Source organism: Pseudopodoces humilis, chromosome 1 (assembly GCF_049639895.1).
Source record: "Pseudopodoces humilis isolate 2021_Gansu_Grassland_sample_001 chromosome 1, ASM4963989v1, whole genome shotgun sequence".
NCBI classification, from domain to species: domain Eukaryota; kingdom Metazoa; phylum Chordata; class Aves; order Passeriformes; family Paridae; genus Pseudopodoces; species Pseudopodoces humilis.
In genome coordinates, this window is record NC_142200.1 from 23058903 (window position 1) to 23117801 (window position 58899).

General features: G+C 42.6%; 2 protein-coding genes and 1 long non-coding RNA gene across 5 annotated transcripts in view; 1 reads left to right on the top strand and 2 right to left on the bottom strand.

Moving 5' to 3' along the window:
• LOC106628301 (uncharacterized) overlaps nucleotides 1–1817 on the bottom strand; it is a 3364-nt gene extending 1547 nt beyond the window's left edge. The window contains exons 1-2 of the long non-coding RNA XR_001331627.2: nucleotides 1751–1817; nucleotides 374–442 (exon numbers count right to left, since the gene is read on the bottom strand). This is a non-coding gene — a long non-coding RNA (uncharacterized LOC106628301). The remainder of the gene's footprint in view (nucleotides 1–373; nucleotides 443–1750) is intronic.
• A 1773-nt stretch (nucleotides 1818–3590) lies between these two features.
• On the top strand, nucleotides 3591–4199 carry LOC102112277 (GSK-3-binding protein-like). The gene has a single exon (XM_088063974.1). It carries the CDS (start codon nucleotides 3591–3593, stop codon nucleotides 4197–4199), a length of 609 nt encoding a protein of 202 aa, XP_087920100.1.
• A 20104-nt stretch (nucleotides 4200–24303) lies between these two features.
• Nucleotides 24304–57102, bottom strand: ESRP1 (epithelial splicing regulatory protein 1). Of its 3 annotated transcripts, none has more exons than XM_088063214.1 (15): nucleotides 56758–57102; nucleotides 56423–56551; nucleotides 55553–55666; nucleotides 53041–53155; nucleotides 45237–45335; nucleotides 45084–45138; nucleotides 43121–43231; nucleotides 42902–43034; nucleotides 42771–42813; nucleotides 41026–41327; nucleotides 39255–39473; nucleotides 37115–37301; nucleotides 35119–35287; nucleotides 26245–26350; nucleotides 24304–24692 (listed from the first exon to the last, which is right to left on the bottom strand). In XM_088063214.1, the coding sequence occupies exons 1-14, from the start codon at nucleotides 56887–56889 to the stop codon at nucleotides 26260–26262; spliced, it is 1899 nt and encodes a 632-aa protein (XP_087919340.1). In that variant the 5' UTR covers nucleotides 56890–57102; the 3' UTR covers nucleotides 24304–24692; nucleotides 26245–26259. The 3 variants fall into 3 exon arrangements, with proteins under 3 accessions (XP_087919340.1, XP_014109674.1, XP_005517074.2); XM_014254199.2 differs by having other exon boundaries at nucleotides 37103–37301; XM_005517017.3 differs by lacking the exon at nucleotides 26245–26350 and having other exon boundaries at nucleotides 37103–37301.
• Between the last annotated feature and the right edge of the window lie 1797 nt (nucleotides 57103–58899).

A 58899-nucleotide genomic window follows, 5' to 3' on the forward strand; every position in this document is an offset into this window, starting at 1 on the left:
GTCTTTAATAGGTTTAAAGCTCAGAATTCACATCCAGTTGTCCATGTTGTCAGGATCAGTACAAAAGGTAAAATATATAAGTTAACCTTTATATTCTGAAATTAAGACATATCCACAGGAAACACAATAAAATTATGTCCTTTTTTTTAGATGGACACATAATTAATATAATTAGTACTTGTTTATGCAACTCTGATTTTGTCCTCTGCTAGGAATACCTGAAAGACAAGTATTACTAAAAGTATCTTAAAGACTTTTTTAAACATTTGAACAGATAAAGTGAGAGTGCAAGTGAACAATAATCATAAAAAGGGATCAGCCACTCAACTGTAGAACTGTGTTCTCAACTGTAATGTCTCATTAATAGAATTACCTAGACGACAGGTTGCCATGAGAATTTTGGCAGTCCCAGTAGAGAAGCAAACCATACACAGAAATACATCTGGAAAATAAAAAAGAAGAATAGTATCAATGGTCATTATTAAATTTTTGCTCAGAAAAATACTGTCAGAGGTCAGAAAAATTTTCTCAACAGTTTTTCAACTCCTCTTATGCTTTTACTTTAGGAAGAACCTCCCCCTATCCTCCGTGTTCTATGCTTTGGGGTTTTGAAGATTTTTTTAATTGCAATTACTGTGGTAAACTGCTAAAGTAAAAGCAGAGCTGCAGAGCTCATCTCCAGTGGTAGAAGACCAAATATGATAACCAGGCTGTGATCCTCCTAATTTAAAAGAGAATACAGTGAGTAAACTATAGCTTACTCAGGACTTGGTCAAATGACCAGATACAACTGATGAGGCCTTGGGTTCTTTGGGGCTGACCTGGCAGCCAACCCTGTCACTTACGCTCACAAACTGCATCAGGACACCTATGACAGTCTCTTATTTCAAAACACACTGTTGAAGTTATTCTCATTTCTAAGGAGGGGCACTAGCAAACAGCTACCTGTTCACGAACTGCTGTAGTATTCTACCAGGAACATCCAATAATGGCTGCGGACAGTTTAGATCTGCCCCTAGCATGGATTGGGGTTTAATCCCAGAAAGGTCTCTGGGTGCTGACAGACTGAGATCCATTCCACAGATATGATTATGACGTAAATTCATATTGAGCCCTCTTTGGTACAGTTTTCCCACATAAACAAATCTTTGAGGGAGAACCACAGATACAGGATATACTGTCTTCTCCAGCATTTTAGCTTTTCTCTCATCATCCAGTGAAAAGAGCAGATAGTAGCAAAGTAATGGCTGAGATTCCCAATTCCTCTAGGAGGTATTATAATAATCTGAAACACCCTTCTCCTGAAGGTCCACAAATCTCATTTTGCTCAGCTGGTAAATCTATTAATCCTGATCAGTAGTATTCAGAGTAAACACTTACAGTGTGTTTAGTCCTAGAACCCTCAGCAGATACTCAGTCCACTATCAACCAGTCATCATGAAAATTTTGCGTTTAAAAAGATCTGAGGACATCAGGATTCTGCTAATGACTGCGCTCTGAGCTCCCTATCTGTGGCACTGATCTGCACGATCCTGCAAGCTCTTCCCAGCACTGCCGTTGGTTAGGGATGCAACGAAGCACGATTTGCGATTATCATTCCCAGGCTCATGAAAGCCCCAGGTGTAGATGTAATCACAAGCAGCACTGAGCTTTTGCTGGTATAGCTTATTTTGCTTTTGTGGGAGAAGAAAAGGCTGGAATAAGCTGTACTGGTTTATTGCAGTCTTGCTTGTATAGAATACCAGATTACCTACTCAGAAGTGATCTGAATATAGATCTCCCTTGGAGTTGAAGTAGATCCATCCACTGCATTTATGCAGGCCTGCTTCTATTGATTTTGAATAGATACTGCATAAATAAGGAATAAAGGTGAAAGTGTTAAAAATATTGGGGGGTGGGTAGGGGTCAAGAAAATCTCACTTTTTCATCATCTGCAGAAAAATGTGATCTGATTTTTAATTGACAGTTACCACAAAGGTGCTGAAAATAAGAAGGTATCGGTACTTTAAGTATGCACATGAATAAATAATATGCAGTTAGGTAGCATGATTTACACCCAGCTCATATAAATCCAGGCAGGGGATGCAGCAATGGGCTTGGACACCTAGGCTGGAGTGACCAAGTGCAGATAGCAGTCATGTTCACAAACATGGGCATTTATGCACAGGGTCTCTTGCTCTGTACAACAAGTGGAAGTAGCTCAGGAGAACGTGAGGACAAACGGACCAAAGGACATGCCCTCTCCTTTGCCAGCCGCTTACTGATTAATCAAAGGTACAATGGTGAGAGCAGTTACGTGTATGTGCAACTTACACCTTACAAGCTGTTCCCAGCGGAGCCGACCACATGCCCCGTCACGTGAATATAAGCGTGTTCTGGCCTATGTCCCCAGAGTTCCAACACCCAGAAAACCTTATTTAAGGCTCATCATAGAGATTTCAGCGCCTACATGAATGATGCAGTGACAGGAAAAAGGGAAGGAATGGGACTGGGACACGAAGGGACAGGGCAGAGCCTTGATGCAGGTGGTGAAGTAAACCGCAGGCTGACAGAAATCCCGACAGAACACCTGCACGGAGTTACTTCACGTTTGCTAATTCTGGTGATGCAAAATAAGGTTCCTAATGCATTTCTATGTCAAGGAATTAAATCTCAAACCAGTGCGTTGCTGGTGTGGGCACAGAGCGGGCACAGCAGTCAGGGCAAAGACGGCCAGCGAGCGCGAACCGAGCGGTTAGAGCCGGGCGCTGCGGTACGAACGCGCGGCGATCCCAGCACGGAACCTTGCGGGAGACTGCGCTGGGTACCGGGGATCGCAGCGGTCGCTCCCGGAGCGGCCGGTGCGGGCCGGTCGCGCTCCGCTGGGAAGCGCCAGCTCCCGCTCCAGGCGCGCGGTGCTGCGGGAGAGCCGCCCGCGCGCACCCGCCGGGCGCTCACGGGGGCAACGGCGCGCGCCCGCACCAGCGCCCCGCGGGCCGTTAACGGCGGGGCGGGGGCGGCACCGGCCGAGCGGCCACGGGGCGGTCACCGGGCGCCGCTCGCCCTCCCCCCCGCCCCCCCTCCCCCCATCTAAGCGACCGTCCCGAGGCGACGGGGCGGTGCGGGACCCTCCGCCGCGCCGCCCGCCCCGCCCCCTCCTGCCAATCACCGATGCTCCACCCCCGCGACCCGAGGTGCGGGGTTTGAAAGCGGGCCGGTCCACGCGGCGCGTAGACGGGGGGGGAGAAGGGAACGGAACAGGGAGCGTCGCGCTCGGTGGTCGCGGGGCGGCCTCGCCCGGCCGGCGGTGCCCGCTGGCGGAAGCGGCCCCCGCGCTGTCGGCCGAGCCCTCCGCGGTCGGGGCCCCAGCCCCGGGAGCGGCCGGCGAGCGGTTGGTCCGGAGGGCCGCCCCCCTCCCCCCCCCGGCCGGCGCAGTGGGAGGCGCCCGGGCGCGCGCGTCACCCATTGTTTACAAACCAACGCCAGCGGGCCGAGCTCCAGCCGCGACCGCAGCGCCGGAGCCGCGTGTGCTCGCGCGCGCGCGGGGCGGCGGGCGGGCGGCGGCCCCGGTCCCGCTGCGGCGGCTGCGGCACGGCGGGGACCCGGCAGAGATGCCGTGCCGCCCGGGCGAGCGCTTCCTGCTGCTGGAGCGCCCGGTCGCCGTGGGACAGGCGGGCTCCAAGGAGGTGGACGCGCTGGTGGCCAAGCTGGGCGAGGTGCTGCAGCTAAGCGCCCAGCGGGCGCCGCCGCCGCCCCGCGCCCCCAAGCACCTGGGGCCGGGCAGCGCCCGCGACCGCGCCGCCCCCTACTCGCCGCGGTGCTGCAGCGGCGGGGGGGCCGGGGCCGGGCTGCTGGCGCCGCGGGGACCGGCCCCGCCGCAAGCTCACTCGCAACACGTTGAGGCTCCGCGGCCGGACCGGAGCGGCCAGCAGCGGGTGACCAAGCAGCTGTGCGGACGGGGCTGGCTGCGGAGCGCCGCCCGCCGGAGGAAGCAGCCTCCGCCGGGACCGGGCGACGGGCCGGCGGAGGAGGAGGACCCGCACCGGCTCCTGCAGCAGCTCATCCTTTCCGGCACCCCCACCAAAGAAGCCGTGCGGCGGCTGCAGCTGGCGGCAGCGGCGGCGGCGGCAGCGGCATCCGCGGCCTCCAGCGGCAGCGCCTCGGCGGGGAGCGGCGGCGCGGACGGCGAGGCGGCGGTGGCGGTGGAGCCCCTGCAGTAGTCGGCGGGGACGAGCGGCGGGGGCGGTGACGGGGGGGAAGGAGCGCGGCCGCTGGCGGCGGCGGCGGAGCCCCCGCCGGGCGGGCTGCGGGAGCGCGGTGCGGGCTCCGCCAGGATGTAAGTGTGTCCCGGCGGCTGGGCCCCCCGGGCCGGGGCCGGTTGGGGCGGGGAGGGTGCCCGAACCCCTCCGCCCCAAGGTCACCCGCGGCGCGGACCCCGCGGAGCCCCGGCCGGCGAGGCCGCGCACGCCGCCCGCCCCGAGCCGTTGTTGTGCCCTCCTTCTCCTCTGCCTTCCCCGGGAGCTCCTCCTTCTCCTCCCCCCGCCGGGGCAGCCCGGCCGAGGCCGCGGACCCCCCCGCCGCCGGTCCCCCGCTGCCGCGGAGCTCCTCCGTCTCCCAGGAGCCATTTGCAATAATCCTCGCTGACCCCGGCGGGAGGTGTTTCCTTTCCCCTCCCGGGCTGGTTTGGTTTTTTGTTGGGGGTTTATTTGTTGTTATTTTAACGTTTATTGTTATTATTTCTCGTTGTGACTGTATGAAGCAGTTTTTAAAAATGTGAATATCAAAGCTGGAAGGCAGCTGGACTTAAAACAAATGAGTGAATGGAGCCTGAGATGCATTGTTCACATAAGGTAGCCGACACAAGTTTTTTCTACCAAAAAAAAAAAACCCTGAATCCACCCTTTCCCGACAAACTCAATGGCTCAAGTACAAGATGCAGCTGTTGATTTTAAATATATGCACTTCGTACCGGAGCGTTTGAAATGTGTTCCTGATTTACAGGACTTACCGTCTTAATTAACCTGTCTGTATTGAATAAACGTGGTCTTGTTTTTATTTTTGGGTCTGTGTCTCATTGTTAAGGGGAAATGAATTCTGATTCATGAGAACAAAACTGTGTAGGCACGTTCCCCCTTGATCTTCTTTCAGTTGTAAGATCTCCATTTTGCAAGCAAAAAAAAAAAAAAAAATCCCCACAACAATCCGCATAGTCTGATGCAGTGGGACACCGGTTATTAATGCACGGAGATGCAACTGAGCCCCTTTGTTTGCCAGCAGCGTTCATTTGTAAGCCGTGAGACGCCCCTTCGAGCAGCCGAGAATGTGGCTGTTGGAATTTTTAAGTTAAATCATACTGAAACAAAAACTAGGTATTTTGTGCTGGGGAAGGAACATGGCTTGTGTTGGTCACTTGTTTGGGTTGTTTTGATTTTTTTTTTTTTTTTTTTTTTTTGGTTCTCTGAGGGTAGAAAAAAGACTCTAGGAAAGAGAAGACGTCTAGGCAGCAATCAAAATTTAAAATCTATAAACCAGAATTTGATAATTCAATGCTGGTCATTAAGTTCCAATACCTATTTTGAATAGCTTCCTTTGTAAAAATCCTATGTTGGGTTTTTAGGAGCCATTGAGCTTCAAGATCAGAACTGAACACATCAGACAGACTGGAGCTTAACAATCTCCCAACCCCCACTCAATTTGAGGTAAAAGCTTCTCCTTTGAAGAAGGTAGCAATCCCACATGAAAGAAAATGGAAGATATTTGCCTTTGTCCAAGAGAGCAATTTGAGCAACTACGTTTACTTGTGTGATTAGTTCTTTCATGAATACATTAAATCCACAAAATATTTTAGATTTCTCTCTCTGCCACAGCTGCTACTAGAACCTGATGCTGAAGGTTTTTGTGATGTCTCACTGGATTCCTCCTGTATTAGGACCAGTATGTGATGTTATTAGCTTTATCTTGACTAATTTATAAGTTGAATGTAGTTTTTCCATATCAAAGCGTGTAAAATGCAAGAAAAAAAGAAGTTCTGTGCATTTTTTAATCTTCTTAATTACTAACATCTGAAGTCCTTTCTCATAACCTGGGCTGCTTTTGTGGCATTTTGCACTTGGAAAAGATTTGGATCTGCCATTAATTCTTACTGTCTAATACAATGATACATACTGTGTCAGTTATCCTTCAAATGAATTTTCATTTGCAATTTTCTTGTTTCTTTCTTTCTCCAGGAAAAAGTTCAATAGCAGGTACAAAGAATATAACCACTAGCCACAACTGAAGGACTAGTTATTCTTGTATTTGTCCTTTAGATGCTCAGGGAGGTAGGTATTTGCTGTGCAGATGTTGAATTTGAACCCAGGGATGAGTCGTTTAATTACTAAAAAAGCTGGAGGAAACAAGCTAAAAGCTGGGCATAGTTGGTGGAGCCTGAATAGTTAACTATGGTTAAAAACATATGGGTGGGGGTCAGCTGGAATTCTGAAAGCTGGCGAGTTTGACTTGAACTTTTTGCCACTGATAATTATGCATCGATTTTGCATCTCCTTTCCCTCCCCCCCTTCCTCCTCCCCAAACCCTAGCCCCTGTATACTAATGAGAACAGCTAACTTTACAAGTGTCCTTTGTAGTCATTGAAAGCCTCGAGACATTCCTTTTAAGGATTTTACTAGAATAACACTTTTCAATAAAGTGGCAGTTGAAGTGAGGCGTAGAAAAGATGCTAATAAATTTCACTGTGACTGGCTGGTTTTTAAGCTTCCTAAATTACTTCAAAAATAGCTTTTACTTTCTCCTTTGTGCAAGGCTGGGAGATGTATATATGAACAAGGTTATAGTAAGTTAAGTGTTACGCAGAGTGTGTGATGATTCAGTAAAAGGAATTTTGGCCCTTGTTTCAGATAACTTGCATAATTCACTGACACATCTTTGTCACTTACATCTTGCCATATAAGTCTTTGTCTTCTTCAAAATATAGAACATGTCACTCCTTCATAAGGGAATGGATCAAACATGGCTCGTTTTGGTTTTGGAAGACACATTTTAAAAGATGTTGGACCAGCTGAATTATTGCCAGGAGGTTTCTGTTGACTTGTTGCAAATTCTTCTATCCTTTGCCTTGTGCTACACTATGCAAGCATATAAACTGTGATATAAAAGTCATCATCTGCTTTGTTTCCCAAACAAGATAGAAAGTGTTGACCTGGGAAATAATAATTTTTCTAAGTTTTATATATCTATGTTTCAGAGGTGGAGTTTCTTTAGTATATTAAGTCTGTGCCAGTCCTCAAATACCAGTTGTTGGTTTCTAGAGAAGCAAAGTGGAAATACATTTGGCCTTCACAGTATGCTTAAACTTTCTTCATTTGTAAGTGAAAATATAAGTTTACTTACAGGTTTAAATTTGGAATAAAATTGTCTTTTCATGATAGACATTTAGCTAGGTTTTGGCTCTTTTTTTCTGTACTGTGAAGAAAAATTGTTCAAAACACACAGATTTTGCAGTGAGTGACATGAGCTGTAGAACTAAAGTAAATCCTTTAGATTTTTGTAACAAGTAATACTCCAATGCATTGGGGAAGAAAATTAATTTCATTTTATCTACAGGAGGCTATGTGTTTGGAGGGCAAACTTGATTTTAAATAATGTTGTAAACAAATGAACTGAAGGCTCACAACCCCATCTTTCAATGTGCCTCGCAGTGGTGTTGCACTAGCATGGCACTGGGCTGCCACAGATTTTTCATTTGTAGTCTACATTGCTGCTTAACTCCTCCTGAGTTCTCTCTATGTCTGGACAACTGTTTTCCTGACTGCCCAAAACTCAGCTTTGCATCCTAGTTATATCTTGTTCTTTGTATTCCCATGTTCCCTGAGCTCTTAAAAGTAACTCAATTTAGCCAGAAGTCTGGCAGGTAGAATGATTTTTGTCTGCTATTTCCCTCGTGTGACCCATCTCGCTTTTAGCTCACTATTGTGTATTGTACCAGAACTTTGAATCTACTGTAGAAATTATGTTGGCATGGTATTTGGCATGATAAACATGGTGGGAAAGTAGGGACTCCACCCTAAGTCCTTAAAATGAGGTTTAGAAGAAGCCTTTCAAGCAAATAGCAAGTGCATCGCACAGAAGGCGTAAGGGAGAAGGGTGTGTGCTGGTTAATGCACAATTTAAGTTCTGGTCAGCTGGGGCCAGTCCCAGTGTTGATGACTTCTCTTCCATCTCTGTATAAAAAACATTTCTCATTCCCTCCTAGTCCCTAGCCCCAAGATTTTCATCTCTTCACCTAGCATTCCCTGCCTTAGCCAGGCCATTATTTCAGCTTGTGGTTGAAGTATTTCACTTTTACATATCTTTTGTCCATGTCATATTACTCTTCCCAAATACTAAGTAGCTTTGTTCTTTTCAGTTGCTTTTTGGTGGGTGCTTTTGATGTGCTCATTTATTTGATTTTCAAGAAAATATCGTCGCTCAGTCACTTGGTGGCCATGATCTGGTTAACTCCTTACAAATCTTGCCGTGTGAGTTGGAGGCAAGTTACAAGTGTCCTTCAGCTTGTGCAGCATAGGGCAGAAATCAGAGGAGAAATCCTTGCTGCAATGAAATTAACAGATGAAGTTAGCAGAAGAATTCTTTTCAGCTTCCATGGGAATTTCCTCCTGATTTGGTTTAGTTTGTTTTTGTTGTTTGGTTTGTTTTCTTGGTTTTGATTTTTATTTTTTTTTAGAACTGGGAAATACCACGTAAAGTGGTACAATGACTACATAAATGCCATTGGGGGGACACAAAAATGACATCAGCAAACTCATTTCCTGAGTCAATGAGTTTGGTTCACTTTTTCTCTTCCAAAAATTATGTTTTAGCTGTGTGACTAACCTCAGTCACATTTGTCAAAGCTGCAGAACTGCCATTATACAATTTCCTTGGCAAAAGGCAGCTGCTGGAAAAGAATTGGTGCCCATAGAGAGAGGAAGGCTGCAGTGTGCCCGAGCTGCATTAGTGAACACTGTAAACTCCACAGCAGAGGAAGCTACAGGAAATCAGGCACCATAAATTCAGAGACGTGCAGCATTAGCTGTTCCTTATGCAATATCCTGTATTTAAATTGTATTATTTTTGCTTCCCATTATATAATATGGTGGTGTCTGGTGGAGTAATACAGCCAGCTATGAGTGCTGTTCATCACTGCAGGCATTAGGTAGGACATGAGCAATCAAAAGAAATTGTAAAAACCACCTTGTCTCTGTGTCCTCCTTGTAATTACTGACTTGGCAGGACTTCATTCATGAAAAGGTGCTAAGGATAGGCTGTAAGGTCCTGAGCTATATGAAGAAGTTTAATATGTTCAATTCAATCCCCAAGTACATATTTTATAGCAGCAACAATTTTAAAGCTAGGGGGAAAAAAATCCTGCTGGAACTTTGAGCTTGGAAGCCAAGTGGTAAATTTGAGAATAAATGGACCTGCTTTAGTTTTTCTCCCATATAGGTACTTCAGTCTTTATCCAAGGAACTTCACTTCTCCCTGGCACACTATGGGGCTTGTATCATCAGCTGCCCCTCAGGAGATGATCTCTGATTGATTTTACAGCTCAGTGGGATCACTTTCAGGAGCAGTGCTAACTTAAATACATTTTTCATTTAGTGGTAAGGGATGAAACAGCACCAGGATAAAAATGTTTTAATTAGAGGAAATGGATCCTGGCTGGCTTAATAGTAAATATTTACTGCTCTAAGCATTTTACCATAAGAGATTGGGGCTTATTCTACCCGCATCACAACAATTGTCCTAGTTTCAAGGCTTAAATCTACAGAAGCATGGGCTCGCAGTTGAAGTGCAAATTTGGGTTATTAGTGTTCTTAAATCCACGTTGCAAAGCCTTTTCTTGTTTACAAGACTAACTTAGTGTTCCAGAGGAAAGCACACAGGGCTGAAGCAGGTGTCTGAATGCATGTATGTACATCCCCAGCTTTCCTGTGAAATGGAAGATGGGGGGAATACCTAATCCTCTCCTGCTGTCAGCAGGCAGCACTGGCAGTTGCTATTCTGGCAATGCCCCACTGGTGTGATATCCCGAGATTGTTTTGAAAGGTAAAAAACCAGACACTTATGTTTTCCATCTTGCTGTTCTGCTCTGTTGTTAGTTTTCACCAGGCTGCTTTGACAGCTGCTCTCTTCCAGTGACTCCGTTGCAAACTTCCTCAGCTGCTGTCAGCTCTGACCTGAACTGTGGCTGGATTCTGGATCACAGGACACTGAAAACTTATTCCCATAAAAAATAAGTAAGTCAGCCTGGAGCATGCCAGACTGGTAGCAGGATGAAAATAAGAAACACAAACTTCCACGTCTGCATTTGTATAGATATGTTCTTCTGTTCTTCTCCCACCTTCCACACCCTCCCCCCACTTTTTTAAGAGAGGCCACAGATGTCAAGAATCTGGAAATCAAACTGCCTACCTCAGTAGGGGTTTAGAAGTGATCCATGGCCCCTGTGTTCACTTTTCCCCTTCTTTTCCTGGAGAGCTTTTCAGAGCAAGTTTGGTTTGTGCTGATCCTGTTCTCCAATCTGCAGTGAAACAAAGATGCCTTGGGGCTAAAGAGCAAACATGCTCAGCCTGGGTGCTGTGCATGTGCACACACAAGCATGGATCAGATGTGATTTGCTGAAACAGTACTTATGTTCAGTGTCAAAGGTGCAGATGTTTTATTGACACTGAGAATAGATATGGACTTATACAAAGGACATGTGCTATTAATTAGATTTAAAACTAAATTTTCAGGAAAAAAATATAGTAAAATCTGTGGAAGAATATTGTCGTACTTTTCGTCTTGTTTTAAAAGTTAAGGAAGTGTGTTTTAGTGTAATACTGCCTATGTCCTGTGTGTCTTGCCTTGATAGCTGCTCCTGAACAGGCCTTATTTTGGAAAAAGCAGATCAAACCCTATCAGACCTACAAAATTATTGTAAGAAATAGAGTTTCAAATGGATTTTGGTTTACCTGCTTCTTCCTGAACAAAACAGAAATCCTCATTGTAAGGTGTATATCAATGCTGAATTACTCTTTGAAGAATGTCTTCATGTAGGAATGACTTAAGTGTGCAGCCAGCATAATACAGAGCTGCCTTATTATTGCAATCACTCTAATTTATCTGTTATTAAAGGTCTCAATTATTTTGGCTTCAGTAATTTTAAATATGGTTGCAGATGCATAGAAGTTGAAATTGTGTTATCCAGGAGGTACTACTTTTAAGTTCATAAACTCTAGGAAGTTTTAAATTGGAGAGTGGAAGTTAACTTGAATGGTAAAACTAGAGTACTGATTTTCCATGGGTGATTTCAACTTCACAAGTCATTCAGTTTATTTGCACCCTTGTGAATCAGCAGAGGAGATTAATAAATTGACACCAAATGTGATCTTTTGTAAGTGATAGTCATAGAATCATAGAATGGTTTGAATTGGAAGGGGCCTTTAAGATCAGCCAGTTCCAACTCCCCTGCCATGGGCAGGGACACTAGACCAGACTGCTCAAAGCCCCGTCAAACCTGGAGTTGAACGCTGTTGGGGATGGGGCATCCACGGCTTCCTGGGGAACCTGTTTCAGTGCCTCACCACCCTCACAGCAAAGAGAAAGCCATTCCCTCCCCCTTGTCCTGTCATTACATACCCTGGTCAAAAGTCCCTCTCCAGCCTTCTTGTAGGGTCCCTTTAGTACTCCAGGTCTCAGGAGAGCAGAGCAGAGGGGAAGAATCACCTCCTACACAAGTAAACCTTCACCTTACTGGGTAAGACCTGAGCTCTGGGTAGCTCAGTATCTTGGATGCCAGTCAGCTGTTTCATATCACCTGTTGTGTGGTGGAATAGCCCCCAGCAGCTCTTGTCCTGATGTCTGTCAGTTTGGCTCCATCTTGGTTAGAATCACTTCCATGCTGTTGGATTTTGGAGCTTTAGCCATGGCTACAGTTGATTTTCCTGATAGCTCTGTGTGACATTATGGGTGTTGCAGCGTTTTCTGAGCCAGGAGAGCTGCCCTGCTGTACAGCCTGTGTCTGCTCAGATTCAAAGCTGCCTTCTGGGGATGGCGGTGGGAGGGTGATCAACATGGTTGGGCAGCAAGGTTCTCCCTGTGAGAAGCAGAGGGGCTGGCCAGCCCAACAAACCTGACTGCCTTGACTTCTGCATTTAATGCTGAGGGCTAACAATCAAAGAGTAGGAGTGGATGTTTCCTGTGGAAGCTGCCTCCAGAGAGGGATGTGGGACTGGCAAGTCAGGCTCTACATGAAAGACTCCTCGGGACACATTGGAGCTGACCAGGAAGAGAAACAAGATGGGAAAACACTGCACAGAGGTGAGATTTGAACCAACACCAAGATGGGAAAAATGGTTTTAGGCACTCTAGATCAAAGAAACCCAAAAGGGTACATAAGCTTCAATTCCCCTTACTAAGTCCTGGAGGAAGAGGTTACTGAAACTTTGACAGCAGATTATGTATCCCCATCATGAGAGGAAAGATTGTGAGAGACCCATCTGGAGAACTGCAGGTAGAAACAAACTTCCTGATGGGAAAACCAGTGGCATGGCAGAGAAAATTAAGAGATGCTTGAATAGCTATCCCTGACTGCATACAAAAGAGTGTGGATATCTGGACACAGACTATGGGCAACTCTGACTGTTCCTTCTGTTCTGGTGTGCTGTTGGCCTGGGTCTTGCTGGGGTTTTACCCTTTTCCTGTCACTGATTAACTCTGGGATCGTGGGTTTGCAGGACAGATGGCAGGACAAACATAGTTTGGGGGCTTGCTCTGCATCAGTACTCCTCAACACCCCAGCACTTGAGATCTGAACCTTTTGTCTAATGCTCCACTTAGAAGTCTTGGCCTCTGTGGGGAAGTGGGAGAAGTACAGCACTGCCCGGTCTGATTTCTATAGCTGTGGCTCTAAAACAACCTGTGTGGTTATTGACTCCTTGGTTGTTGCAAAATGATTTTGAAAGCACTGGAGATGTAGCAGCTACACCTTCCTCTTCAAGTTGCCTTTTTCTTTTTTTCATTGAGTTAGTTAGTTGCTACTGCACTTCAACCCATATCACAATGAATGAAATTAAATATAAGTAATGTCTATTGGCTTGCTGCTCTTTTGACTGTACATTCAGCAATGATGACAGAATTTTGTTGGTACCAAAGACTTCAGCACTTACGTTGTCATTTATAGCTGACAGCTGAAATTCATGCCTCTGGGTGTTCCTGGCACCAACAGCTTCTCTTGAATAACTGCTGTTGCTCAGTTGTTTAACACTCACACTGTATTTGGTGATGTCTCTGGGGCATAGCGAAGCTGATTATATAATTTACCACATCCTTATGTCCTGGATATAAGGATAAACCTCTTTCCCATGAAGACAGCCAGATATTGGAACAAGTTGCCCAGAGGTTGTAGACTCTCTCCTTGGTGGGTTTGATTAGACTGGATAAAACACAGAGTAACATGGTCTGACTTCAGACCCGTCCCTGCTTTGGACAGGTTTCTGGACTTGAGATCTCTTCAGAGATGCTTCTGACCTAAATTATCCTATGATCGCACCAAATTGCCACATTTGCTTGCAGCAGAATATTCCTTTTTATTGCAGTACATGGAATTCACCCAGCATTTCCCTAAATCTCAACTAGGAATAAGGAATCCAGGCTATGTGAATGTAGTCCTCAGCAAACATGTCATTTCAAGGCTTTTTCCTGCTGTAGGTTCATTCACCCTGACTACTACTCTCATTTAGGGTCCTATGATTGAAAAGAACATTCTCCTCAATTTCTTCTATGTCTAGATCCTGGTATTTCTCACTGAAATCTGTGAGGCTTCAAAAGCAACAGCGTCCTTTCCCCAGGCATCAGTTGCTCATCTACGACAAGGAGATGTCCACTGTTCAGCTGATACTGCTCAGGCAGATACATGCACTTTCTTCTCCAGCAGTAGAAAAGACAGTCAAAAAGGACAAAGGATGGCAGATGTCATCATTGTGGTTTGGGCATTCTTTCCTCCATGGCTCACATCTGGAATATTGGGATCATACCTTTGGACTCAAGAGGAAACAAACCAGTGCAATGTTTGTGTGTGCCCAAAGGCAAGGGTTATTCCTAAAAGGCCAAGAAAAAAAGCCTTTTCCTGGATTTGAAGGACCCCAGTCCCCTGTGTTCTTAGAATTGTGTTCATAGTGGCAGCTCTTGTCTCAGAAAACCCCGTGTCTTGTGACTTGACGAGAGCTGACACCACCTTCTGTATCAGGAAGCAGTTTCCTGTGTACCAATGATTTCTCAGAAATTGTTCTAGGACGGTGCCTGTGTGGGTGTTTCTGATCACTGTGCCTGGACAACAAAATGACTCCACTTTTAGTTGTTCAAGATGAAAATGGAATGTAAGGTCAAGTTTCTGTTTGGTACATAATTAAATTCACATCTTTTGCTTCAGATAAGCCATGAGCCTGAGATCACCTTTCAGTTGGAACTACCTTTGTGTGCCCTGTACATCTCTGCTACCCAGCATATACCTCCTATTCTTCTTTTGGCAAGGGCATTAGGAACTTCAGAAGAAAGCCCACATGTATGCTCTTAACAGGGCATGGCCAGCCCAGGCAGTTCATCGGTCCAGATCTCCTGAAGCTCTCACTTTAATCTTCAACAGCATAGGCAAGTTGTTCAGCTTTTCTGAATGACAGCATCTCTAAATCTCACCTGGAATATTGGTTGGCTGGCTTCCACAGGAATGGCTTCTTCAAAGTCAAGCCAAACTCCCCCAAGGTTTCAGTTATATAAGGTCAAATATTAAGGAAAAAAGCAGGGGTGTGTGTGTAGTTTTCTATAGTGGCAGAACACTGTGGTATTTCTTAGCAGAAAATGCATTTGTAACAGACGCACGTACACTCCCAGAGCAGAGTGTATATGGCCAACACATCTCCAAGAGCCAACTCTGAGGAACTAACCATTCTTTCCCAATTAAATATCAAAAATGGGGAATGATGGATGGTTAAATCAGACTCATTGCTTAATTTACTCTGGGGTAGCCATTCAAGTTTTTTTCCAAGTGTGTCTCGGCACAAGGGCTTTTCTCGATCCTTAATTTTCCTCTCTCTTATCTGAAATGCCATTATTCTCTGTGGCTTTCTGTGGGAGGCGTGACCAGAGCCTCACATGGCAGTGCAGGCAGAAGCACTGCTGCCTGCTCTAAACCACAGGGTCCTCTCCCTTGTCTCCATCCCTGCCTTTCAGAAACTAGAAGAGCTTGTTTTTTTTTTTTTTAAACAAAACTGCTGAACTGTCTCCTGTAGCACCCCATTATCCTATCCGGAAAATGTACTGCTTTTGGTTTTTGCTTGGCTGGTTTGCTAGCAAACCCCTTTTGCTATATGTACTGCACTGGCGTGCCAAGGGGCGAGCAGAGATATGTTTATCCTGCTACGTGTTTGGCAAAAACAAACCAATCCTTTTATCACCGAACGAGACGTCATTATAGCCACCCTCTGGCCTTTCCCTCAGCAAAATAAGGCCATAAAAAAAAAAAAAAAAAAAAAAAAGGCAGGTCTCCAGCCCGTCCTATTAGAGTTAATGAGGAAAACTCGGTGCAAGTCAGCGGTGCAGGGACCTTTTGGAAGCTGAGCTGGCGGCAGCCGGGCCGGGCTGCGGTGAGTCAGCACGGGGGAGCGCTCGGGCTGCGCTGTCTCCGCTCGCCAGGGATTCACAGCTCGCCCAAGCTGCGCGCTCCTTGCGCGGGTATCCTTGCACCTCCCTCGAGTGCTTACAAACTCCGTCTTTGAGTGTGGGGATTCAGGATCTGTGCCAGCAGCTCGTGTCAGCTTTGAGCCTCCGTTTTCCTGTGTTGTGGGGCTCTGACAGGGCAGATGAGTGCTTCCCATTAGATACTCACAGACATCAAAAATAGATGCTCCGTTACTGCAGTGTGCTAGCTGACAGTAATGATAGGGCTCTGCTTACTAGTTCAGTTGCATGCTGGCAATCTGGCCTCTTGCATGCTTTATTTATCGGGTATTAATTGCCATTTCCACTTATCACCCCCAGCTTAAATCACTGCATTGTCTGTTGCAGCGGTCAGACATTTACTTATTTTTGCTTTTACTATTAACATGAGAAAACTCAATTACAGGCGAGCAGGCATGCATACACAAACACACAGTAGTAGGTCTGTGCTGATGTTCTTAAAGATACACATCTGCTGATACTAAAAATAGCTCCTTGTCAGCAGCTTGGTAATTTTAGGCTCAATGAGAATTCATCCCCATGGTAACTGTACAGTTGTTGAATCATTTATTATTTGAGCTTCAAAATCACAACAGTGCCCGCAATTTTCATCCTCCGAACATTTCTAAAGACCTTCTGCAGTGTTGCAATACTCCTTGCTCCACACCATCAATATTTATCAAGTAAACAGCTGTAGCCCTTGAACTGACTACCTGCTTCTCCTTGGACATAGCGGGGCTGGGATACTCGATAGCAGGATGACAGTTTAAATAGGTTTCACTTTTGTGATAACAGCAGCCCTGTGATGTGGTTGTTTGGCCAGGGATGGTACACACGAGGCCCTGCAAATTCCCAACTGGCAAAATGAAACTTTAACGTGTCAACCTAAGCCTCGGTCTTTGTCTCAAGAGCCAGAAAACAAGATATCTCAGGTCTCTGTATTGCAAGAGGTTTTGTAGATAAGAGGCTGTTAGTTTTTACCCTCTCAGATAGACACTGTTGACCCCAAGACGGTGAGGGGACACACTGCCTGGCTTTGTGGAGATAAAAGCTGTTTGCATTTTCGCTCGCTTACAGATAATGCTCATTAGCTATCTTGTGCTAAACCCAAGAGAAGTCAGACCACTAGGCTAGCAAAGAGAAAAGTGAAATTCAGGTTCCCTGAGACCAGGGGTTGTTCAGACTCTGCTGTCATGGAGTCTCCAGAGAGTGGGACCAGGGTAAACTCCACAGGATGGGCAGGAGGTACAGAGTGAGCACTGTCAGGTTTGAAGCCACAGAAATCACTCAGCAGCAGAAACACTTCCATAGCACACAAATAGCAGTGAAATGGGGTGCTGATTTCAGGATGGTCTAAATCACAGACACCAGCACTCTCACCAGCTGTATGCGTGACTTTTGTTGCACTGTTGCTGACCATTAGATTTACTGGAGTGCACAGTACAGAGAGAGCTGGTACATTTTAGGTAGAAGAGGTTCAGTCCCTTTTAGTCTGACAAACTGGGATCTGAAAGACTGACCCAGAAACACAAACGCTATTCACAGGTGCCAGTAGTTGTAACATGATACACTTAACAGAGCTGATTCTCCTGGGTTAAAACATTGTAGCTATTACACACTGTCACGACTGATGCCATATTTTTAGATCAAATGCACTTCAATTGTGTGAGCTTTTAAGAAGCTCTTGGACAAGGTAATCTGCAAGGTGCTTTGAAATTGCCTTTCATCTTTTTAGTTCAGTTGAGTTGAACACAACAAAATAAGAATATGCAGGCACCTTTTACAGCTGCTCTGCAGCTGCCTTCTACCTTAAGCAGCTTTCTGTAAATCTGTCAGTACCCAAAGTGTGTTGTGCATCACCCCAGTGCGATTTGTCAGGTGATCCTGGTGTGCACTGCGGGGAGAGCCAGCATCTGCCATCAAGGAAAGTTCAGTTTTCCCTCCAGTGCAAGTGTATGATCACCACTGATGTCAGTTCAAGTCACCTACCCGCCAAGAGACAATACAGCGGTATTCTCACAGATGAGAGCAGGAGAAAGTGGTGCATCCACAAATCAGCCCCCCAGCTCTGAAGTTGTCTCCTGGAGAAGTGGCAGCTATCCTTTATTCTTTATTCTTTATTCTTTATTCTTTATTCTTTATTCTTTATTCTTTATTCTTTATTCTTTATTCTTTATTCTTGCATCTGGTTCCTCAGTTTGATCATTTAATTAAACCAGAAGTGTCCTTCCTTCCAGTTGGTTCAGCTGCTGGATATTTATCCCAGAGCACATACAGAGAGAGATTTGGAAGACACTGCCTTTTTGTATTTCCACCTACTAGACTCCATCGTCTCGGCTGGGAAGTGCTCTCTGTGGCCACAGCCTCAGCTGGTGGAGGCAATGCCAAGTCTCACTGTGCCACAGACAGACATGTCAACAGCAGAATTATCTGCTTGTAGCAACAAAAAAGCTGGTCACAGCTCATAGGTTTTACAGTGAGTTGGGAGGGGAAGAAAATCACCTGCACAATAGGCCAGAAGTAGAGTTTATTCTCAAACCCTTTGTAGCAAGTGCTTGGTCTCAAGCAGGTTTTCCCACTTGCCACACAGTGCTGGGTGGGTGGTTTGATTCTGCCCAGCAGGGTGCTGCCCATGAAGATGGGATGGCTGTGCCAGAGGCGCCCAGCTTTTCCCAAACGTTATTTTCCTCTTTTTTCCTGACAAAAGATGAAGATCTGAGTAATGATCTCAAATAGACTGTTACTGCCCTGAGGTGTACAGCTAAGCACAGCACCCAGTTTTACATTGTCACTATTTATTTATTTTTACCTCGTTATACCTTTTTGATCCTGCTTGGAGAGCAGTGGGGGGGAAGAACGTGCACAGTGATGTCGTGTGATGCTCAAGGGTCCCCAGAGCCCGTGAGCTCCCCAGCTGATTGTAACCCAGGGTACCTGCACAGTCAGAAGCCTTCACCAGGCACCAGTGAGGGTGTTATTGAACCTGCAGAGCAGCTGCAATTGGTGACCATGCACGGAAAAGGAGACCCAGCCTGCTTGAGGCTTCAAGTTCAGGTTGGGTTTGAAACTTTGGGTACAGTCTCCTTGAACATAGCTGCTATTTAACCTGAAGTCAGAAAGAAATAATGAAAGTGTCATGCCATTCCATACTATTTTTGCAGTCGCTGTCAGAAAAAGAATCAAGTGTTAAAGCTCTACCTTGCTAGTTTTTCCCATCTGGTTGTAGCTGTGTTCCAGGGATGGCTCACAAGCAGTGGGGTGCTCTAGTAATGTCACCTGTCACTTTGTGCTTACTTTGTGATAGCTTATAAGTGACATTTTTCCACATAATCCTTTCCCACTTCACCTGAAGGCAGACTTGCATGGGCTGAAACTTTTTAATACGTGGGCTGCTTTGTTCTGTATTTGGCCTGAATCTTGCACTCCAAGTTACACATCAGCCTCCTAAAAAACGCAGCTGAAGTGCTGCTCTGGGCCTTTTCATGTGGTGAGCACGTGCCAGACGCTGCTGCTGCCTGTGGAAAGCCAGGACTGCTGGGGAGCTTGCAGCACAGACACCTTCCTCTGTAACCTGATGCTAGCTTTGATGTAGGGGCTGAGACTGGAAGCTAAGCAAAGCCACGGGTGATCCTTTGTTTCCTGGAAGCCAGAGGTGCAGCTGGAGGGACACAGCACAGACAGAGCCAGCAGCCTCTGGACTGCAGAAGCCTATGCAGCTGCCCCTGTGCATGGAAGGACATCAGACATGGGATTTGGTGTTAGAGATCTCAGAGCAAGCACTCACAAAATCCCATTCTGCTGCTGCTGCTTTTTTACACAATGATGGACAGGTTCTCTCTGCAGACACCAAAGTATAGCAGTTCTCTAAAAAGCAAACCAGGCTTGCTGATTAACATAGGCCATCTTTAATTTTCTCTACGCTCATTTCTGTACATTCTCATTTAATTCCTGTGCTATTATGGTGGGCTCTCACTGCTAAGTGCACTTAAATGTGACTGCAGCTATGTGTGAGAAGATTCTCCTCTGTCCCTCCCCATCAAGGATCTCACTGCCGCTGAATTCACACAGCCTCAGCTCCTGCCCAAACCTCCCAAACACCAACAGCAATTCACACCAGGGCCTCAGCACTCCTCCTCCAAGCTCCCTGAGTATGGTGAGCCCAGCTCCATTCTTCCAGTACCAGTCAGGCTCACAAATCAGCATGAGATTAGTCATTAATTGCATGGGCAGACAAGGCTTGTAGCTTTTGACATCCACACTATTCCTGCATTTGATTTCTCTTCTGTGGTGCAACAAGACTGGATGGGATAAGCTTCCCATTTGCCCATCATGGGAAGTCTTGACTTAGTGTGGGATGATTTGATGTGCTAGTGTTATCATCAGGGTAAGAGCCTCCAGCTGGCCTGCCCTAAATTCCCCCTGGGTCTTCTCAGGCTGTTTCATTGCCTGTGATCCTGTGCTGCTCTAGTGACAGAGCTGTGTTATTGATGGTGCTCCTCAATTCTGCACTGCTCATTCCTGGCTCAGCCCTGGGGCTCCCTTGTGTGTGCAGCCACCACTGTTGATCCAGCTCCAAACTGTGTTCAGTAATACCCAACTACAGAGTAGTTAAAGATCTCTGTTACTTCTCTATGCTCAGGAATGCCATGGACCCTCAGTGCTATGCCGAGGACCCAAGGCGGTGTGTGGTGGCACAGGGCTGGGTGCAAGCACAGCTGGTGAGGAAGAAGGGATTTTCAAAGGGGGTTGCTCTCATCCTATGAAATCACAGGTCCAGGATGTGATTAAGGGCATAGCTTGTAGACAGAAGTGATATCTTTCATTAACTGAAGAGATAAAAGTTGAAAAACCTCCAAAGTTTGGATGTGAGATGTTATAATACTTCCATGTTTCAGACAGCTTGCCATAGGCAATGAGAGCCAGTCAGGGTAGAGCTTACTGGAATTCACATGGGCTCCTTGCTCAGCTATGACCACTCAGTCATCTCCCTCCAGCCCAGCCAGGCTGATGTGTGCTGTCATGTTTCTCGCAAGAGTAAATGAAGACGTGACATTGGTATTTAATAACTTTTCTTAGTGCAGTCGCAGACAGCTTTTTCAGCTGTTTTCCAGCTTGGTTCTGTAGGCAGTGCTTTGGCTGTTATGTCCTTTAGGCATGGTGTGCTGCAACTCTTACCTCAGCATCTCATTGCAGGAGCTCCCAGAGCAGACCAGAACTACATTCCCTGGAGAGACACAGGTAGTACACCAAGGAACTGCCACACTAAATGCAAGAACCACAGGAGAACAGCTTTTATCAGCATTCTCCATTTACACCATGAAAACAAATTTTTTCCTTTGTTTCCTTTAGTACAGGATTACCTTCCATCAGGTTCACAAAACAAGCAGGGCAGAGGTGGCAATGCTAGGTGAAAGCAAACTCATCTTGCTTACACTCGCTCTGACTGCCCCAACTCGTTTGCCAAGTAGCCCATCTGTGACCTATGGTGTGTAAAAGGGTCACTTGGCTCCTTTCTGGGTGAGGATACAGGAGAGCACAGTTGTTTACATCTCCATTCAAGTGAGTAATGATTAAACAACAACAAAACAAGGCATTTGTGTGGCTCCACAAGCTGACTGTGCCTGTCTGAGCACATGCTGAAATAACCAGTTGTTTTGAGGGGGTGGCAAGCCCAGCAAACACAGGCTCCTTCCCCAAGTACAGCATTAGAAAGGCACATGGTGTGGATGGGAGATGCTGGGGAGTGGACCGTGCCTGTCATCCTCCCTCCTGGGGCAGCACTCTGACATTCACACAGCATGGCTGTGTACTTTGGGTCTCCTTTTATCCCCTTCCCTCCAGAGACAGAGCCCAACTCTACCCTCTTGCCAGCTCCAGAGAGGAGTCACCAAGGAGGTGATTGGGAAAAGCAGAACAGGGCAGAGGTGGGAGCATAGAAAAAGCCAAGAAAGAAAAACTTTCTCCATAGAACACAAATTTAAATATAGCCTTTATGAAAGTATATAAGTATATATTTTTTCACTTTTTTTTCAGATTAATTCCAGTTACCTTCATATTGTAAGTTCTTTACACATTCAAACATGCGAGAAATAGATTGACATCTCAAGTTCAATCAATACTCTTAACCTCAAGAAAGTTACATTGTGGAATTGGACTTTAATCTTTACTGATGGAGTCTCAGGCTTTTGTGCTTAAATAAATAAAACTGCCTCTTGCTGAGAACCTGCCTAACAGAGATAATGGAGACATTAAGGGATAGCAAGGCTGTGAGATTCACCAACTAATTTTACAAAAGGAAACAGAAAACACATCTCCCCCTTTTGTAGGAAACATTTCTAGCTTGTTTTCTAAACCATACACACATTATAATGGTGAAAAAATATTTTCAGCTTTAGGTTAAATGATATTTAATGTAAAGAATTTAAAGAGACATATTGAAAAAGAATATAAAGGATTCAGTTCTGAAAACATGGAATCCAAAAATTCCCAAACATGAGAGAGCTTGTGAAAAATAAAATATATATGATCTGACTTGGGGGGGCAAAATGTACAGCTAACTTTATAGTATCTGAGGTTAGGGTCTTAAGAAAAAAGCAGTATCATCGTGAAGATGAACATCTGAAGAGGACATCTTGTCCACATGTCTGCCTGACAGGGGGACCAGTTATACCAGTGCCATTTCTGATAAGTGCTTGGCCAACCAGTCCTAAAAGATTACCAGGGTGGAGATTGTGCAGCCTCCCCAGGCAGTTCAGATCAGTATTTAACTACTGCTGGTAGGAGAAGGCTTGTTCTGAGCCCTTAATCCCTGCCTGTAACTCCATCCCTTGCTCCTGGTCCTGTACACAATGGGAAGAATTTATTCCTTTTCTCTTTGAGGCCACATTTTTTAATATACTGTTCTCATACCTCTCCCCAGCCTCCTTTCACCAAACTAAGCAATATTAATGCCTTCAGCAAGCCTGGGCTGGGGGAGTCGTTTTCACATTGCCTCTCTTCACTCTGCAATGTTTGAGCAAATTGTTGGTTATAAGTTTTTGCTGAAGTTTTACAGTTATGCTACAGAAAATACTTGGAAAAATACAAAGGCATCACAAACAAGAAGCCCATTTGTGCAACCCAACATGAAGTTTGTTTCTGCAAAAGCATTTAATTATTTTTGTATTTAGTTTGTGATTTATATTTCCAGACCTTTGCTGGCCTACTGCTTCCCATCCTCTCACTGTCTGTCTATTTGCACATCTGAGACATCCCTGCACAGTTAATAGGCAAAAATTCTACTCCCTCATCACTTCCCTAGTGGCTTATATAGGCTAATTTTCCTTATGCATAACTACTAATTTGTAATTGTGCTACATAATTAAAGGCAAAACCATTTTCTCGGAAAAGGAAAAGCTGAAAGTTTGAAGTAGAAAAGCTGAAAGTTAGAAGTATTTTGCATCAATTAATCACTTCAATGTACTCATGTTAACAGGACAATGATTTTAAAAAGAGGCCCTGTCAAATATTTTAGACTGTAACAGTATGGAGTTTTCCAGGATAAAATGTAAATCTAGATTACTATGACTGTAGTGAGCAGGGGAGGGTCCCACCAAGGAAAGAGAAGGGCAAAAAACTAAGGAAGAATTAAAGGAGGGGGAAGATTGAGGTTTTTTAAATTAGATACTAGAAATGAGATTATCACTTGCCTGGTCTAGAAGACTTTTTTGACTTTGTCACCCCACCACCCTTTTTTGTTCTATCTTTCCTCATACTTACTTTCAGAGATAGCAAAGGCACTGCTGTGGATTTGGGTTCATGGTAACTAAAAACTCCTACAGCACCACCTACCTAAAGTGCTTGTATTCCTCAGTTCTGCAATATTTATTTTGAATGTGCCAAAGAACCTACCCAATTTGCCACTTTTAGCCTCATACATATCCTTATTTCAGGTTTTCCTTCCCCCTTTCTTCAGCATAAACAAGGATTATAATTGCCATGGAAAAGTGTAGCCATCTAGTCCTGTGCCTGAAGCCCAGTCCCAGGGCAGCCAGGGAGACCCAAGGCTGGTTAAAGACAGCAGCTATTTAAGAGCACATACAGCAACTGATTTCTCTGGCTGGACAGACAATTGTGGTTCTGGGATACTTGATATAGTCCAGAGAGACCAAGCTCAAATACCAGCTCTGACTGACCCTCTCAAAGCAGACAAGGCACTGGCTCTTAACTACAAGTCACACTGCTTTTCTTGCATAGAAGACAGTCAAACAGCAAGAAGGGTGGGGAAAACGTGGAGTGGAAATATAAAAGTAGGACCACAGGACAGAAGATGTTAACTGCATTTCTCATTTTCTGAGTACACAGTGTGACCAAAGTTTGAAAATGCCTACTCCTGTAAGCCTTTTAAAATTTAAATACTTGAGTGCATAGGAAAAGCATACAAGATAAGAATCAGAGACAAAGCATTTAACATCCCACACATGGTTACAAAGTTACAGCATTTTTCCCTTAAATAATCCATTTTACATTCCAAATTATTTCTGCACTGTGTAAAATATGCCTGCATATAAAGTTTACAGTGGCTTCTTTTGCAGAGATTAGACAAATATATACAAGACAAAAGATCTTTTTATTATAATGTCAAATGCAAAATTAGAGGTTGTAAAACACTTTAATTAAAAATAACAATTTTAAACTATGTGCAAAATTATGTAAAAAAGACTTTTTTGCTGTTTCAAAAGAATGAAAGATCAGACTGTGTAGGTTCAGGCTGAACTATTTTTGTACTAAGAGCAGCTTAATACCTTCTTTATCAAGCAGAAACCCTCAAAGACTTGCATGATTTCAGCACCTGTGCTCTCAGTGAAGGGCTCAGTGGTCTTTGTGCGCATGTGTGAAAACCACGCATGAACTTTAAAACAGTAGCAGATCCATCTGGTCACTCCAAGAGTTCTGGTGGTTTTTCCTCTTGAGCACAATTGGCTTGAGAAGTGCTAAAGCTGGAAACATAATCAAAATCTCCATCTAGGTTCACTGTGTTTGTTCAAAACATCAGAAAGGGTAGAGGAATCTGCATTAAAGAGTTGTGCAGGTCACTGAACACCATGATAAAAGCAAATATTAATTTCTTGATTTCCTGTATTTAAAATTTTTACAGATGGACCAAAAGCTTTAGTTTTCACCTTACACACACACAGTTTAAATGACATTTTCTACTAAAGTGAAGAATGCTTCACTAAGAGTATACCAGAATTTATTCACTATTACATGACCTTTTACCTTTGGAAGTGAAGCTTTACAATCAAATCCAACATGACAATGCCATTACTATCTCTCCGTGCCTGCTTTGGCCACTTCCACCTTCCTGTCTCTGGGCCAACACAGGTAGTATCTAAGCTGCAAACTGGCTGAAAACAGACAAACCCCATGAGTTTTTCCAACTGGATCAGCTTCCTTATCTAGTCACTGGATGACAACAATAAATTAATGAGAAGTGATGTAGCACAGTTTTGGCCAGAAGTCTACTAAAGCAGCTAATTATGGCTCCAACTGCCAATGCAGGGATGGGATCTAGCTTTATCAATCCAAAGGCCCCCTTGTTGGGCAATGAGCTGAGATGGTCACTTTTACACATGCAAAAGCAGCACAGTTGGAGCAGATGACAGTGAGGTGATGCTGCAGGTAAAGACTTTGATGAGAAGCAGTTTACATCCTGGCTAAGTTGTCTGTGTCAAAAGCAGAACAATTAGAAAACTGGACAGTTTTGTTGCTATTTTTCAGGGGGGAAGCTGAAAAAAGGAATAGAGGAAAGAAAGGGACATAAAAGAAATCTAATCACTTCTTTGACTATGTATTTTTTCAAAGACTAGAGCTTACAGAAGTATTTTTTGCAAATACATTTCTATAGCTTCCTCTGATACTACAACATGGTAAGTCACATGATCCATCAATACACTGCTCTGCAGTTCAACTTGCGTTTTTCTACACAAATGCTTTTTGGGTGACTTCACCCTTTGACTGTTCCTATATAGAAGATCGTGTAAACAAAACTTGAAAGGCTGAAGTGGCCTCATCAGAAATCTCACAAAAGAAAAAGCATAGCTACCATTATACAAACTACTTCATTGCTGCAATTGTATGTCAGTTTGAAGCTTAGACATTGGATTCTGTAGTCACCTAAGAAAGTGGCTCATTCTGTCCAACTAATACCTCGTCCTAGTGCATTGCTAGGAGAGTAACATCATCTCCACACTTGGCTCCACAGAGAAAACTGACTCTAAGAAGCTTTCTGCAGGCTCTCAGTACTGGTATTAAAGCTTGAAGTAGCATGCATTTGAAGCCCTGGAAAACATGCAAGGCAGCAGCCCGTAAGATGACTTTAAATTCTAGCTTTCATAGAGTTTTACATATTGCAGTGTGACATTCTGGACACAGCAAAGTGTAACCACCTTCTCAGGGCAGCAAATGACAATTTATATTAAGTATGGTGGTTATCTGAATAAAATACTATGATACCCTCAAGCCCTAGCTCCTGCGGTTTGTTATCCTTACCTTCACTAAGGAAGTCTAACTGCTGGGGCCTTTAAATGCAAATCCATGCTTTGGATATTGTCCCGGCCGCATCATTTGTGTGTACAAGTCCATCCTCTGCTGCATACTACAAACACAAGTTAAGATAGAAGCAATCAGAAGCCAAACTAGTGCAGAAGAGAGCCAGAAGATGGCTTTGCAACCTTAACCTTTCTTCAAGTGCTGGACAGATAAAGTTCAGGCTCAGAATTAGACATTCATAATGCTCCCACCACTGGCATTAAGAGCAGTTCAGCAACAGCAACAACACTGGGGTAATCAGCTTTCCCCAACAGCACAACATGTGGGTATACACAGGATCTTGTTGAAGGTCACCGTCTCTAGACTCTGGCAGGCCAAACTGACTGATCTCAAGAGAGTGTCCCTGGAGACAAACACCTCCTGCACAGCCACACATGCCCAAAGGCTCTAAAGGAAAAGTTAACAAGATCACTACTAAATAGATTTGCATAGACCACTTACCCCTAAAGTTGTTCTAATACTGAAGGATGTCACTGGCTTCTCCTACTTACTCTCTAATTTTATGAAAGTAAAAAAATAAAATTAAAAACTCAGTCCTCCAAGAACTCATACTTCTTGCTCAAAGCTACCTCAATAATTTTGCTTTATCTCCTGAACATGGCCTCAAGCACCTACCCATATCCATCACTATTTCAATGCTCTTCCTTAGACCTGGGATAACCTCTCCAAACCACACTAGAGAGGTAGCTCACAGACAACCACCACTTCTGTTCTCCCAGCTCAATCCTACAAAAATACCATGAGAAAATGTCTACTGGGCTCTCAGTCTTCCCTTTGTGTCCTTATATTGGTGTTTCAATCCTTAGCTAAGCTGGTATTCATGAAGACTAAATTTAGCCCACAGGCTACTGTCCCAAGATGCCTTGTGGAGGAGTCCTCCCTCCACATGAGTCCTACAGTTAGCCTATATTCCATCTCTCTAAATTAAAGCTCATCTTCTTGAGTGCCTCTGTAGGTTCTAAGTCCAGTGGGCACATTTGCCCCCAAGGATATGTTCTCACCAGTTTTCAGTCCTGCCCAGACTGAGTTCCCATTATTCACAAAGCCCTGAGTCATCTGTATGCAACGGAGTATGGAACAGAGTAGTTTCATCACAGCAGGTAACAAGTAAATCCAGCAGACAGGCCATTCCTGGACACAATATATGGATGTTTATAGCCTCCCTTCACAGGAACCTTTTCAAGGTGTTTTAGGAAGTAAACGAAATTGACTGAGGTTTAACACTGCTGCTTCTACAGGGAATAGCTGTCCATGTCTAAAAAGAGCTGCTTTTTCTTTTTCCATAGTAACTGCTTATAAAGCTTGTTTATCCCCACAACTGTGCTCCTAGGTACCTTTGTGACAACATCTTCACTGGTGGTTCCATTAGACAGCAGAGACAGTCTGGTGCCAAGGACAACACTCATAATAATTTTTATCAATTTTAAGCCTATTGTCAAAAAAAAAAACAGCTGAAGGAAGGTAAGAATTTATGCTGCAGAGTAGCATCTTCATACAAACTTATCACAACTCTTCCCACTAATCATTTCCTGCATGCCTTTTCTGTTACATTAGTAGTCATACTAATCCCTAAAAAACTACTACCACAGTCAATACACCTTTGTACTACTCAGATTCTCAAACATAATATCCAGGGGTCAGCTTATGACAATAATGAAGTTGAAAAGAAGTCTTCCGCCACCAGTGCACCATTCAGCTTCGGAACTTACACCCATCACATGCTGTCTCCATCCACTTCCTTAATGTAGCCACAGAATAAGGATATGAATCCAAGGCAGATATGCCCATCCAATTTGGATGCAAACTCCAGGCCCGTGTCTGCCAAATACATGTGGGGATGGAACTCCCCACATCTGTCAGCAAGGCAGTATATGCTTCCATTTACTTCTGTTTCATGGACTGTTTAGACACAGCATCTTTTGTGGTCAATGGCAACTGCCAGATATTAATGGTTAGCGCCACAAAGGGACAAGCTTGTCTTGTTTTAAAGCAGTATTAATGCCACAATAATTAATTTATTCAGGAGTAATGAAGAAAAAAATCTTTTCTTACACCCAAAATATTTAATCTGTACATGCTAGAAACTTTGATCATCTTTTTCATGTCTTTCATAGCTTTTCTCAAAGGCTAAGGGTGCTACCTGCTCCAACTCCCTAAGAGCAGACAACATATAGACTGTTCCCAGCCAATTCTGTTTTCCCAGTCTGAGGGGTGACAATCCCCCAGAGGAACAGCAGCAAGTGACTTAGAGTGGTCATGTCTCCAGATGGAAAAGTACTCAATAGAAGACACACGAAAATGTAGTGGAAAGTGTCCAGGCAGGCATACAAGACAAGTACTCCAGCCTATATTGTCTAATCAAACAAGCCTCAGGAACAAATACTTGCATGTTTTACATCAGGCCAGACAAAATTTCTAGCTGTTCTTAGTAGGTATATACCACTAGATAATGATGCAGTGCAAGAACTTAAACTATATCCATCTAGTTCCTGAAATCAAATATGATATGAGGCATTTCCCAATACAAACCTTTTTTCCTTATGAACTGATCCTTCTTGGATCTCATCAACATGTGGATTGGATTCTTTTCCAATCCATATATTCTAAGATTGTTGTATTCTCCCAAGAATCTCAAAATAAAACACAATTAAGTTTCAGAAATCAGTTTGGGATGCAAGAACAAGTTTTCACATGTTCTAAAGGTTGATGTTGGCATTCAAACAGCATTTATACACCTCAAGGGATCCCACATATTCATCACTAAAATATTATGTGGCAACATTAAGGTTCACTGTCTCTCCTGATTTCCTAACAAATTTTTTCATTATATATTTGCTTAACAGATACCAATATCCAGAAGGAAGCTGTGGCTTATATTACAAGTGGGTGTGAGTTGGGAGCAGTCAGCATACATAACCAAGCAGGTTTTCAGATCTCTGCAAAGTATCCTGCTGGTCCATCAAGAGAACCACAAACATACCCAGTACTATTTGCATGTAGGAACAAATATGTGCATAGACACCATCTAGAGGTTTCAGTTATCTCTGAAAGTTTTTTGTTTGTGAAATATATTAACTATTTTCTGCTTTGTGACAAATACTAACAAGAGATTTTAATCAAGCTACTATTATATAGTATATATATATAGTATATATAGCAGCTTCTATTAATTTCAGGACTAAGACTGCATGTTAGTCTTACTTCATATGCCTTACTCTAGTACTCAGAGGAGCACTCACAGTGAAAGAACTTGTCAGACTCATCCATTAGTATTTCAAGATTAAGTTATTGCCTCTCTTTTCTAGGTCTAGGAAGCTCAGCAGACCCAGAGCATCTCTGCAGCACCCCAAAGTGAGATGCCCTGACTAAAGCCAGCAGGAAGAACAGAAAAAGTAAAGGGTGCACATTACCAAGTAGCCTTCAGAAAAACTCAAAATTTGACAGATTATGCCAGATTTCAGAGAACAGCAAATCTTTTCAGAAACTGGTAGGAATTTTCAAATTACTCCTGGGCTGGTAAGGGACTATAATACATATGTATACACAAGCTTACACCATAATGGCTATAATGTTCACTACTGGAAAGCAGCCCATGAGGAAATGCAACTTCAATATAAAGCTTTTTTAGAAGTGGTTTGTACAAAAGTTAATAGTAAATTTTGTGGTATAATCACCAAAGTTGAAAGTTTTAACTTTGCTCACAAAAACTAACAAGACATGTTCTTTACACAGCCAGAATAATTTTCCTGTTCCAAGATGGCAATGTTTATCCACATTTAAAGAAAGAAAGGCTGTATAACTTGACAAATAGCAGAAGTAGGAGCAATAAACCATCAGGTCATCTGTTAAGCCAAGAGAAACATTTGGATCCCTATGACTATATAATCATGGAGGAATATCACAGCTGGTATTCTCAACAAGGAAGACTTTTTTATTATTATTATTAAAAAAAAAAAAAAGCAAAAAAAAAAAAAGCCTTCAGCTCTAAGAAGTCTTATTCCAAGATCAACCTAGCTCTATTCCTGGAAACACACAAAGCTCCTTCAATACAGATGCCTTCCCCACATTTAACCAGATAATCTGCTGCCCACTCTGCCTACTGAAATCAACTTCCCAGCTGGGTAAATTCATGGTAGCACGACAACAATAAGCAGGGGGAATGGATCCAGAAGCTCTGCCACAGAGGACTGCAATAGTCTGCCCTGGAACTTTCAACACACACCTGTAGAAGGCTGCTTCTGAGTAAAGTGAAGCATCCTGCAGTGTACCTTGGTGCCATGAACAACCTGAGATCATTGCAAATGTTTTAAAAAGCCACCTGCATGGATGACACACATGCCCTCAGGCACAATGGGCAGATCTCTCCCACCACTGAACTGTGTTGTAAATAGGCAAAAGGAAAAACTATATTCAAACTGATCTCTGCAGCAAGATTGCGCAATGTTGATGTAACAATTAATCCCTCATACAATTCCAAATGTTTTATTAGTTAGCAGAGAAACAGTCAGAAGATGACAGTAAGAGCTGCTACCTGAAAATCAAGTCACTGAGTCTATTAAGGAAACAAAAGGAAGACATCCCCACCAGTCTCCATGGCAGCATTTTGTATGGTGGGCTGATTAAAAACTTGGACACTGCTACCAGCAACAAGACTTTAACAGGCTTACCAGCTTTGAAGAAAGGTGGAGTTTGCTTAGTTTTTTAATTTAAATAATTTTACTATCCTGATATCCAGATAGCTGTTGATCGGAGCATTACTGTTCTGCTGTTTCCACATACCATGGCAGTTTTCCTAATTAAAACCTACAAATGAAGGGATAATGACAGCCTACGGAAGCACGCAACAATTAGTCTTCCCTGCTAATGCACTCCTCCCTCCAATGAAATACAGCAGTAGTTAAAGGCATCCCTGCTGTTCTTATCCTTGTCAAGCTACATTTATTTTCAAAGTGAATCATGAAGTGTCCCCCCCAAACAATCATTCTGGTGACAAATCTGTGACATTAGCTAAAGAGTTAAGGTTATATTGAAAAATTCATGATGGAGAGCAGCTCAACAAAACAAGGACAAGTAGAGAAGAGTCCCAGGTTCAGACACAATTTAAAACATTTGAACTCCATTTGCTGGACAGCAACTAAAAGCCACCAATAAACCTTTATATCCAGTGAGCCTATCACTGCAGATGTGATTTCATGTAACCCAAGCCAACATACTTAGCATAAAAATAATAATAAAAACAAAATCACATGAGTTTAATAGCTGTGGTCCAGAGTGTTGATGTGATGCTGTGAGTACAACTAAAAGAGGTTTTGTTTCTGGCTGCTGCTGTTCTCCATCTGTGACAGAGCTCCCAGGCTAAATACACATATGGTTGTTTCCTAACCCAGTTCTGTCAAGTGATGCTGGTTAGCCAGACAGAGATATGTAAACAAAGCTGTTGGCAGCAGCTCTGAATGGTATCGCCCACTTGTTCCTAGGTTTGCCAGTTTTAAACTCTCTGTAACTTAATTGTGCTTCAATAAGAATCTGAGCAATAATCAAGGTTAGAAAAGACTAACATGTTTCTCATGATAATTATGGAGAATCTGATTCATCACAGAATGAGACTTTTTTCTAACATTGATTATTGCTCAGACTGGTCATTTTACTTTTATACATACATACTTCTGCATGTATGCATACATAAATATTAATGCTATATGTATACTTCTACAAGGTTATTAGTGTATAATGAGAAAACCCATACCTTATCCAGAGCAGGAAGAGACATAAGCAGATGAGAATACCAAGACATTACCCTGTATTTCCTTGTGCAGCAAGTGTCAGAATCATACCTTTATCACACAAAAAGGCCTTTTAACTCAAACCACTTCAGTGGAGAGAAATGCACACACTGGCACAAAAGTGAGAACCCCAACTTAGCCACTATTAGACAGACACACTGGAAGACCCATGCTCTCAAGCAGTACCTGTATCTTTTGAGATGAGTCCCACAAAAGTGTGAACAGACAAGTTTACCTACCCACCTTGGTTCAAAGGCACAAGAATTTACTGTAGGACACAGATCACAAGAACACTCTTCCAGTTATTTTGAGTTCAAGGACTTCCTGAGCCAGGTGTGGTTTCTGTGTATTCACTAACCCACAGTGAATTTCCTGCCATGGAATTTATCCAGTTTGTTTGAACCCACACCAGGTTTCAGTTTCCATATCATGTTTTGGCTATGAGTCCTACAATTAAGAAGCTTCTCTTTCCACCATGCTATTTAATTTTTTTTTTTTTTTAAAAAGTTAAAAGTGTAAATGTACAGATTTTGACAGATACTTTTGAAGCTTTAAAGGCACTGCTTAAAAGTGATAAAAATGGCATTAGAACTCAATAAATACAATAAGATTCAATTTTGTTTAAAAACTGTTTACCCTGTAGCAATAGCTTTTAAGTTTGTTTGTGGTAAAAGTTTTTATAGGATGTGTTAGCAATTGCCAAGTAGTGCAGTTATCATTTCCAATGTACGTACAGCCCCTAGTACACCTAGGATTAGATAAAGGAAAACTCCTCCCTCCCAGAAATCCTATTGTTCTTTCTTAAAAGCTTGGGACTAGACAGAGAGCAAGACCACTGATTTGCTGTCAGAACATGTTGCCAGATATAATTACAAGCTGAACAGTGATATCAAAGACTGTCAGATCCCGAATAACTTGCTCGCCCTCCCTTTCATTGGGAGTTCACTAAAGCTATTTTAATAGCTTAGAAGGCATCCATTTCTTTTCACCACTGATTTCATCACCAAAGTCTTAAGAGCATTAAGGCAAGTCTGAGAATTTCAGGATTTCTGATAGGTACTAAAGACCAAACCAGTATCTCCCTCCTACCCACCTTTTAAATTGATCACTGTGTGGAAAAGGGAGTTGGACTATAATAAAGCAACTTGACCTTGCAAAACAAGTTGTAGAAGCTTTGGCAACAGCTCAAAGAAATTTGCCTTATTTCTATAAATATTCAGCAGTAAGATTTATGAAGCACTGTCTGATCATTACCTACCAGCTCTATATTGCTTTTCCTGGACATGCTTTTAAATGGAACACTTAGTACAGAGGACACCCCATTCTTTCCTGCTGTACATACCTAATTTTTGAATTAAACTACAGAACCAGAAAGCTATATTTAAGAGAGTTCTGATTGCTACCTCAAATGGATCCAATTATTTTTTGGATTCTCGGACAAAGCACAGAAACTTGCCTCAAAAGCAGTAAGAATTAAAAAAACAAAAACAGAACAAAAAACAAACAAGCCCAAAACATCAGCTACAAAATCACTACATTGTCTGGAGTATATACAAATTGTCTGTAGATCAAAGATTTACTCTGGATGGAAAAGCAATACCTAAACACCAAATCTCACAACAAAGTAAAAAGCCAACTTGACTCCAGATTTTTTCCTTATTTTCTTTAAAAGGGCAGTATTTCTAATTGGCAGAGAAGCTGTGCAATAATGTTTTCCTAAAAACAGTGAGAGCAACTGCCAGTTAGACAAGAATATAAAAAGGATATTTTGGGACTTGAGATGGATCAGTCTGTGACCAACATACATTCCCACAGCCCAAGCAGCCAGTGATGGGACTCATATCCCATCTCTCTCATTCAGTGAGAAATCACTAGGGCCTGACATTTAGCCTGCAGTGGCCAGTCTATACTTAGCTTAAGAAGTAAAACATGTCAGTAACCACAGATTATTACTGCTACTATGTTTTCATGAAATATAGGACTGTTATTAAGAACCTTGTTTTATATTGCCAGTGCAAGTTTGGAATTTTATTTTTCTTAATCTTACATTAACAAGGCTGAGTTTGGTAATATTATCATAATCATAAAACAGATATTGAAGCCATTATAGAAAATAACTCATGAGTGAAGGAAACACTTTAATAAAAAACCACAACAGTCATTTCACAGACATATAGGTAAAGTAATAAGAAAACCTTTGTTATCTTACAGGTATTGAAAAGCTCATATTGCTTAACAACTTCCTAAGTAGCTATTTGGTCCCTGCTGCAGAAATAAACTTGAATTGTTTAGCAGATTTCCTAACAGATGAGAAATGGTTTATGGCTTAAAGGGAACATGGTTCCTTCCAGGGCCTCATGACTGCAGAGGGCAACAGGTATCCAGGGATTTTGTTCTCTAGCAGATAGCTAATATATCCAGAAGAACCAAAAGCCCTTTGTGAGAGGTGTTTATGAGGACAGGAGGAATATATGCCTCTATATGATTTACATATGCATTCATTACAATACCTATACATAGAAGTAAACAGTTTTCATCATAACGGTGAAAAGTTACTTTGTTACAAAAACAAAGTGGCAGTATTTCAAAAGTTAAGGCTATACATTCTAAGGAGGGGCCAAGGGCTTCTTTATGGACATGGGAACGAGTACTGCACACATCAATTCCCACTGAGGGCATAATAGAGCAAACTAATAAGTTTAAGAGGAGTGTTAGGTGAAACAAAAACAATAAAAAATAACCCACTTAAATGTGTGTCCTAGGTTAAAAAAAAACCAAAACAAAAACCAAAACACACTAACCAACCCCCCTGCCCCCCAAACACTGCTACCTGCAATACTCTAAAACTTGGAAAATTCCTAGTTATCCTGAATTTTTCTTTCCCTGAACAAGATACCGAACAAGCTGTTCTTGGTATCACAAGTCCTTAGCAGAGCAGACAATGTTCTTTTGTGAGCTTTGTGCATTTGCTGGAGACAATTAAAAAAGAAAAAGACTTCTTTGTTGCTGCTTGGGTTCTCCTCTGCTTTACCTGGGGTAATATGCTGTGTAGTTCATGAAGAGCTGAGCCCCAGCAGGGTAGTAGGCTGTGGAGGGCTGGAGTGTTCGTGGGTTCAGAAGCATGGATGGCTGATACAGAGCAGCTTCTGTTGGCACAACTGCAGCAGGAGCTGGGAACGAGTAGGTAGGGGGTGAAAGGCCTACAGGAAGCAAATGGAAAATAGGTTAGGACCTCTGAAATTCCAGAGCTAATGAAGACCATACATACACAACTCCACAGTATACATCAAGACCCTTCACAATCTTCTTATCCTTGTTCACCACAGAAAATAAACAGAAGCCACCAATGTGAGTGTGACTACAAAGTGTTGCACCCCGCCTCCAGTCAACAGTAAAGTCAAAAGTATACAAAAAGCCACCTCTTGCTCTGGGAAGAGGGTCTCTTTCTGATATATAGGTCAGCTTTGCTTGTCTAGGCTCAGATTTTAATGAAGTCTGCATTCAAGAACTATGAGACTTCTCCATGGTAAGAAGAAAACTTCCTTGATAAAGATCTATTTAATATTCAACAAAAGAGAGAAGACTTTCATCCTGGTATTGCTTATCCCTTAATTAAACAACAGCAGAGTGAGGAAAGTCATGGCTTTGCAGCCTGAAGTGTTAACACTGAATTTAAAAAAAGAACAAACCAAAAGTGCCCTTTGTGCTATCTTGATAGATGTTAGGCCCTAAATGAATTTTCACTCATGGGAGTTCACCCTCCTCCTTTGCCATTCTCTTCCTTTACTTTCCTCTTCTCCTCCCCACTGCCAAAGAAGTGAACATAAAGCTTTATCTAAAGTAAGCCTTTAATTTTGCTATTCAGAGCTACAGCCAGCATGACTGTAAGTGCTAAAAGGCCCTATTTGAGGAATACATCAGAGGCCATTTGTAACTGGAAATGGGAACACTGACACCTGTGTGTTTCCAAAGTTTGTGACTCTGCCCAAGAACCTATCCTAGAAACTCTCAGAAGGTTCCAACCCATCTGAAATAGCAATCACACAAGATTATCTACTGCTGACCCCTGCTCAAGACACTTTCATTGAAAAACTCTCCCAAGGATTAGCTGAAGGTCTACTTGCACTCAAAAGAAACCACTCCCAGGTGATATGCTGTTGTACTGGCAGCTCCAAATATCATGTAGAGGATATTTCTTAAAAAGCCCACCACCAAAAAAAAACCAAAAAACACACTTGCATAGAGTCACACAGAAAAAGCTACTACTTAACTACCTTGCCATTTATGATTTTGGAAGCAAAGTATTATTTTTCCCATAGGCTCAGATTTATGTGGCACAGATGCTTACTAAGTTAGCCCTCAAGCTCTTAAAGCATTTCCTCCAAAAGTTTGTGCAGAAGTCAGTGTCCATCCTAGTAGCTCTGAGAATCAAAATTTAAAAGGAAATACAGATTCTGCAATTCTGAGGCAGAAGCCATGTGTGTTTCACTCCCACAAAGCCAACCTCCATTCCATATGAAGAACAAAAAGTAAAGGAAGAATTCAGTCAGTCGTGGTTCAAAAGAACATGTGATTAAGTCTCAAAGGGGAGAATTACTTATGGCTTCTCAAATTAAGTTTTGGAAGTGAAAAGGGAAGATCTTTTGCTTGACATGTTCATCATGATGAAAAAATATAAGTACAGAACAGTTTAAATACAAAACAGTTCTTTAAGGTCTAGGCAGGGCTTAGAAATTACTTTTCAGAATCATCACTCGCCCCAACCAATTAAAGTTTCAGGGAGGGAAGGGAAATTTGCCATTAGAAAAGCAAAAGCAGTTCTTCAAACTAAATAATTCACAACCAAAGGGAAAAATAATGATTGCAAGCTGGTGATGATTGAAGACTAAAGACCTTATTTTAACCCCTCCATCTGACAATGCTTTCCAAGAACCAGGATCAGAGTCAGCAAGGCAGCTCCAATACCTACCCATACACAGTGTAGACCGTAGTGGCAAGACCCAAGCAAAACTTACATGGTAACTTACATGGTGGCGGGGACAAGCCATTTCGATTTAAAGTGCCCCCCATTAATACAAAGTTCATCTCTTCAGCAGAACATTGAAAGACTTCAACATATCTGTCCTTCATGGTCTTCTTATGACATTTCTGTGCAGCCAGGAAAGCTCGATCTGCAGATTTCATCTGAATGAAAGCATCTCCCGATGGACGCCCCTACAAACAAGGCAGACAAAAAAGAAATGTTTCTGTAGATTCCATGAAGAAGCAGCATAGCAATAATTTGTGCTGTGATAAGCAGTCTCTTCAGTCATAAATACATTCATCTCCAAAGTCAAGTGCAGTCAGTCATCCTGAGCACTCATCAGCATGTTTAAGCTCTCCTCTCCAATGTTCTTCTTACTTGTGATAACTTGATTGTATTTATTCACCTGTTTTGATTAAGCTGCATTGTAACTCGTTACTTACATATCTAAAAAAAAAAGTGACACCTATGGGAGAGGACTGTAATTCAGGAGTACCTTGGTGCTTTGAGACCTGCTCTTACAAATTTATTACAAATGCAGAATTAGAAGATCTAGGCCCCATTTATTACCTGTGATTTTTAAAATTCAAGGATAAAAATCCAGTCAAGTACTTATTGCTAAATAATTTGTTTTAAATTTTATTTTCTGAAGACCAACATGGGCTGTGATGTTTTAGTAGAGTACTAACTAGCCTAACATTTGGTATGAGCTTGAAGAAAAAAAACAACACTGACATTTTTGTATCTGTAAACGAGTGGGATACATCACTGGGAGGAGTTATTTTAGCCACATGCAGCTGCTGATTTGAAGTAACCAAAACTAGAGAGAGATCTGACATCAGCTCTAACTCAAGTTCTGGGCCAGCTCCTCTCATTTTGGAGGAGACAACTTTATCAGCATCCTTTACACAGTTGTTCATGATTAGAGGGTTGAAACCTGGGAACATGGAGAAAGATAAAAATCTAGTAGTCAGGCAAATGCAGTATTTGGGGAGAAAAAAAAAGCCTGATCGTTTTATGCAGGGCAAGGGTGGCAGACATCCCTTAGGGTTATATGCACACACCAACTTCTTCATCCAGGTTCCTTCTTTAGTGCTGTCAAAGGCTGACATTACTGTAAATCATTATATGTGCTTTAATATCTGCACTTTTCTTAGTCTCTCCCAGCACTGCACATTACCTACAGTTTTTTAGCTTTGTCTAGGTCAAGTCTCCACAAAAACAGGCATGTCTTTAGATAGACAAGTACTGAAATAACTACAGTCCCTTCTCCATCCTCACATTCCTGAAACACAGAAGTCCTACTTTGGGACCAGGAAGTATTTTTTTAGTTTTGGTTGACATTAAGCCTAAGTTAAATAGTTTTAGAACCATCATTTTTATACAGCAATAATCAGTTTGTTCCGTTGAACCACTCAGAACACCTCCATAGAGTTTAAGGACTCCTCCCCCCTGAAGTCACAAGAATAGAAAGATAAAGATCACAAGAATGCACAATCCTTTGTCTAAAAGATTTTGGTAGAAACTGCTTCCAGAAAACAATGGCAAAGATGTGACAGGTTATACACATCAATGAGCTGTTAATCTTGGTGCTTAGCTGTGACTGTTTAAAGAAAGCAACAACACAAGAAACCCAAAGCTTCAGTTTCTGACTTTTGACATAGGAATTCCTGCCTCTAGAAGGCTGCAGTCACATTTATCCTCAAATATACTCACAGCACATTGTTCAGCAAGGCAGGCACAAACCACTCCTCTGAGAGCTAACACTGCCCACACTTGTGTTTTGATGGCACTCCTCACCAGGTACAAGAGGAATCATGGATGCTGTTGAGTAAGACTCCAGTTCAAGCCTCCTACAGGTCAGGATCATGGCTGCTCTTCTGGGAGCACTATTCCCTCCAAGACTACGGCTCAGCTTTCAGCACGTGGATCTCAGTGAAAGAAACCACTCTACAGCAAATGTATCCACTGGCACAGCAGGGTTCAGGTCATCTATTGGCAGTACACTTTTAGAAGAGAGCTGGAGGCCCATTAATACCATTACTGCTAATCCCAAAGGTGCTTCCCTATGAATATCACCATTAGGACTGTATTCATATATACAAACATTTAGCAGAGTGGCTAGAAACATGTTGCCTACCAACCTGGTGATTTAATACCATGTGAACTCCATGGGTCCGAATATCTGTAGAAAACTCTCCCAGGAACTCCAGAATGTCCTCTATAGTAGCAGCATAGGGAAGACCACGCAAACGTATGCAGTCTCTGATGTTAGTGGGAGGCACAAATTGTTGAGGTAATACTGGAAGAACTGGAGGTGTTGGGAGAGGAATGAGAGGTGTGGAAGAGTACCTGTTCAGCACCTGTGCAAAACAAAAACAGATAACAGAAGCCTCCTTATTCCTTCTTCAGTTTAGGAGTTAATGTAACCCCAATGACAGCTGTTTTCACTCTAGGCAGTATCTTAAGAAACAAGTGAGCTAGATACAAATATTAGCTGTAAAGCATTTGAATTCCAAGCACTGTGTTGTGGTTTAAGCTCAGAATCTAGCACACTTCTGTAGTCATTCTACAGTAAATAGTCATGCTATTGTTTTACAAAAATTTGGGTCATTTTCTTCTTGAAAAACGGTTGTGTTTTGGGAAATTTACTTGAACAGCTAATGCAAGTCTCAATAGAGATCTCAGAACCTGTAATGAGACTTGTATATCTACATTACTTTTACTGTGAAACTATCCTAAAACATTTCACCATCTACAAAGTCATGATGGCACTTCTATCCAAAAATATCTCCTCTGCAAAACTTTAGGAGAGTTTGGGAACTAGAAGCACATTTCACTATCACACATCCCTAACTGTGCCTGCCAGAGTCCATTCAAGAAACATTAGGAGCATTACCGAGTCACAGTACCTGCAACACACTTGGAGATTTGTTAATAATTTTAACAGCAAAATCTGTCTGGTGAAAAGTTCCCTGAATATTCAATTGCTACTCCTGAACTCTCTCTGAGCAAGAATAAGATTTATTTACATTTATACAGCTATCAGAAGGTTTTACTAAACAAAGAAACATATGAGAGTACTTGAGAAAAATGCAATGACGAGTGAGCACTGTGGCTCTGCCTTCTCATCTCTAATGTCACCTTTTAAACAAGGCACTTCAATCTCTATATATTGGAGAGAACATAAATTTGCATCATTTCTTGGGTATAATGACATGGCTACAATCTGCATCATAGATGATACCTTTTTGAATAATGTCCAGAAGTTACTTATGCCAACTAAAGCTCTGAAAATCTTTTTTTGGAGACATAAAACAGTCCACTCAGCTCTTTCCTTTCTCTGACAGCTTAGCTGCAATTAATGGTCCACCAAGCCCAGTTAAGCCAGACTCCTCAGCTTCAAAGTCCTGCCACTCTCTGCTTGGTAGCCTGTGCTTGCAGAAGATGCCAGAGATCTGCCCTTAAAGACAATTTGTAGAATTCTTCAGATACATTACACTGGAGAGGACAACTAAAAAAAAAAGCTTTGCTTTTTTGTGTCAATGACTCAAGACAAATCTTTTAGCTCAAGATTTGTTGCTAAACACTCCTTCTTAATAGACTGTCATTGGACTTATTCTGAATTTGACTATGTAGTATAAAGCACTAGACCCACATCCACATTTTACAAAGCTACTGAAATCCAAAACCCCAAAGATTTGTGTATGATTGAGAACATCCCTATACCACAAGGTTTAACATTTCAAGAGAGCAGTCTTGCAGAAATTCAGACAATACTCATTCCAACAAGAGTCAAGAGTGAGAAAAGGTAAAAGAAGATTTCAAGTCGACGCCAAGCATTATTTGCTTCCTCTACTGCCAGCATAGAAGTTTGGACTACAAAAAGCCAATGTTTGAGAGGTTTCCACCTACCTGCTGAACTTCTGCTGCAGTGCTACGGAAGAGTTCAATGTACCTTTTCCCCAGCAAATCCTTGTGCTTTTTCAGTGCATTTTGTGCATATTCCTCACAAGCAAACAAGACAAAGGCATCCCCTGTTGGCCTGCTGTCAGGGTAAGTAACAAACAGGACTCCCTCCTTTCCTCCTGTTACAGGGCAGTGCTGGCCAAAGAAAGTCAGCACTTCTTCTGTTGTTACATTGAAAGGAAGACCTCGCATCCTGACAATCACTTGGTTTTCTTTCGACAAAAACTGTGCAACCTCATTGGAAGTACCTTTAACAAGAAAAAGTACAGAAGAACCTCAGTCTAGGCAACCATGTAGAATCATGAGCATAGCTACATCCTCTCAACAGGCGGTTTTTGAGCAGGTGGAACAGTTTTCACCTCTAAAGTCAGGAAAGATGACCCTCAGATAAACTAGATATATTGTATAGGACACCTCCCATTAAAGTACAGTAATTTAGTCCATCATTTAGAGGAAATTAATCTTTATTCAAAGGAAAAATAGGAAATACTTGCAACGTTCAAAGCCAAAGGAAAGCACAATCTGTCAATCTCTTGTGTGAGCAGGACCTGTGCTACTGTGCCCCTAGCCTAACTTTGGAATATGTCTGGCATGTTCTGAAGCCATAATATAGGGCAACCAAGTACCCAGGTCATTGTGCTGGAAAAAGAAAGCTGGAAGAGCATGTTGAAAACAACTCGGGGATTTCATCCTATCCTAACAGAACTGTCAAAGTCTGCCAATTCTACTTTCAGTACCCTTAGAAGACAAGTGATGCTAATAACACTACCTTATTCAAAGGTACCTGCTAATCAAACTAGTATCTACTAGTATCTAGCAATCAAACACAGTCCTTTCACTTGCAGCTCTCTTATGTTCTACCAGATATGCACCATTATTCACAAATGCCACAGTGCAATGTCTTTAGTTTGAATGGCGTAACTACTACACCAAACTTATCAGTTAGCTATGTAGTTAACAGATCAACAGCCTCTCCCACTCTGAAGCCTCAACCTCAGATATCCAGTTAGTGACTTACAAACCTCAGCCCAAATCTCTGTTAGGAAGATATGAGGACCTTAAAGTAATATTGCAGATAAAACAGCTTATTGGTTCTTAATTCAAATTTTGTATGCTTGCAGACAAAAAGGGGAGGAAAAGAGACCAAGAAAGAGTTTGAAGAGCAAATTGTGCAGCCTTTCAATTATCAGCAAATATTTCAAGATTCCCCTTAAATAAGCATTTCCCCTAAATCCTCCCCATTAAGTTTGAGGCAAAGGTTTGAAGAAAATCAGTTCCATATATCCCTTGTATTTACACTATGATATCTGTTTGTTTTTATGCAAGCCTCCACAGCAACAGCAGTTACATTGTTTCAAATAACTACTCTGGTTTAATTTCTTTTAAATAACATTTAGATTCCCATTATCATGAAGGTGACCTAGCAAATTAAGTTCATATAAAAGATCATTTTGCCCAATCAAATCCTGATTGACAGGCCACTTGAAAATGGCAAGAATGTGGAAGGGAGGCAGACGGATAAATCATGGATCATCTTGGACTGCTGCAAGCAGAATACATAGTAATCAATACACCAGCCAACTACTTGTTCAAAGGCAGAAAAAAGGGCCACATTTACCAGGAACAGTTTGCAGCCAAAAGTTGGAGATGCTGATGGAACAAACCATCCCTTTCCACCCCCTAAAAATTACCTCCTGCAATTTTAAGGAAGTCTTCACCTGTTGCCTTGTATACCTAAAGGAAAAAAAAAAGGAACACGTGATAGGCATGTAATACGCATTCCTTTTGAGAAGAGGATTTCAAAGGCCATCATGTCACCCACCTCTATGTATCGGTTCCCCATGTGATGCTTGTGCCTTTGTAGTGCTAGATCTCTATGCTCTTCACTTACGAACCTCACAAGAGCCTCCCCATTCCTCCTACCTTGGGCATTGAGACAGAGTGCAGCACCCCCTCTGCAAAATTTAAATCAAGAGATGAAACACCATGACCTATGCAGCTGAAAAGCTACAAATGTGCAAGTAAATTATTAGCTACTAACTTGGCAATATTTAGACCTTTGAAGAATCTTGCTATGTCCTGGTCAGATGACTGCCATGGCAATCCTCTTGCTCGGATAACAGCATTGTTGTCCACAAGTTCCATCTTGCTGCTGCAGGCACAGAAAGAAGTAGTAACGCAGAGACATCTGCCTCTGGTATCTGCCACACACCAGCCTGTCCACTTGTTGTTTGTACTCTGGGAACAGGCTTCTGTCCCTGCTCTGTGTCTACTGGATGGCAGTGCCAAGGCAGTGAGGCCCAAGTGCCACAAAAGCCACTGTACAAATCTCTCCAAAGGAAAGTTTGCTTTATTAAGTTACCCCTTTCCAAGTTCCCCTTTTCTGGCTTTACCACATTTGCTCTTTGAGCTGTCATCTGTTTAATCATGTTTCCAATCTACTTCCCTCTCCTGACATCATTTGTGCTTCTCCGTTATCTGAAGAGGGTTACTGGTATAAAAATCAAGTACTTGCTGTTCTAATCTAGCTAGGTAGAAATTGAAGCAGAACAATTACATGTAACCGAGATTAGTGCATATTATTTCTACTGTGACAGTGTATAAGAACCTGTCACAAGCCAAGACAAATCTGTTCAGGGCTGTACTCAGCACACACAGGACTCTGGCCTGAAGAGTTCAGCCTTCACATTGCTGGTTCAGGCCATCACTGTACTACTAAAGATTAATATAGCTAAAGGCTACATTGGCTGCTTAGCATGGGAATAGCTTAGCCACAGAAAGCCAGGTTTAATTGGTCATTACTGCAGTCTCTTTGTTCTCTTACTTCTTGAAAGTGTCAAGTACAACAAAACGATCACAGCTACCCAAGCCTGCCTTTCTGGCTATCACAGGAACAGCTTTTTTGCAGGGAAGAGCTTAAGTGATTAGAGTAGATGAAGTGTTGTTCAGTAGCAGAGGACTCCCTCATACAAAAGGGCTGTGGTATGCCTGGAGGGTCATGTTTCTCACTCACATTTTAATTTCTCAGGTGGCCTTTCTGTAGCTGTCTGTCTCAAACTGTTCCCCCTTGCCTCCTAGTTCTGTACTTTCTCATTATCTCAAATAAAATGTGAATCTCACACTTCATCCCAGAATTTTGTTAGCAAAAAGGAAAAAGCTTAGAACAAGGCTGAACATAGCCCCTGAGCTAATCTCTCTGGATACTTTCTGCCAGTGTTGCATTTTTCTTACTATTTTTAACTCAAATGTATAAGCATCATCTACCATTATGACAGATCCTTAATATGAAAGAGGGAAGTGTTTGTGCAAGATGGGAATATAAATAAGGTCAGTTTAACACCAGTATCTTGTGGTATTGCAGAGAAATCAGAAAACCACTGAGAAAAGTCTGTATTTACAAATAGAAAAAAATGCAGTTACGTTAAAAAAACCAAAAAACAACCACACAAGCAACAAAGCAGGCATCAAAAGCGGACAAAGCTTTACGTTTAAAACATATTTGGGAATAAGAATCACTGTACTTTAAAGAACTGAGTGATAGCATAGTATTTCTGGCACAGTATCTCTATGAAAGTGTTGCTTCCCCATTAAAAAAAAAAAATTATGTACATGCAGTACCTGTGTAGTAAATTGCAGAAAGAGTGTAAGAGTTTGTAACTATAAGGGGTTATTTCTGAAACACTGCTTACATTCTTTGTTAATAGCACAACACACTTAGCATCCATTATAAGCACTTACAAGCAGAACACAGAATTCTCAGCAGCTAACAGGCAACACTGAAGCCTAACAAGAAAACAGGCTTGCATCTGATCATAAATTGTCTGTTCCCTTTCCCACTGGAAGGATCTAATCAATTCCCATAGCAGTGGGAAGGTAAATAAATATAATGGTAACAGCTACTGGCAAATTAGAAAGAGAGGACCACAGCTGATCTAAACAATAACTTTAAACAAAAAGTGGTGGGGTTGAAACATGTGCAATAAGAAGAGGGAGGAAGTACTTACCAAGGCCCACTTTCAAATTTGTAGTTCACCCTTTCTGGATCTGAAAATCTGTGATCTATGAAATACAACGCAAGTTATTTCCTATTTTGTCATCATACAGGACAAGCAGCAAAACCAAAGAAGGAACAAAGAAAACTCATCACAATCACTTACTGTATGGTTCAGATATTAATGTTAAAATAATATGCCCCATATCTTCAACTTGAGAGGCTCCATAGGGAAATGCTGAACTGCTCTTGTCAAGATTTAAATCTTTATGCTGGAGTTAAGTCAATTATCACCAAACATATTTCTAATTGGTTTCCTGCTAGAGCAACACACTTCCATGTTGTCCTTGCATGTTGCTTCCCAGGTAAAGGTTTAATCCATCTTCCTGCTGGGATACATGAGCTGCTCTGCCTTGGCCTCTAGTTACTGCCATGTCCAGGAGTGTAAGGTCACTCCAGAAAGTGTCTGGGGACACGAGACCCCATCATAGGGGCATGTATTTAATATGTCTATGAAATATGTATGTTTGACAGATACACCTCTGTATGTAGAGGTGGAGAGACTGCAGCCCTGTCCTCTTTAATTAACATCCTCTTTAATCTTCAGGAAAAGATTTAGGGCAGAAGAAGAAGCAAACAATCAGCTAAAAGCTCCAGAAATGGAGGGATATACTTTTTGACTAAGTAAATTCCAAAACAGAATAAGTATCTTACCACTTCAATAAAATTAATAAACAACATCTTGTCTAAACCTTGCCTATTATAAGTCATAGCCCAGGTTTTGGGCTGTTGCACAGAAGCATTTTGAGAACCCAGTTAGAATCCACCACTCATGTGTTTTGTCAAGAGGCAAAATAGAACCCCACAATCCACAGCTTTAGTCTGAAGGATTTTGGAAGTGACTGTAATAAAGAACAGGAAGCATCCTGTCATAGGAAGGCCATAGAAAGACCAAAAAACACCCCCACGTTCATAAAGTGAGTCTGATTTAAGTTGCATATACCATCTTTTTTCAGACAACTGTAAAGAGTTTATTTACTATGGTATCTCCTGCTTTCCATCATATTTGCCCCTCTCCAACACCAGGCTGACAGGACTGTAAGATTACTTGCAATTCTACTCCATTATCTATGAAGCAAATTTTTAAACAGGTTTTTTCCACTCTTTCTTTGAGGACTGGAGGGTAAAAAAATACAATCAAGAACAGAAAAAAAAATAAATAAGGAAATCTGGAAATAAGTGTTGCACTTTTGACTTGCTGTATCAGTTTGCATGAAGACTTCAGAGCAAAAATGAGAGTTTCTCAAACAAGACCCATTCTGACATGGAGATACAGTAATGCAACACATTGAAAACAGCCAAGTGCACCGATTATTTGCCTACATGCCCCCCAGACTACATTAAACACATTTCAAATGCTCCAGAGCCTGCCATTATGATGTTCAAAGGTTGCTTCAATAGTCCAAGATAGCTTCCTTTTTCAAGAGGAAAACTGCTTTCTCCACCTAGAGCTAAGGAACAATTGAGTTGTCAGATGCCTACATAAAGTGCAGGGAACAGAACAGTTTCTGTTAGAAACAAACAGCTCATACCAGCTTTGTTGTATCATCTCATCAAGAGATGAGCCAGGACAAACTTCTTTGTGAGATAGTCTTCCCTATTATTCATAGGATGACTGCAAGTCAGTTCTACAAAACAGATTTTTAAAAAATTGTTTAACAGTTGTGTTGTTGCAAGATGAAAAATAACTTGAACTGAATTAATGCATTCCTCTTCCACAGCAAGGAAAGGAAAGCTGCTGTGCCAACAAAATACACTTCAGGCTAATTTGATTTTGAAGCTTTGTTGGTTTTAAGTGTGCACTGGAATGTGAGAGGATGATGCTTGGTGTTAGAAGAACATTTGAAGCTTAAGTGAATTATCTTAGCTTAAAAACCAGAATACTTAAACCAGCGACTCCTCCCCTCCAACTGCTTGACTAGGAATAGCTTACTAGTCATTGCCTTTACCCTCTGCCCTCCTAGTACCTTCTTTGGGGTAAAGTACTGCAAATATTAAATAGTTTTCTTAAACAAGCCAAAAATCCTGAGCAACCCCAAAGCATGGTTTAAGAGATTACGACTATGACAACAAAAAATTTCTTCATTGAGGTCTCTTTCTAAGCTTTAAACAAACTCAAGCTCACCTCTCCCACTGCCCCCCAGAAGTGGGGGTTGGAAAGAAAAATAACTCACTGACTCTGACAGAAAGCGTGTCTAAGCAGCACCACACAGATATTTCTGGGCACTTTGTGTATCAGAGCAGAGTAGTGTTTCTCCTCCCTCTCTCGCCACTGATCCCCCTGTAGCACCTAACAGCTCCACACGGGGCTTGTGCAGAGCTTCTGCTGTTCATACAGGGAACCAGAAGCTGCTGATGGTGCATGTGTTAGAACCCTGGTCTTGCCGGACCAAGTTTTATGAAGATTTTGGAAATGTGTTTCCTCTGTCAAAAGTCAAGAGAAACTGGGCAGGAGTTGCAATAGCTATTCCATCAGGGGACATGCATACACATGTGCTTGGCTGTTAGACTGTGCTGTCAGTGCTTGGCTGTTAGACTGTGCTGTCAGAACAGAAAAGACATTTCAATATTTCCTTTGTGCTGAGCCAAAGATCCCTAGAAGTGATCAGCATTCAGAGAGGGGAATGCAGCAGTGTGGAATGGGCAGGAATTTGAAAAGAGGCCGTCACACAAGGAAAACAAACAGGACCCCACCCCACAATAATTTTCTTCGTGAAATTGTTTTCTGAGGACACTGATCTATGGGAGAATTAGTTCCTGAAAATGCTCTAGCGTCAACAGAAGCTGGTACCAGTTGTCAGACACAGGGAGTCAGTTGTGCCAAACTCTAGAGAAATATAAACACAGTGGAGGGAAGGAAGAAAGTTATCAACATTATTGCAGGCATAACCTCACACCTTCACCTCTGATTAGTTAGAAGCACAGCTTTTAGGCAAGATTGGAAAAGAAAATTGATAGTTTTCTGCATATTTAAAGAGCATGTTAAGTGAAAATTTGTGTTCTAATAAACAAGACTGACTACACAGAGGTAGACACCTATGGGCAGAAGCACTAAAAATTATAGTACTTGGGGAAAAAATATAAATGAAATAGTCTATAAACCCCATCCCTTGCTCTGTGAAATGATAGGAGACCACACATGTGTCTCTGTACGCTTATTTTTAAAGTATGCCTCTCCTGGGAAATTGGAGAAAGACAATCACAGGGGATAATCCAAGTTCACATTTAAAAGAAGTGTTAGAAACCAAACATGGCTGTCCAGAGCTAATATATGCAATAGCATCCGCATGCATATTCTTAATGAAGAAACAAGCAAAAGACAGTCCCAAATAAGGCAGGATGGGAAACAAGGAACTACTTTATCTTGGTGTGCAGCTGCAGTATCACCTCCTGCAACACTGAACAAGTTAAAGTGAGCAGGAAGGAAAGGCATATTCTGTATTAGGGTGGCCTCTAACATGGAAGAAATTTCTAAACCATTTCCTCAGATGCATCACCACAGCTTCATTCACTGCCAGTGTCCTCCTCCAAGACTTCTTCCCACTGTCTGTTCCATTTCTCTCAACTCCTTTCTCATTGAACAACTAACTTAACCGGAGATGACATGAAACAGCATTGCAATTGTGCTCTGCATTGATCCTTTCGCCTTTGCTCTGTTTCTTATTTAAGTCTGTTTAGACAGAAGATTACATCTTTCTAAATAATGCTTTACATAAAGGTAATATAATATGACCCATTTCCTGAGTACTATCACAGGAAATACAAATAACAATATCCAAGATTCTCAGCTAATACCCAGTTATGGGCTTTCATTGCCAGAGATAAGCACTATTGGTTATAATTGTGCTCCACATTATTGTTTCCAAGACACTCGGGCAAAAACACAAAAACAAACCAAACAATAAAACCCCAACAAACCAAGTTTCAGTACTACAATATCCAGCACATTAAACAAGCTGTTCTGGAGTGCCCCTGAGTTTCTACTGACAACACTGGAACTCCTAGGAAGAAGTTATCCTCACACATCCAGTTTAGAAGCGAGTGGAGCAAACCAAGCACTGGAGGAAGCAAGATCTATTTGCCATTTAATGGCTTCTGCACACCCAATCTTGAGGCAAATGATGAGTCTTCTGCAAAACTAATAGGAATAGTCATGCAAGCTTTATTCACTCCACCCTGAAGGCACTCACAGGGTGAAAACTGGCTCAGCAAGCTTTGCAAATCAAGAAGTGTAGCAAGTATGGGAGGTACAGAGGGTGCAAGAACAGCCCTACTCCTTTTTTATGCTTACACATTTCAAGAAAAAAAAATGTCGACAAGTTATTTTCTCTGCTGGAACATGATCACTTCTCTCAAGTTTCGTTACTCAAAATTTCTCATAATTGTCCTGCTGTCATTACGCTTACACAATTCTGACAGTCTGCCAGAAAACTGTCTCATACACAAGAACTGTTTTGACACCATGAGTTAGGCAGCAGTAGCACTCAAACAATTACAACTAGTTTCAGTTCTGCATTGGTCACTTGAATTTCATAGCATTTTAAACATTGCTTTACCTTTATCTGAAAGAAATGAGTGTCTGTTGTGAAATGTATAACTTCTTACAGGGGTTGGGAGTAAAGATTTGCAAAGCTTTCACTTGAGTTCTTGAGTTTGGCATGGTTTCATTGCTGTACACAAATTTCAAGTAGCCTCCTGAGAAAGTGAATCCACAAAGTACTTTCTAAAGGAGGAATAACCCAACCAGTTATTTAGTCTATTATCTCTATGCTCTTTCACAAGATGGTGCTTGCCTTGTCTGCAAGAAATACATAGCCAAGCACCTGCAATCTGGTGTGCTACATACCAAAGTATCTATCTGGAATTGACGGTGCAGTAGGAAGTTATCTCCCCTGACGGCTGGGAACAGTTGTGCACATTCCCCATTTGCCTGTAATTTGTTGTTTAATCAAAAGTGACCCATCAAAACAAAAGCTTCTGAAGATTTTAGTAACTTTGGTGTAGTTTAACACCCAGCTTTCTCCTAACTATTCACCTATATTTATAGTAGGATATATATATCCTACTATTTCTCCTAACTATATCTTAAAAGTTTCCTCTTACTGATCACAACCAGGTTACACACAGATAAATGGAGATGTAAATACATGAAGGGATGTGCTCAAAAATCATTCCACTCCTGCATTTACCAGTCTGTAAATGAAAGTCTCTTGAATACCTAGTCTGTAGCTTAGCTCTATACTAAAACCTTCTATCCTCACCAAATTCTAATCTGTCACACTGTAGTTTCTGTGGCAGAAATCATGGAAGATTCATACACCCTCCTTAGCTGTGAGGCCAAGAAGCTGCACTTTCTACAAGAATAAAAAGAGTTCGACCAGTTTCTGTGTGCTAATCTGCACTTCATTCCAACGTACTGCACTTATTTCTGATTTTTTTTTTTTGTCCCATACCCCAGCATAACCATATATAAAGGAAGAAAAACTAAACAACTTTGCACACAACTTAAAGAACTAGTCTTCAGACTCAGCACCTGCTTAAACAACCCCTTTATCCTAAACATCACATACATGTCCATGGTCTACAAATGCAATTAACCTATACAGCTTCTAACACTGAGGAGATTAAGTTGATATGTTCCAGCAAGGTGAGGAGAAAGAAAATCATCATATTTGTCAATAAAAGAAAAACAAAAATTGTTTTACCCTTTTTGGTCACTGCATCCTCTGCTCCCACACTTCCACACAGTAACAGGGAAGAGACAGGTGATTTCAGCTACGTTGCATAAATTGCAAGTTTACAATTAAGAGCCTCAGCAGTTACAAAACAAGATAAGCCACAAAAATAAATGTAAAACCAGAATGAAGTTAGGTCTATAGACCTTAAGAAGCATATCTTATCCAGAACTCAGACTCAAGCTGAGTATATTTGGACAGACTGATGAAGCTTCTAGGAACTTGGAAAAAATATTATTGGCAATTGCCAAAATTACTCTCAGGTGGCACTGACTCTTTAGGGACTTCCTGACAGTCAGGTAACACAGGGTCATCTTCACCCTTCTCCCAGCAGGCAGGGAATACACAGTCCATCACCATGCCTTAGCAGACCAGCGACACTCCAGGTAGCTGTAGTCATACAACTCCTTCTACAGTTGAAAGGCATACCCCACACATTCACATAGGGAGAAACCAATGCCAACTCTCTGTAACAGCTAAACAAGCTCATTGTCTTTAATTTCTCCAGATCATGTCAAAGCAGTCCCTAAACAATGGAAAGTTTTTGACCAAAACTTCCAGAAGTCTCCATCATCCAGTTTCTATGTACCACAGCATTTATTTCACTTTTCTACATAAAGATTCAGTATTCTACTCTAACTGTACTGCTTTCCTTCAGAATATGGGGATAAATAATTTTTGCCCCTTCACTAGCAGAGCTTAATCTTAATATGCAGATAAAGCAGAGCAGAATGGTTAAACACAAAAACCCACCCCATATATGTATTTTATGCCCCCAACAAGCACAAAGCCCAGGCAATTCTAGTCCTGCAGTGAAAGCTCAAAAAATTCTTAAGCCACAGACATCACCTTTTAATGGCAATCACTTAATGGACACCAAAACAAGTCAGAGGAAAAATTATTAAAAACACTAGCAGCAACATCAACCACCAATAACAAGCATCTCAAATTCCTTTATTCCTCCTTGATACCCAACTTTTGTGAGCACTATTTCAATAGCTCAGTAGCTCTGTGTCCAAGAATATTTTTGGGATGAAGACTGAGACTTGCAGCAAGAGGGGAGACTTCCAGGGAAGCAAGGGAAGAAAGCACAGTGAAATTCACAGCTTCAGCTGTCAAGCTCAGACTAGGAAAGACTCAGACAGGATGGGGTTACAGACCACTTCAGACTATTCAGAAAGTAATTTTAGACATCCCTATCTATCACTGAAATTGGAAACATACTACTGACTGCATCTTGCTATGGATGCTAACTCTGAAGCAGGGAGTACAGTGCCTGTGGAATAGCAGGCCGCATAACTTTCTCGGTCTCGCCTCAGAAAGTGGCCTGGGAAATCGTAAGGAAGAATTAAAACAATCCTCAGAGATAGAAAACAGCCTTGCAGGTGCTGTTTGTCAGTTTCTTGTTTTCTTGCAAGAGAAGGTCGAGGGGTGGTGATCCCCACTGACCAATGATGGTGATGTGTTAGCGTACTAACCAATAAGAGTTTTACTTTTCTGTACTTTCATGTATCAGTCTATAAAAGAAGATCTGAGGTAATAAACCTCAAGGGAGAAAGAGAGAAAGAACTCTCCTGTTCAACTCATGAGAGAGTCTGTGTCACTCTTCTCGCCGTTCCCAACAGAGCGACATCCTGATGCCAGCCAAGCCTCACCCTGTGAGGTGTGGCATGTGCACCTTCTAGAAGACTGAATACCACATGTTCCAACAGCATCCCTGCCTTAGGATCATTCCTGTGTTAGAGATTCACTACGAGGTCACATCAAGAACAACCATCTCCTCTCCTGAAAATTAAGGTGGTCTCCCAGTACCTGCTCTTGCCTAAAATTAAATAAAAATCCAACTGATGCTATGAAACTCAACCCCCAAACTTTAATATTACAATTCACAAAAGTAATTTAAAAATAAATGTGCTGGTTACACTAAACTGTGAAGTTTAAAGCAAGACAGATATAAAGATGGTAAAGAAAACATGCAGAAGTCAAGAAGAAATACAGGATTTTCTCCATGGAAGCATTCTTTTATCTTTGTGAGAAAACAGTACAGCTCCGAGTCACTCATTAAAGTTATACCACCCTTAAACATGTGTTGCAAGCATTACTCATGTACCTCTGTCCTAAAATTCTGCCAAGACTGTAACAGCAGCAGAGTCTCTATCATTGTTAAAAGGATACATTCTGTCATGGCTACAACATCAAGTTTGCTAACTTCAGGTGAACCAGGGCAACACTTCTTGAACTCTTTCCGCAAGTCAAAAAAGGAGTAGAAGCATTCAGGCAATAAAATATTCTGTAAAAGGAACAAAGTCAGTTAGGGCGAGTTTAACGTACTTTGTGTCTAGATACCAAACTTTCTAACAGTATCTTTAGAATAGGTAGGAAACACAGTCTTTGCTAAAGAGAAACACACTTAGCCAGGTAAGTACAGTCAAACTTTTTCACTTAAACAGCTTTCTCTTTATATTGTTTAATAAGAGAAATGTGCTTTTGCACTGCCAGAGAAACATTTGCCATTATTACTAGAGCTTCAAATCCAATATATATGTAGGAGAGCAAATGCCTCCTACTGCAACATTTATCATCAATTCTTGATTGCAATTTTAACTGTAGAAAGCCAGAGGGTAGTCAATTCAGGTAGTCTGTAGAATTTTAGTTTATAGAAAAGGCTGTTTTCAGAGAATAGTCACACTTCAAAGATTTATTTCCAACAAATAAAAAATCTGACTGTGCAGAAGAGGGTTTGACATGGCGCAGTGGTTGTCAGCCTATGCATGGTTTTAACTGCAGCATATCCAAAGCCAGAAGCGAGTTATGTAGCCCACTAGAAGTCACTTAAACCCTTCTTGCCCCACCAGTACATCTGCCACATGCTTTGAATTATTTTGGGAGTGGAAAAAAGACATGGAGAAGTCTTGGGGGCAGCTGTTGAAACCAGCGCAAACCCTTACTCCTTCAGTTAGCTCTTCACCCCAGACAGGATACTGCATATTCCTTTTGGTTGTTTGTTGCCTGCAAGGCCTTTCCAGACTACACATAAAGGCTTTCTGGGATATAACAACTAGTTAGCATGTTGGCATTATAACAGATAACAGCCTATGTTAAAGCACATTTAGGGAGCCGGAAGAAAGCAGTTTAGGCTCTAAAACAAATTCTGCTTTGAGAACATTAGAGCTTATCTTAGCATAGGGACAGGTGTATTAGGCAAACGATACTCTTTAAAGACTTATGAAAATATAGATGGGCTTGCCAACATTTCCTGCTCTAGTTTTAGCACGATTTTCTTCCTTGATGTGAAATGAAATTCCGTACTTCATTTATGTTCTTTTGGAGTGGCTGATGCCAATTCATTCTCCGAATACCAGGAGTTGCTAGACAGCTTCAGAATGGGTATCTTAGAAACAAGTATCTTCTCAAGAGCCTACAGATTTCTGCCTATCTGGATTTTAGTGATGTCACACTCCAATCCCTGTATTAGGATATTCATCAAAAAACTACTACAAGTCTCAAAAGCATCTGGTTTACTTAATCTACAGGCAGCACAGAGCAAATTTCAAACGAACAATTCTTAACAAAACAGCAACAGAAGATTTTGATGAAATCTTTGATTCCTGTCTGTAACCCTGTGATGATACAGAAAAAGGATCCCTGACATCAGACCAACTTAAATAATTGTAGGATGTGTCCCTTCTTTTATCCACATAATTTAAATGGATGTCAAGTTTTACTTTATTAGCCAAGAAGAAAGTCTTTTAAAAACCTGTTTCCACATTTTCTTATGTTACATGTCATAGATGACAAGTTACATGTATAAGAACTGTCCCTTCACTGTGAATAATGCTCACTGTTTCTCTTCTAAGCCTTCAAAGCTATTACTGCTTAAAGCACAAACAAGTATTACAACCAAGCTCATTCAGTATCACTTTTGTAACAGCACAGACTTGCAGCAGTGTCCCTTCAAAGATGGGGCAGAAAATTGAAGGGCACAGAAGTCAGGTACAATGAGAGGAGCAAAACAGCTCAGTTACAGAGCAATACACACTCATACCAAACCACAAAATGAGGTGTCATTAATATTGAGGCAGTTATTTCAGAACCAGAGAGACTCACATATTGCTGCAACCCTATCACTAACGAAAAGCAGGCAGGGCTTCATAGCACTGTTAGCGATTTGGCAACTCTGAAGTTATGGAAAACTCCAGACCATGGGACTGATCATAACTCACAGCCTGCTTCAAACTACTGTTCCACTCCTTACAAATACAAATATTGCCCTTGGAGTGTCAACTGAATATCCAAAGATTGAAAGTTGCTATAAGTAGGCATGACTGTAAAATTTCAAAAAGCAGTTTATGGTTAAGACAGTTAACTATTTAGCAATAATCCCAAATCTCACCTGTTAACCCTGTAGAAGCTACAAGTAGTGTCAATACATTGCTCCTTTCTCAAACGTTTAAGAGTATCTTCCTTCTGATTTAAAAAGGCATCTCAAGACCACATAAGGACAGGGCACTGTATATTTCCATTTTTATTTTACTTCCACATAGACAGGCTCTTTAGCCTAGTACACATATTACACAGGAGCAATGTTTGTGCTATGGTTGTGTGGAACCCTCATACTAGAGGGAAGTTTATTTGTTTTACAAGAAATCACAAAAAGCACATTAAGAGTCAAACTTAAGCTACATACCTTTTTGGAAGCTTCAGGGTGTAGAACCTGCCTAATGTGCAACTGTCCATCAGTACAGAAACAGAAAGAAGTACCTACACCAATGTTCAGCTCATTGCTCACGGACTGATTAAACTGTTGGCAGGAACAAGAAAAGACATACACGTTACAGAGATCAGAGTGACTCCACTAGGCAGTGTCATCAGCTGGCAACATGTTATTCCTGGGCAGCAGGAACACGGAGCTGGAATTCCTTTTTATATAAGCCTACTCCTTCACTTCTGTAAATTTGTTTCTTACTAGCTAAGCACAAGCTAACTTCCATAATAAATCTCTTCACAAGGAAACCATCCATTTTCCCCCCCTTCTAATGAGATATGGCTACACAGACAGCCCATGTGACAGAAGAAAATCCTTTTCAATACTGGCAAGAGCATTGCAATGAGACAAAGCTGGTTGCAGACAGCTGAGGCAGTACTGGAATCACACACACTTCCTTGTTAACCTAGAGCTTTCAGTAGTACCATCACCTTCCCAGGACTGATGAGCACAAGCCTTAACAGGGAACACCTAAAGCTGGCTTCTTCCAACACTGATTAGGGCTCACGCTCAGCTGAGATTCACTCAGGGTCCAGCACGGCAGTAGCACAGGATAGGGAAATAGTTGACCCTAAACTTCCTCTCTTGGGGTTCAGTGTCTCCCAAGCCAAATAAAGAAAGGCCCACAAAACCCTACACATAAAAGCTTCCTGGCCCACATATGTCTGTGGTGCTCCCGTAGCAGTCTCCACTGCTCTGATAGTGGGGATAAACAGATGATAATATCACCTCTACCCCACAGGGGAGCTCCCAAAGGAGACCAGCACTTAGCAGCCAGTTATGGGATGTCACCTGTCTCAATGCCTGCTCCAGCGGTGGAGCCAGTGCCAGGCTCTCCACATCCACTTGGGTGATCTCCTGGCACTCAGCCGTCAGTTCTGTGCGGTCAGGCCGGACCAGCACGTCATGCAGGTGCCCCAGCTCCAGAGAAAGCAGAGGAGGGGGTGAGTCAGCTCTCCGGGCTGGAGGCCCCTATCTGCAGCACCAGCCCCTACCCTCCACCAGAGCTTGCTCCAGCCTGGGACACCCATTACCAGCCCAGCACCAAGACCGCCCTGCCCACGTCCAGCATGGCAGGCGCCAAGGGGAGCAGCAGGTCGGGGTGCTCCCCTGTCGGGTGAAAATACCTCCTTACTCCTCAGGTCGACCACTTTCCACAGGAGCTGGAGCAGCTCTCGCTCGTCTGAGCCCAACCTTGCCCCGTTGGTGCCCGCCGTGGTCACGAAGAGAATCACCAAGTAGTCGGGAGACGCCGTCATGGTGCCACCGGGCCAGCAGAGAGGATAAAAAGGAGGAAAGGAAGAAGCGGGGAAAGAGAAGAAGCCGGAAACTTTCCTTGCCCCAGGCGCTTCCAAGCGAGACCCAAGCGGCAGAACCCCCTCGCTGCCCAAGGACCTGGCGTGGGAGAGGCGCACAGCTCCCCCGCCTTCCCCACCCCCTTTTCCCCGAGGTGGGTGGTAGCCGCTCCCACACCAACTGCACCCCTGGGAAAGGCGCAATGGCTGCGAGCTTTTCTGTGCGGGGCCGCGGCACCACCTGCCCACCCCCGGCCCACGTGGTGCAGGTAACACACACCTGGCGCCGCCGCCCATTGGCCCCGCCGGGCGGGGACGTGGCAGCGCGGCGGGGGCGGCGGCCGGAGTGCGGAGCTGGGATTGCGGGCGGGACGCCGAGAGCGGGGCCAGGATTGCGGACGGGTTGCGGGGGCACGGCGGTGGAGGAGCAGCCCCGGGCCCCTGAGGAGCCTTAGAGTGCACCGACGGCGGCCCGGACTCCGCCGGGCTGCGCCTTCCGCCGGCGAGGTGTGCTGCGCCGGGATGGTGCAACTTCTCAGCGACGGGGCGGGATCGCCCGGTCCTGCTGGGACATGTCGTAGAGGGCAGTTCTGCCCTGCTCCGGGCAGCTCCGTCCTGGCAGCCAGGAGGGCCAACCGTGGCCTGGGGGGCACCGCGTTGCCAGCCGGGCAAGGGAGGGGATCGTCCTGCTCTGCTCTGCACTGGGGCAGCCTCACCTCAAGTACTGTGTGATATTTTAGTCACCGCAATACAAAAAAGATAGAAACTTCTTAGAGAATGTCCAAAGGAGTGCCATGTGAATGGTGAAAGGCCTTGAGGGGAAACTTTATTAGGAGCAGCTGAGAAGAAAGGAGGAGACTGAGATGAGACCTCTGAGATGACTGTCCTCAACATCCTCACAAGGAGCAAGTACAAGGTGTTACCGGTAAATTTACGTAGTATGTCTTTGAGTCCAAGTCTTTAATGAAGACATTGAAAAAAATTGGGCCAAGGATGGAGCCTTGTGGAACCCCACCAGTGACAAAAGGGTGCCACCCTGATGTCACCCCATTCACTATAAGTCTTTACACCTGACCTGTGAGCCAGCTGCTCACCCATCATGTCACCTGGTTGTTCAGCTGTGTGCTGAACATTTCCATGAAGGTGCGCCTTGTGTGTTTCTTCATCACCATTCCTTATGCTGGTGCAGGTTCACAGCTTGCACCACCTTTTATTAACACATACACATTTGGCAGGAAGGGAACAAATGTGTCTCACCACTGCTGGGGATTCTGTCAGCCACTGACTTGTCCCCATAGTGCCTGGCATCCTCTTCCTGCCCTACTGTGGTTTGATGCAGCCTGGTTCTTCTTGTGGGGACTGCCACCAAATTCCAGCATGACACACGATGGCTGGAGTAATTTTCACTCTCTCTGGTCCAAGATTTCAAAATTAACATTCACTGGTAGCAGAGACTTCAATTTAAGGGTTTAAAATGTCAAATTAATCCTTCCAGTCTTTCACAGCAGTAGCTGAAATTTGCCATGTGAATCTGGTATCAACAAAAAAATAAGATAATTGTGCCCTATTTCTCAGAGGTTTTTAGAGTACCTTGTCACTGTATTGGGAACAGCGAGAAGAACGACACAGACTCTCTCATGAGTTGAACAGGAGAGTTCTTTCTCTCTTCTCCCTTGAGGTTTATTACCTCAGATCTTCTTTTATAGACTGATACATGAAAGTACAGAAAAGTAAAACTCTTATTGGTTAGTACACTAACACATCATCATCATTGGTCAGTGGGGATCACCACCCCTCGACCTTCTCTTGCAAGAAAACAAGAAACTGACAAACAGCACCTGCAAGGCTGTTTTCTATCTCTGAGGATTGTTTTAATTCTTCCTTACGATTTCCCAGGCCACTTTCTGAGGCGAGACTGAGAAAGTTATGCGGCCTGCTATTCCACAGGCACTGTGCTCCCTGCTTCAGAGTTAG

Coding starts and splice junctions, on each gene's coding strand:
- ESRP1 (XM_014254199.2), bottom strand. CDS start 56,889: ATGACGGCGTCTCCCGACTACTTGGTGATTCTCTTCGTGACCACGGCG. Junction 39,474..41,025: donor CTGCAGCAGAAGTTCAGCAG/GTAGGTGGAAAC, acceptor TGTTTTGCACAG/GTGCTGAACAGGTACTCTTC. Junction 35,288..37,102: donor GCCACCATGTAAGTTACCAT/GTAAGTTTTGCT, acceptor TGCTTCCTGTAG/GCCTTTCACCCCCTACCTAC.
- LOC102112277 (XM_088063974.1), top strand. CDS start 3,591: ATGCCGTGCCGCCCGGGCGAGCGCTTCCTGCTGCTGGAGCGCCCGGTC.